The sequence below is a fragment of the Prosopis cineraria genome, unplaced genomic scaffold (assembly GCF_029017545.1).
Source record: "Prosopis cineraria cultivar Desert tree isolate PC_DT_omini unplaced genomic scaffold, ASM2901754v1 PC2, whole genome shotgun sequence".
In the NCBI taxonomy this organism is placed as follows: domain Eukaryota; kingdom Viridiplantae; phylum Streptophyta; class Magnoliopsida; order Fabales; family Fabaceae; genus Prosopis; species Prosopis cineraria.
Window position 1 is genome coordinate 794,172 of NW_026555333.1, and position 72,089 is coordinate 866,260.

General features: G+C 32.9%; 7 protein-coding genes across 17 annotated transcripts in view; 2 read left to right on the plus strand and 5 right to left on the minus strand.

The window, feature by feature from the left end:
• Nucleotides 1-4,931: 4,931 nt before the first annotated feature.
• On the minus strand, nt 4,932-12,867 carry LOC129302925 (protein PSK SIMULATOR 2). Of its 7 annotated transcripts, none has more exons than XM_054941843.1 (13): nt 12,780-12,867; nt 12,103-12,379; nt 11,222-11,535; nt 11,008-11,100; nt 10,832-10,922; nt 10,458-10,551; nt 10,053-10,150; nt 9,764-9,833; nt 6,283-6,386; nt 6,078-6,191; nt 5,894-5,970; nt 5,709-5,753; nt 4,932-5,625 (listed from the first exon to the last, which is right to left on the minus strand). In XM_054941843.1, the coding sequence occupies exons 2-13, from the start codon at nt 12,343-12,345 to the stop codon at nt 5,136-5,138; spliced, it is 1,833 nt and encodes a 610-aa protein (XP_054797818.1). In that variant the 5' UTR covers nt 12,346-12,379; nt 12,780-12,867; the 3' UTR covers nt 4,932-5,135. The 7 variants fall into 7 exon arrangements, with proteins under 7 accessions (XP_054797818.1, XP_054797815.1, XP_054797814.1 ...); XM_054941840.1 differs by having other exon boundaries at nt 5,894-5,955; nt 6,078-6,167; nt 12,103-12,453; nt 12,653-12,863; XM_054941839.1 differs by having other exon boundaries at nt 6,078-6,167; nt 12,103-12,453; nt 12,653-12,861.
• A 13,466-nt stretch (nt 12,868-26,333) lies between these two features.
• On the minus strand, nt 26,334-27,137 carry LOC129303378 (peptidyl-prolyl cis-trans isomerase-like). The gene has a single exon (XM_054942666.1). The coding sequence runs from the start codon at nt 27,033-27,035 to the stop codon at nt 26,580-26,582; it is 456 nt and encodes a 151-aa protein (XP_054798641.1). The 5' UTR covers nt 27,036-27,137; the 3' UTR covers nt 26,334-26,579.
• Nucleotides 27,138-36,644: 9,507 nt separating this feature from the next.
• LOC129303729 (uncharacterized) lies at nt 36,645-38,615 on the minus strand. 2 transcript variants are annotated; one of them, XM_054943227.1, is made up of 4 exons: nt 37,957-38,615; nt 37,725-37,820; nt 37,541-37,615; nt 36,645-37,323 (listed from the first exon to the last, which is right to left on the minus strand). In XM_054943227.1, exons 1-4 carry the CDS (start codon nt 38,308-38,310, stop codon nt 36,907-36,909), a joined length of 942 nt encoding a protein of 313 aa, XP_054799202.1. In that variant the 5' UTR covers nt 38,311-38,615; the 3' UTR covers nt 36,645-36,906. The 2 variants fall into 2 exon arrangements, with proteins under 2 accessions (XP_054799202.1, XP_054799203.1); XM_054943228.1 differs by having other exon boundaries at nt 37,758-37,820; nt 37,957-38,610.
• A 3,957-nt stretch (nt 38,616-42,572) lies between these two features.
• On the minus strand, nt 42,573-46,699 carry LOC129302059 (uncharacterized). The gene is made up of 4 exons (XM_054940727.1): nt 46,311-46,699; nt 46,005-46,127; nt 45,835-45,905; nt 42,573-43,071 (listed from the first exon to the last, which is right to left on the minus strand). The coding sequence occupies exons 1-4, from the start codon at nt 46,608-46,610 to the stop codon at nt 42,780-42,782; spliced, it is 786 nt and encodes a 261-aa protein (XP_054796702.1). The 5' UTR covers nt 46,611-46,699; the 3' UTR covers nt 42,573-42,779.
• A 16,303-nt stretch (nt 46,700-63,002) lies between these two features.
• On the plus strand, nt 63,003-63,666 carry LOC129303934 (snakin-2-like). The gene is made up of 2 exons (XM_054943527.1): nt 63,003-63,178; nt 63,273-63,666. Exons 1-2 carry the CDS (start codon nt 63,079-63,081, stop codon nt 63,452-63,454), a joined length of 282 nt encoding a protein of 93 aa, XP_054799502.1. The 5' UTR covers nt 63,003-63,078; the 3' UTR covers nt 63,455-63,666.
• Nucleotides 63,667-64,913: 1,247 nt separating this feature from the next.
• Nucleotides 64,914-68,240, minus strand: LOC129301815 (hexokinase-2, chloroplastic). Its single transcript, XM_054940417.1, is given in 9 exon segments — nt 64,914-65,366; nt 65,443-65,524; nt 65,655-65,785; nt 65,879-65,974; nt 66,055-66,210; nt 66,297-66,371; nt 67,315-67,497; nt 67,591-67,741; nt 67,844-68,240. Coding segments are annotated over 9 exon segments (1,491 nt in total). The 5' UTR covers nt 68,122-68,240; the 3' UTR covers nt 64,914-65,027.
• Nucleotides 68,241-70,706: 2,466 nt separating this feature from the next.
• Nucleotides 70,707-72,089, plus strand: part of LOC129303962 (WEB family protein At1g75720-like) — a 2,177-nt gene continuing 794 nt past the window's right edge. The window contains exons 1-2 of one of the 4 annotated variants that reach the window (XR_008591558.1): nt 70,707-71,132; nt 72,047-72,089. The exon at nt 72,047-72,089 is cut by the window's right edge and continues 794 nt beyond it. Coding sequence is in view for 2 of the 4 variants with exons in the window: in XM_054943559.1 (XP_054799534.1) it covers nt 71,013-71,132; nt 72,001-72,089 (209 nt within the window). In the remaining 2 variants the exon portion in view is untranslated. Of the gene's footprint in view, nt 71,133-72,000 lie in introns of all 4 variants that reach the window. The other 3 variants (XM_054943559.1, XR_008591557.1, XM_054943560.1) reach the window with 3 other exon arrangements.

The window sequence follows — 72,089 nt, forward strand, 5'->3', positions numbered from 1 at the left end:
CGAAGTTAGTCAATAGGTAAGAACCCATTTGAAATAGTTACCAAACAATAGCCTCTAACCTTTAATACACTTGCCGCTCCAAACAAGGGAGACAATCCAATGGCATATAAGTTTGCCAAAGAATGGCAAGAAGAAGAAAACATCATTGGAGCAAGCTTGGATTAAGCCTCTTGAAGGATGAAGAAGTGGGTAGAGAAAAAGCAGCATCCCATTGAATTTCACATTGGTGACTTAGTGATGGTAAAATTATTACTGAATCAATTCAAGTCACTATACAAAGTGCACAAAGGCTTGATAAGGAGATATAGAATGCCTTTTTCCCTTATCAAACGTGTGGGAAAGGTTGCTTATTAAGTATAACTTCCTCCTAAGCTTAAGATTCATCCAGTCATTCATGTTAGTCTCTTAAAGAAATACTATGAGGATGAAGAAGCTTTATTATGAAGTATTTCCAAGAGAGCACCCATAGTAGTTATCACTGAGTACAACAAGAAAATAAAAGAAATCCTTGCTAAGATGGTGATTTGAAAGAAAGAAGTTCCCAACTACGCTAAGTACTGATTCAAAGGGAAAGGAAAAGCCAACTTTAAAGCGAGTTAAGAATGTGAAGACCTCCTGTGGCAATTTACCGCTAATATTGAGTACTACAAGGAGGAAGGCACAATAAGGGCATCACAAAATTAAGTGGGAGAGAAATGTCACATTTTATGATTTTTAAGAAGTTATGATGGTCTGGAACGTTTCAGAATCCTCCAAAAGTCAGATGAACAACCTTGAAAAGGCTAGAGTATACAAAACAACTCTAGAGAAACCTAGACAACTTTAGCATAAATATTTTAAAATACATTCTATAGAACTCATTGTAAACATTTAGATATTTGTTATAAAGTATCTTATAGAGAATTCTAGAAAATCAACAATAATCATAAGAACAAATTAATCTCCACCGTCCATTAAAGAGGTGAGGACATTCTGAATATAAGGAAAGGTACTCTCTTCATTTATAATCATCCTTAAGTTCTTAATGCAATACAATTGTCACATTTTTCAAGTTTTCTCATACCTCTCAATTTTGCCAAATCATTTTCTCACTCACAAGTCAAGCTTATTTAACATTTTTTTTAATAAAGAGTGTCTAAATATTGTACGGGTCAAAAACTAACCCATTAACAAGAAAGTCCAAATAATAATAATTATTTTTTTCCACGTTGGCAAGGGAAAATTCAGAATTATGAGGAAGGGATACCGGATGTGCCCGGAAGGTTGTCAACACGGAACCCACGTGGTCGAACCTGGTAATTAATTAAGAAGCAACCGGGTCTAAATTGGGTAGCTTTTCACTTCCTACACGTTTTATTTATTTATTTATTTATTTTACGTTCACCTCCCCTGACTAATTCCATTATAGTTCCTAGTCCCTGGTTGGCTGGCTGGCTGGCTGGTTCGTGCGGTCACGTCCGCCACAGCTCACAATCGAAGTAAGCCCGCGCTGCCTCCAATCTGGCGGCGAAATCGCTTCGTCAACCGTTTTAGCTGGAGCGTATTTAATTCTAAAACATTGTCCAAACTCAATGGCACTGAAAAGTAGGCCAGTCCAAAAAGATGATTACCAATTAATCAAAATATCTTCCATTCGGGGTTGGGGATTGATAGCAACGTAACATGTATTATTTCCGTGCTTCTGATGTTGCAGCTACTCGTAGCACCCAATTGATTCCCTTGTGCTGTTCAACTTGCAGCAGCCTTTCTCGACTCTTCAAACTCCTATACCTCTGCTATTCCCACCTTTTCAAGCCACGTATGTCGATGACAGAGTCTTTCATATTTACATGCGTGCAAGCAATCGTCTGTATCATTTTCACACTTCATGTTTGAGGAATTCGTTTGATAAGAGCAAAAGGTCCCTATTTCTCTGGTGCTGCAGAGCATAAAAACATGCAAATTTAACACCAGCTAGTATATACGCATGGTTCAATCCTCTTTGAAGTCATGGTTTCCAATAATTAACTGCAGCGTCAGTTTCAAGAGGTTTTCGATTAAGCAACAGGAAATATCTTCATGAGTATCGCACGAGGGAAGTAGTGAAATCAAAATCATAAACACAAAAGGGACCTTGATATCCAAGACTAAAGCGTAATCGAATTACGCCATGATGAACAGCTGTCCTTTTGATTAACGAGAAAGTGACTTCAAAGTATCTTATCTACCGTCCTCATTAATCACTCCTGATAATGGTGTCGAGAATTATTTGAGTTTCTGTTGGCCAGATTATTTTTTGTTTTTAAAAACTGTTTTTTATGTTTTAAAATAAACAAAATTTAAAATTCATTTAGATAAGTGTTTTGCATTTCATTGTTTCTAAAATTATTCTTGTTCTTATTTTTAAACACCAAAAATAAAATTTTCGTTTTATTTTTTTAGCTTGATTTAGTTACTACAATAAGCCACCATCATTAGCTGCCAACAACCGTCATTATTAGCTGATTTTTAAGTTCTAAAACTTTTTAAAATGAACATAACCAAACAAATTTTCATTTCATTCTGTTTTGAAAAAATAATTTTTAAAAATTATGTTTATAAAATATGTTTTAAAATTTTTGTTAGATGTGTTTCAAATTGTTCCTCATAAATTTAACATTTATTTTTGCTAGAAAAATTTATTTAATTAATTACAGTAATAATTTAGATATAATTGTTATATTTAACTAACTTTGTTAAACTATTTGAGTTGATTGTTTTCTTTTATATTTAAAACTGACAATACTCTTAAGTCAAAAGATATTATGTTTCATATCATTATTTTTTATAAAAAATTAAAGAAAAAATTATATTAAAATTAACTTCATCAAAATATATTATTTATCTATTTAAAATATTAAAAGGAGATAATCAATTAAAATTAAATAGGGCAGGCTTCGGACTTTGCACTTAGTTGAAGAAAAATACAAGTGGAACAACAAATTTTCTCCCAAAATATCTCCATATATGAGAAAATTTGGGTAAAAAATGTGGGAGCATACATCTCTCTTTTTTTTCATAGTTTTTCTTCTCACATTTTTTCTTTTTCGTCCAAATAGGAACAAATTTATTTTTTCCCTTATTTTCCCCTCACATTTTCTCTCCTCTTACTTTTTTTTTAATCCAAACAAAGCATTAGTTTATGAAAGGTCCGACCCGTTTATAAAGTCCAAGAAGTTTCGAAGTTTCGTACTCTGAGCAACACAAATCCCCATTCGCTTTCTGCCAAGCAAAAAGCAGCAAATTATGCCTCAAACAGAATAACATTCAATAAAAAGATACTTGAGAGTGATAAAAAATACCTTTGGCTACTTCCAACCCTCATTGACCAGACATAACCTCCCCCCATGCGAACCTCTTACGAATTACTCCGTCTGTTTCTATGAAGAGAAACTATCACTTGTTTTGTTCTAATTTATAAATAAAATCATATATTTCAATACACATTTATTATAATTTTATTCAGTTATCTTTCATCAACTTATAATTTTCATTTATGAGAAACAATTAATGCAATCTTATTTTGATTAAATTTAAGGATATTTTAGTACAAAAATTATTTTTAAAGATAATTATTATTGTTAATTGATTTTTTTAAACTGTATGATACATTTTTTTTTTTTACATATATAAACAAAGGGAATATGACTGTGAAGACACACAGGATGAACTAGCTCTGCACAAGAATCGGCCCAAGTTTATCACTGGATTTCCATAATATCAGAGTTCATAGGATGAACCAGCTCTGCAAAAGAATTGGCCTAAGTTTATCACGGGATTTCAATCATATTAGAGTGCCCTTTGCCTCTTTATAGTATTAAAATATATCCTTTCATACCCCAAACTTGTTTTATAGGATACCCCAACTTCGGGAAGAAAAGCACTATGCTGGACAACCCAGACCAACGCAGTGTCACAACATGCAGTTCAGAACTGCCCCGTTTTACTAATATTTTGGCAGTATTCCATCAATCATCATTTTCCTGAATTTATTCATCTAACTAAACTCAACACTTTGTCGCGATATTTGGCACATAAACACCCACGAATTCTAGGATGATCGAATGCAATTTTTGAAATTTAAGTCACCCATTGGATCTATCAAACAACTATGCATCACGAGGTGCCTCCAATTTACCCAGCGCAGAACAAAAATCACTTTCAAGGAATTTGACCACCACGGTTTGCCCTGCACAAAACAATTCAGATCTGATTCTCTGCATTTACCTTAAACAAAACATCGTAATAATAATTACTCACAAAGCGAAAACAAAGAAGATACCAACAATTTACTGGCAGGAATCTATTACAAGTCTGAAATGCAAGCAAACAGAATCCTCTCAAGGAAGGCAAGAGAGTCGACAGCAACGGGGAAAAGAAAGAACAGAACCGTACAAGAGAGAATCCGCTCATTCTCCCGTGCCCTATGAAATTAAAACCTGTCCTGCGAATATTGTCTGGCCATCCATCCCGCTGTGCTAGCTGATTTGGGTCATGCATCTGGATTTAACTGATAAGCAATCAATCGGTATCAGACGCATAAGCAAGCTCAGCCCTGAACACAACTTCCGGGATCCCCGATAACCATAAAAAAGATAAGGAAATGGAAATGACGTGATTGGGCATTTGGAAGCTTGGCGAAAGTGGGGAGCAGCTCCTGTCCTCGCAGCGGCTCGGTAGAAAATGTGTCAAGACAATATTATGTTGTAATTAAACCAGGAATTTGTAAAGGCAAGCAAATTAAATTCCAAGGACAGCAGCCAGTCTTTGAAAACGGAAAGCCCCGCGAGGGCGGCCTTGGACCATCTTTTCAAATGTTCCAACCTCCCACTGGAATTTTAATTTCAACCAATCCAGTTCCTTTTTCATATTATATTGAGAAAACTAGCATATTTAAAGGAATACATAAATCATAAAAAGAAAAATAGGTATGTATAATTTTAGTATCCCCAATTCAACTATTCTCTGGAGAGAAAAAAAATTTGTGGGCATTGATAGATATGCCTATGCCTATGCCTATATAGATATGTACAGGAATAATCAATATTAGCTATAGAAAGAATTTCGTTGAAGGCTAGAAGAAAGAGGACTAGAAAAGAGTTGGAAGAGGAAAGCTTTCAAAATGTCAAGCCATCCAAAATATCCAAACAGGTAGAGCTCTGGAGGTCCCAGCGCAGTCTGGTATCCGAGTCATTATTGGGCGAACTTCCAACGCTCCTGCTGGACCGCCAACCTCTGCCTAAACCTTCTTTTTTGCTGGCCAACGCTAAATCCTCGCTTCTGCTGACTCCTGGAGTCCTCTTCCTCGCCATCACCTCCTCTAACAAACTCCTATCCTCTTGAGATAGTTTCATTCCCATCGTTTTCCTACTACCGTCTATAGATATCCAATGCTGTATTTTCGACTGGAAATCAAGCCCCTTCAGAGGAGATCGATTGGCCATTGGCTTCATGGCATCCTGTCTGTATCTTCCAATACTCATCAACTGGTGCAGCAGAGTTAATAATTCAAGAAGGTGGACATCCATCATCTGTTTATCCGCATAGTGAAGAGTCTGGAGGCGGATTACATTACTTTCTCTGACTGGATCATCTCCAAACTCATTACTGCACACAATAACACAATAATCTCAATTCCCAAACGTTGTTCAAACAATCTTACACGCCTGGGTCAAGGACTCATGACCAACCTTTTATTTGCCCATTCACCAACCCATCCAAAACCTTGATGTGCTCTGAACCAATAGCAATACAAGAAAATATCATATGCCAAGACATTCAATTTTTTCTCACCAAATAAATTAAAGCAAGTGTAGTACACCAAAGTATAAAATAAAAAAGTGGACTTTTCAAACAAAAATCCTCCATGTCTTACTTGATTGTATTTGTAGCTAGTGGAACAAGCCATTGAAGAGTTTTGTCAATTTCAGCTTTGACCTGAGCAATGGGGATCTACAGATAATAGGCATTTAGCATATTCCAACCAGGAAAGGGGGGAAATATAATATTAAGCACGTAAGACAAAAGAAACAAATTAATCAAACGTAGAAAGGACATACCTCCTTGGAATCAATAATTTGCAACCGGGATGGAAGAGAAGCCTTGATATTATTGGGTAACGCGTGATATAATGTGTCCCTCGTATTAGGCTGAACAAAAGTTGGGCGAGATGCCTAATAGAAATCAACTTTTTTATCAAGGTTTGTACCATATTAGCATCATACTACACAGTAAAATTACATATTTTCCCCACCCAAAACTTACAATCACATTTATCTGACTGGTAATATTAGCATAGTGCAGTGCAAGACCAGCATCACCAAGTCTTTGAGGACCCTTACCGTTATTGACAGCAGCAACAGATGTACCTGCCATAAATTCACATTTTCATAGAAAATTTAAGAGTGATAATAAGATGGAAAAATTTTCAGAAGAATAATCTCTAGATGTTCTCTTGATCTTCTAACGAGATGTACATTGTAGTTACTGGATTGATCGAAACAGAATTTTCAAACAAGTTTGAACAGACAGGAACAGAGACTGGCTTATTTATGTAGGATTTCAGTTAGTTGTATGATTGATCCCTCAAATATTATTGATCAGAGTGATAAAACAAATGCCACAATTGCTTTAGAGGGCAAATAGTCCCAAGTCACAACATTACAGCAGATGATCCCTAAAATAGAACCACAGAAGACATTTAGCAATGAGCATTACACAGTTTAACATTGATTTTGTCAAAAAATGAGGGGTCATAAAGACTTTTCATTGGGAGCCTCTAGAAAGAAATTTTGCAGAAATAGGAAGTAGCAAGTTTTTTGATAGAATACAGAGTAGTGTGGGATAGTGGATGATTTGGGGAGTTAAAGATATATTAGAAATAAATATTATTTTACGTTATTTTAGATATTTTCTATTTTCTATTTATTATTTAGGTTATTTTATTTTTTGTTGGGTGGTCCTTAAACTTTGGTAGTGGGTAGTTCTATATTTAGTTAGTCATTTTATCTATTTTTCAAGTAGTTATTCCCTATTATCTGAGTTATGGATTAGTAGAGTATTTTCTAGGAATTATTAGTTCTTTTTTTTTTTGTATAAATATTGAGGCACAACATGTAGAAATCATCTAGAAATAAAATCATTTTGTTATGGAGATTCCACTTTGGCTTTATTAATTGTATGAGTTTAAGATTCTTGCTCATCTTCTATTAAAGATTTCCCTTTATCTTTATTAATTTATGAAGTTAGATTCTGATTTCATATTTTGATAAATATTTAGGGGTTATTTGAAAATGTTTTTATTTTATTATTCTCAAAACTGGTATTTCATAAAACATGTTTTGAGAACAGAAAAATAATAAAAATAGGTGCTTTTCTCACTCTTCCTTATTCTCCAGAACAATAATCCCAAAACACCTGAAATTTGTTTCCATTTTTCTATTATTCAGAGCAATATTTTGTTTTTTTGTTCTCTAAAACACTTTTTAAAAATACGTTACCAAACAGATTTTTTTGTTCTTTTGTTCTAAAGAACAAATTGGCAGAGGTACGTATGGCTAAGAAGAAACTAAGAGAGCTGTGGGTGAAGCTCGTTCTAAAGCTTTTGAAGAATTTTATAAGAACCTTGAGACGAAGGAAGGAGAGCAAAATATTTATAAGATTGCCAAGAGTAGGGAAAGAAAATCAAGAGATCTAGAACAGGTAAGGTGTATTAAGGATGAAGAGGGAAGAATTTTAGTTACAGATGATGAAATTAAAAATAGATGGGAGACTTACTTTTCTAAACTTTTCAATGATGGAGAGGATTCATCTAGTAACTTGGAGGATTTAGTAACTGGTGAAGGAGAACAAAATTTGTCATTTTATCGAATAATACGTGATAAGGAGGTAAAGGAAGCTCTTAAGAAAATGGCAAATGGTAGAGCCAATGGACCTGATTGTATATCTATCGAAGCGTGGAAATGTTTAGGTAAAGAAGGGGTGAGATGGTTAACTAAGTTATTTAATGTGATTTTACGGTCCAAGAAAATGCCTGATGAGTGGAGGAGAAGTAAATTAATTCCTATTTATAAAAATAAAGGAGATATTCAGAATTGTACTAACTATAGAGGGATTAAACTCATGAGCCACACAATGAAATTATGGGAGAAAGTAATTGAGCACAGGTTGAGATTGGAGACAAGTATTTCTGAGAATCAATTTAGTTTTATGCCAGGTAGATCAACTACAGAGGCGATTTATCTACTAAGGGGATTAATGGAAAAGTATCGTTGTAAAGATAAAGATCTACACATGGTTTTTATTGATTTGGAAAAAGCTTATGACCGTATACCAAGAAATGTTTTGAAAAGCGTTGGAAAAAAAAGGAGTACGGATTGCTTATATTAAAGCCATACAAGATATGTATGAGGGGGTAAAAACTAGTATAAGAACGCCTAGTGGTCAAACAAAGGATTTTTCTATAAAGATTGACTACATCAGGGATCATCTCTGAGTCCTTATTTGTTCAACTTGATTTTAAATGTTTTGACGGAACATATTCAAGAGGAAATCCCGAAATGTATGCTCTTCGCGGATGATATAGTTCTTATAGCAGAGACAAGAGAAGAGGTTAATTGCAAACTTGAGTTATGAAGGAGGACATTGGAGTCGAAAGGTTTTCGTCTGAGTAAAAGTAAGACGGAATATTTATATTGTAAATTTGGTAAAGGAATATTCGACAATAATTTGGAAGTGAAATTGGGAGATCAAATTATACCTCAAGTGGAAAAGTTTAGATATTTGGAAACCACTATTCAAAATGATGGCGAAATCAGTGGAGATATTTCATATAGAATTCAAGTTGGGTGGTTTAATTGGAGAAAAGCTAAAAGAGTTATTTGCGACCGTAAGGTGCCTAATAAACTTAAAGGAAAGTTTTATCGCACTGCTATCAGACCGGTAATGTTATATAGTAGTGAATGTTGGGCTCTAACGGGACAGCAAGAGCATAAAGTTGGAGTAGCAGAGATGAGAATGTTACGATGGATGTGCGGACATACATGTAAAGATAAAATTCGAAATGAACACGTACGCGAAAAAGTGAGGGTGGCACCTATTGAGGAAAAAATCGTAGAAAATCGGTTGAGATAGTTTGGGCATGTACAAAGAAGACCAAGGGAGGCACCAATGAGAAGAGTGGAACATATAACTTTGAGTCTGATTAAGAGAGGTAGAGGAAGGCCTAAGAGAACACTCTTGGAAGTTGTTGAACGCGATCTCTTAATTAATAATATTCCTAAAAGCTTGATAAATGATAGAGCACAATGGCGTCTTGCAATCCATGTAGCCGACCCCACCTAGTGAGATAAAGGCTTATTGTTGTTGTTGTTTTGTTCTAAAGAACAGAAAACTGTTCATAGAACATGTTGCCAAATAGGCCCTTCTTCCTTATTTCCTTCTACCTATCTTGGATCCTATCATTTATTTACCCAGGAGTTTCCTCCAGTAAATGCACACATGGTGTCTCTCATTTCATGCAAGCTCACACAGGAAAATGTTGTTTTATTCTAAATAACATGAAAAGCATTTATACGATCAAATATATGTGAATTCTCTTTATGGAGAATCTTGCCATAGCAAGAGGAGGCGATCAATTAATAAAGCAGGTTCAAACTGCAGAGTCTAATCTAACTAGACCCTTCCATACAGGAAAATGGGAAATGTTGCCAATGAATTGTCATACATATGAGATGTGCTCTCATACCATAATTTCCAAGTAACTCAGAAATTGCTTGATGCATATAGATCACAATATCAACGAGCTTTTCAACTATCTGAAAAAAGAAAATCCAATAGAATAAGACAATAGGCTTGCTAAAGTGAAAAAACCAATAAAAATTTCACTTCTAAAACAGATATGAAATATCAACAAAAATATCATTTAGGCAGGGAAATACCAGGAATTACTTTAGCCAGGAAAAATGGAAAAAAAAAAAACTATGAAATAGTATTTCCTACAGATTTCCTAAATTTATATGTGGATTAAAATATACCTCCTCCAAATTTCGAGACCAAAAAGACTTGTTTTTCAAGCTCCTTACAATCTTTTTTTGATGCTTGAGCTCACTCTGAAAAATTGTGATACTCTCCCCTGCAATTACATAGAAGTTGATCCTCAATCAGCAGTGATTATCTGAATTACTCTACCCTGCAAAACATTACAATTTTTGGGTGCCCCGGAGATCGCATATTTTTTAAGATTAAAAATCAGCAGTAATCATTTGAAACCATTTCTTGATTTCAAGATAGTGTGGTTACGGTATAAAATTTATGTCACCTTATTGTTTAACATAAAGGAGAGTCATAATCCTAAAGCATGATCAAGTCTAAAATCATCAACGGCAAAGATATAGAAACTCAAGGGAATGAATTGAGAAAACAATATTGTTGTTTCTGACCTTTCAGGGGAAGATTTAAGGACTCCATTTCCTTAATCTTCTGTCGATAATCTTGTTCAAACCGGTCAAAAGCATTTAATTCATGGTATAATTCCTATTGAGAATGGAGGGAGTTAGTTCTTTCACATAGGAACTACTAGTTGATTAGCAAAAACATACAAGCATCAAATCAGATGGTCAAGCACTTCAAGAAACATAATTACAGCTGTATCTTTTTAATAGCAGATGTATCATCTCAAAAGATCAGAGAAAACAACATTGCACAGCATACATGTAGGAAAACCAAAATTACAAAACTGGCTATGCTCAATCATCAGCTCTCCAAGCAGATAAAAGGTAATGCGAGGCTTTATTTAAAACTAAAATGAGCTTACAGCGGTATGCTGTGCTAGAGTGGTCAACTCCTGCATTGTCTTTTCTGCATCTGCCCTAGGTTGTTTGCCACTGAAGGCTTCCAAATCCAATCTGATATATTTGAAGTCATTTAAGAGTTAAATCAAAGTGAGTCAGCAAATAATTGTCATAAGTCGTCACATAAAAGTAATCTCACCTTGAGAAATATCGATCGAGGTTGTGCCATTGGGGATCCTTACATGCATCCCCAAATCTAGCTACTTCCCGTGAGAAGACATTAAATTCTTCCCTGTGAATTGCCCCAAAAAATCAGAGAAATACAACATGAAAGGGAAACAAAATTTCATACAAGGCATATAAGCAATTTAAGCTCCTAGGGGTAAAAATGTATTCTCCGGACAAGCAATAACCTTTTGTCAGCTTCAGCAAGACTTAATAACTCCTTCATATCAGTGGAAACTAGGTGTTGCAACCCTTCAGATTGTAAAATCTCTTTTTTAAGGATCTGAATGTTCTCTTCTGAAAGTGATTGAAATAAAAGTGCTCCTTTGGTTATTGTATTAGCTACTTCAAACGCCAATATAGATATTTTATTCCCTCTAGAAGGAATGCTAGAGGAAAACCCAGTACTGGTATTCAATTTTGGCATGCTACTTCCAAGTGAGTCAAGAACTTCTACTGCCCTCTCGCCAGCTTTTCCCAAGAAGGAGCCTCTCTGGGTGACCTATAAAATGAAGAAGTTCCATTCATCAAGAAAAGAAAACACTGATATATGAAGGATGGAGTTCGTTTAAATGATCTGAAAGGCCACCACAGGAACCTATTTCTTAAAAAAAAAAAAAAAAAAAAAAGCAAACAAACAACCTATCTCTCTCCGTAGTTTAACAAATTCAGTTAGCCACCACTTCTCAAATCTGAGGTATAGGCAGACTATTGCTTGAATAGGGTAAGAGTAACATGGACATACATGACCCACCAAAACATAGATATAAATGAATTATTACCGGGGTATTCAATCAGCTCCCAAATTCAATCATATATTTGCTGGATGGAAGCATGTTTTGTATTGCATAAAATTACATCCCACTAAGTGAAATAAATTAATAAACTAGACTTTAAAAAAAATTAATTGCATAAATTTTCTAACCGCAATAATCCAAATTAAGCCAGTTACATAGTGAAGAATTATTAGCTTTTTCTAAGTTCCAGAAAACATTGGCTAGCCATGATGATAAGCATTTCGTAACTTTACATCATAGACCGCTCATGATGACCACTAAGTGAAACGCACCTTCCATGCCGCTGTTCGAGTTGGAGTCGATGACTTCAGTTCCCTGGAAAACGACAAATATAGCTCATCAGAATCTCTCTTCTTTTGCTTTTTTCGATGATCTTTTTTGCAGGAAGCCGGAGAGGAATCCCCTTCTCGGTTAGTAAAACTCTTTTCCTTCTTTAGCTTTCCGGAAAACCCCAAATTTTTCATTCCAAATTCTTCGTTTCTCTCAACCGTCCCGGCCGAGCAAACGGCTCCCATTATTCTCCGGCCGAGCCAATGAAAAATCCAATGCCTGCACAAATTCAGCATATATACTAATTGACACAAGGATGGAAATTTCATAGCGGCAGCTATGGCTCCAGGAAACTAGCCAAGCAAAAATGAAATAATATTAGAAATTAATTAACTGAATCTAAATGCAATTGAGCTGGGTTCAAATAACGGCATCTAACACTCCTCCCTTTTCTTCCCCAGAGAATCATGATAAGCCGCCAAAGAAAACACTATCTAAGAGGATTGAAGAATTCAGTGATCGCAACAGTGTCCAAGAAGGTTGAGAACATACCTAATTACGGAGAGTATCCAGGTCCAATACCAAAGGCAGAGTAGAAGAAAAGAAAAGAAAGATGATGAGTAAGAGAGAACAGGGACATAAGATTTGACCAACTAAAATAAAAAAGGGCGAATAGTACGATTTTCAGATTTGACTGAAGGATGGGTGAATGAATTGATGACGTTCATGAGAATGCATTTGTGGGCAATTAATAAAAACAAAAAGAAATGAAAGGGGGGGGGGGGTTTTAAAAAGAACGCGCAAATGGAAAGGAGAGGAAATTTCGTGGGTTGACTCGAATGAAAGAGAGTGCCAGCCGACGACTCTTGGCTTCCTTCTCCATCATGGGCTGCGTCTGAAAGAGAAAAACGTGAAAGCGCATCAGAAAACCGAGTCCCGCCTACTTTTGCTTTCGATTTTCTCTCCCCAATTTTTACTCATTTACCACGTTTCCCCCACTCTCGGTTCCTTTTTATTTTTTTTTCCCCTTTGTCTTAAACGTTAATTATACCATAAAAATTAGTTGAGATTCAAAATATAACAGAGTGATCGCATTCTAGAGTTGTGTTTTTCGAGGGAAATTAAGGGACGATATTGAGGATCCATCTTAACATTTATGATAATATGATACATACATATTCGTGTGTGAACTGATGTAGCAGACGGCATATTTTGAGACTCTGCAATAAATACATAAATTCAAATTCAGTTTAACAGTGATAATGGAATCGCACGGGGTCGCCGCAGGGTCAATTGAACAATACGTTTCGCGAAAATGGATACGCAAACATGCACACACTTGTTTAAACTTTAGTTTGCCAAATTAGAATATGGCAGAATGACAAATAAATTCTTCTGAAATAGGAAAATAACAATTTGGTCTTGCAAAATGTAATATAATAATGATTTTTAGTTCTGGGCAATATAACTTGCGTGAGCTTGTACAAAGCCATTGTCTTCTCCCGTAATGGCTTTATCTCTATCTTCTCCGCTTCTCAAGCTAATTTACATGACCTTATATAGAGCCATTGTCTTCTCCCATGATTACCACTACAAGAAAAATGACTTTCAGCAATGACACTAAAAAGTCACCGCTAATTCTCAACTTTCAACGGCGACAGTAAAAGTCATTGCTGAAAGTGTGACTTTCTGTTGCGACATGCACTTGTCGTCGTTGAAAGTGTGACTTTCTGCAACAATAAGATAAAGTCACCGCTGATTGTCAGACTTTTAACGATGACAAGTGCATGTCGCCACTGATTGTAGACTTTTAGCGATGACAAGTGCATGTCGCCACTGATTGTAGACTTTTAGCGATGACAAGTGCATATCGCCGCAGAAAGTCACACTTTCAACAACGACATCTACTATCGTCGCTGAAAGTTGAGAATCAGCGGCGACTTTTTAGTGTCGCCATTGATTGTCAACATATTTTAAAATATGTTATAATTTTTTAAGAAAATTGTGTTGTAAGTTTCAACGACAACATACAAGTCGTCGCTGAAAGTTGAGAATTAGCAGTGACTTTTTAGTATCGCCGCTGATTAGTGTCATCACTGATTGTCAGCATTTTTAAAATTTTTTTAAAAAATTATGTTGTAAGTTTCAGCTTTGACATACAAGTCGCTGCTGAAAGTAGAGAATCAACGGCGACTTTTTAGTGTCTTCGCTAATTGTCAGCATTTTTATAATTTTTTAAAAAAATTATGTTGTAAGTTTCAACTTTAACATACAAGTCGCTACTGAAAGTCGAGAATCAACGGTGTAACATCCCAATTTAAATTTTAATAGTTAATTTAGATTAATAAAAATTTTAAAAAATATTTAGAGGTGAGCAAATTAGTAGGAGATGATTATTAAATCTAAACATAATTCTAAATTAAAATTAAAAAAATTAATTAATTAATTAAAAAAATTAAATTATTATTATTATTATTATTATTATTATTAAAAAAGAAAGAAGAAGAAGAGATGCTTTCGGCTGCCATGATTACATATATATAAAAAAAATAAAAAAAATGGGGAAGAGGGACGCTTTCAGTGTAATGTGTGTACATATATAATAAAAAAAAGAAGAGAGAGAGAGAGGAAACAATAAAAAAACATGTGGGACCCGCATTATTTTTTTTATAAAACCACCCTCTTTCCTTCGTTTCTTCATTTCTTCCCTGTATGCAAGCTGAGGCAGAGAGCGAGCGAGAGAGTGAGCAACACTGACGGAGAGGCTGACTGATTTAGAAGGTGAAGCTCCATAATAGGATACTTCATATGAGATTTTAAGTATTCTAAGACTAGGTAAGTGTTCTAAACATTTTTCTTAGTCATCTTTTCTCTTTGGTTTCTGATTTTGTAGCGGTAGAAAATTTAAGATTTGGAAGAGGGATGAATTTATATTGAATAAATATGGATTTGAGGTTGTTAGTAGTGTAATAAATATTCTAGAGTATTATTTTATTGATAAATTGGAATTTGAGGCATTTGAGTTTATCCCTAGATTCCTATGGGTAGATTTTTGGTTAAATCTGAAAATATAAATTGATTTGTTGATATTTAGATGATTATTTGAGATGAGAAATAAATTATTATGGCTATAGAATAATGATTCTAGACTTGAAATCAAGTTTCAATTTTTGAGTATTTTTATGTCGAATTTTTGGAATAAAAAGAGAAATTTTGATATTAGAAAATTATTTGAATGAAATTATTGTGAAGGAGACTATTAAACCAAGTAGATAGGTTCAAATACATGAAATTAAATTTTAGAATTCAAGAGACTAAGACTAAATTCTTAAAATATATATATATATATATATATAAAATAAATATAAAATAAAATAAAATAAATACTTAGGTGTTAGAGTATGAGTGAAAAGTGTGTTAATAATATTATTGACACATTGGGATATGATCAATTGTAGATTAATTTTCTTTTGACACCATTCAAGCTTTAGAAAGCTTTGGAAGTGTTGTAACTTGAGGGGTAACCTTTGACTTCTCAAAGGTTGAGGTAACCGGGAGAAATCTATTTTATGCATTTGTATGTTACTTAATTAATTATTTAGTGAAATAAAAGAATGTATATATATGTGTGTGTGTGTCTAAATTTTGAAATGATTGTTTGTAATACATGTGGCTTTATTGAGATTATATGACTTGTGACCAAGTTAATTATGACTTGTGTGAGTAATGAGATTGATGGTTGATGATTATATGTACACTCTTGGATATAAGTCGTGGATTATGCACAATGATGAATGGTATGAGCATGTTGAGTTTTACATGATGCTAATGTGGTTTTGTATGATAATAAAAAAAATTGATGCAAGAGGCATGATTGAAATATGATGATTCTTGATGTTTGTTGAGCAAGAAAGTTGATGAGCATGTGGGATAATTTTGAATTATATATATGAGTTTTTGAAATACATTTTCTCATGAGCATGATCATATGGCGGCAGTTCGCCTTATGAAGGAGTTAGCGGTTATGCAAAATCTATATGGTACTTGGCTATTAACCAATAATCCTAGGGGTTATAGTCGCTACTTACCTTGTAATGTACTGTAGCATTGTTCCTATTAAGGGACTTGACCCTACTGGCCTACCTGGAGTTTTAGGTAGAGCTAGTTTTGGATATGACACCCCATAGTGTGTGATTTGAGGGAAACTGTGTTCATAAGTGAGTAAGGTAACCCTGACCCGGTAGCCCCTCATGATATAATTAAGGCTTTGGGTAGTCTCACCACATGGACGATCCCTTCCGGTTGTTGGCCCACGGATTTCATGTCAGAGGAAATAAGGGGGGATATAAGGAAGAGATTGATCATGCATATTATTACTATCATGCCATTTGAGTGATTGATGGCTATGTTGAGAATATGATTATAATTGTAGAAATGAGAAGATGCAGTAATTATGTGAATAATGTATATGTGGCTATTTGTGCAAATTTTATACTTGACTTTATTCTTGAAATTATTCACATGAGTTAAATGTTAATGTGATTAACATGTTATTAATGTGATTGTTTGAATGGTCACCTTGATAAATTTATTGGTCACTTGCATTCATGATTAATTATCATGCATTTATATAACTTAGATATACTCACTCCTCTCTTTTAACATATTACAGGAGCTAGCTCATCTGAGAAGAATAGAAGAAAGAAGCATTAGGCCAAGTGATAATAATCACTTCTGTAGGCCTCTCTCCTTTTATTTGATATGTGTATTTAGTTTATGATATTGTCAACTAGGATAATATATTCTTGATCACTTGCATTATGGGTTTTGTGTTGGGGAAAATGTATTTTAGGCCTGGGGAATGTGGTTTGATGCTTGTGCTATAATTACGGGCCAAAATATTTGTGCAAGTAAAAATAGTTATTATCATGCTTCCACATATGTTTAATTAAATGATATGAGTTCTTAAAATATTTTAAAGACTTTGGATCCCTTTGTATTAAATAATTTGTGAAAAATACATGTTAAGAATTCATTTAGGTTAATCTCGTAATGGATAATCCATTTGGGTTAGTTCTTGATTAACCATGGTTAGTGTGATGGTTAGTATGATGATTAAGTCCTAATTTAGGACACCCTTTACAAGCGGCGACTTTTTAGTGTCTTCGCTAATTGTCAGCATTTTTATAATTTTTTATAGTGATATTTCTTATGCTTTTAAAATTAAATTTCATGACAAGTTTAATTTTTGTGTTTTCAAAATTAGATTAAAGTATTTTCAATAGGAAAAAATATATTTTTGTTTTACCAATTTTATGATGTTCTTTTTATTTAAATTTCAATTTATTTTCATTTCCATTTATTTAACCAAGTTGTATTTATGTATGTATAGATACACATACATATCTTGTAATATTACAAGTGAAGAGAGGTTTATATTAAGAGATAGATAAGGGGTCATTTAACTCAATGCCTGCAAAATCAAAAGTCTTCTAATTTTATAGAAGTTTAGAAAAATCATGGTTAAATTAGCTCTTTTGATTTGCCTCACGTAATTACCTTTTATTTTTTTGTGCTTAAATTATTTTTTGACAAGATTCAACTCTTGTTTTTCTGTTGCTTTTTATTTTTCTTCTTTTGTCATATTTATTTTTCACCCGTGATTTCTTGTGTCTTTTTTTATTTCAAAAAGAATTTAAATATTCTGCACAAATATCTCTTTCAAATTTTTCTCTTATTTAATTTATTCTATTTTTTATTTTTGAGATTTTTATTTATTATTTAATTCTTTTATAATGTATTTTTTTATTTCTACCTCTTCTATTTCTCCTTCAAGTTCAATATTCCTATTTGGCTATAGACTGAAACTCTTAAGACTTATCATATTCTTCTTTTTTGACTTAGATCTTAATATCTTGTCGAACAATCTTATATTTTTATTTCTACAAGTTTTATTTTCTATTGATATTATTCTCCTAGACTTAATAGGAATACCACTGCCTAACTTTTCTATTCTTTCACAAGATTTTTGAATATTATATTTCTTGAATATTCTCTATTTGTTACTAAATTTACTTGGCAATATCATTTTTTTATAAGTTATATGTGATATTATGTTCATGTATCTTTGTTGATTTATTTCAAAAAGGGTGTTATCTATTTCATTTTCTATTTCTTTTTCTATATTTTTTTTGCTTTTATTTTACTAGTTATAATGAAGAACAATGAATTCTACTATTTTAACATATAGACAAATAATTAATATTATAAATATTACAGGATTAAAGTTATGCAATGAAATAAAAATGTAAAAAGAAATACATAGTGATACAAAACAAGAAAAAACTAGAGTTAGGAAAATACAAGCCCTTTCTAGGAAAAATAAAAAAAAATTATATATAATATTCTTATAAAAGATATATGAGACATAAAAAATATTTTCTAAAAAAAACATAGAAAAACCTTTAGAAAAGATAATTTTAAAAAGGATAAAATAGAAATAATTTGTTATAAATGTGAAAGATTTGGCCATTTTTATATTTTTTTTTAAAAATTATGTTGTAAGTTTCAGCGGTGACATACAAGTCGCCGCTGAAAGTCGAGAATCAGCGATGATTTTGTAGTGTTTCCGCTGAAAATGAGACTTTTAACAGCAACTTCAAATGTCGTCGTTGAAAGTTTGATTTTGTATTGTCATCATAATTTTTTATTTTTAGTTATCTAATAGTTAACATTTTAAGACATTAAATTTATTGTATTATTGTAATTTTATAATGAATATATAAAATAACATAATGAGTTTTTGTTTAATATATTCTATGGTTAAATTATAACTTTAAGATAAGGTTAAAGTATTATTTAATGCTAATAAGCTAAAGTAAAGAATTAAGGCAATCATATTATTTTACGTGTGTGTTTGTATTAAAAAATTTACAACTAAAGTTAAGATTCAACCAAGGTTAGCAAACTAAAATTAGAAAAAAAGTCAGTAAATATAATATGATTTATGTTTGGATATATTTTTTTTAGAAGTCTGTTAGATAAACTAAAATTTGTTTGAATAATTTTATTCAAAAGCTAGTTAAGATGTTTAATAGTCAAAATAAGTATGAAATTTTTAATATATATTTTTTGACTAATTAATAACTAAAAAAATTAAATTTAAAATTAAAACTAATAAGTAAAAAATCTTAAATATTCAAGATAAAAGAGAAGAGAGAGAAAGCATAAGTCATCAGATTAATGTAGAAGTTAATAACACTACTTGTTTATAATAATTAAACATGTGATACTTAAATTTATTCATTCATAGAATGATATTTCATTTAATCTAATTTTTTAATTTAAATTTTACATTTAATACCAGTAACTTTAAAGCTTAATGCTAGTTTAGAAACATAAATAATTATAAACTAATGTGTAATCATCAGTATTTTTACTATTCATTCTTAGATATTTTTTATATTATAATTATAAATATGAATGTTAAAATAAATAATATAACAACCTTAAGAAGTAAAAAAAATAAAATAAATAATACAAATGATATTGTATCAATTATATTTATAGTTTACTTTAAACAAAATAAATAATATAATTTATAATTTTATAAATTAAAAAAAAATTAAATTGAAGTATTTAAGGATAGTAATGATATTTTATAATATTTAATATTTAATATATATGTGTGTTTGTATAGTTTAATAATGTGTGTGTGTGTATTTAATTATGCAATAATAAACTACAGGTTCATTCTAACTCAGTGGTAAAATAGTTGGACACAAAAGGAGGAGGTCATTGGTTCAAACTTTGGAGGAGACAACTTGCAAAATGAAAATATAAATTGGTGATATGATGACACGTGGCGTGTGGTGAGAGCGACACATAGAGAGTGACATGGTGCCACGTGGCGTAAGGTGAGGGCGACACGTGGTGCGAGGTGGGGCCATATGTGGAGGGTGACATGGCACCACGTGGCGTGAGGTGGGGCGTCACATGGCGTATAGTGAGAGCGACACATGGAGAGTGACATGGCACAACGTGGCATGAGGTGGGGTGCCACGTGGACGGTGATGTGGTGCTATGTGTGTAAGTGAACCAACATTACTTTTCAACGGCAACTTTTGGTAGCTTCCGTGGCGACAAATGTCGCCACTAATACTTAACATTCAGCAGTGATAGAAATAGTCGCCGTTGATTTTGGTTTTTATGGTGACAAAATGTCACCATCGATTTTCAATTTTCATTGGCGACTATCATTTAGCTATAACAAATTTTCTTTTCTATCGTCACCAATTCTCAACTTTCAGCGGTGACTTTTATTATCACCACAAATTGAATCAGCAACAGGAGCTCTCGCGACGACATTGAACATTGTGGTGATTTTTTATCGCCGTTGAAAACTTTCAGTGGTGACTTTTTGGCTTTCAGTGGTGACAAATGTCTCCGCAGATTCTTAACTTTCAGCGGTGACTTTTATTGTTGCCGCAAATTGAATAGCGACAAGAGCTCTCGCGGTGACATTGTGGCGACTTTTTATCACCGCTGAAAACTTTCAGCAACGATAAATGTTGCCGCTGAAAGTCAATTTTTTTATAGTGTACGTAGGTTCTCAATGATTCACCGATTGGGGTCAAGAGGCTTGTGGCGAATTTAGCATCAAGAATGATCAAGCAGGACCCGATGGCTTAAGAGTTTATGAGCGCTAATGGGATTCCTGCCACTACATTAATTGGGTCGTTGGCTACAAACTTGTAGAGAAACTCCCACATTCTAGTCGCACAAATTGGTCATTGAAATATAAATAGGGCACTAGAAATTTGTGGAATTTTTATCACGAATCCATACATTGGTTCAGAATTTATGGAAATTTTCTAAAGGGAATCTTTCAACTTGCTAGAAAATCACAAGGATCAAAGGTTTACTTTGTTTAAATAAAACTATTGAAATGGAGAGAGATGAATAAACATCAATTTGTAAAAAAAAAACTAGTCATTGTTTATTCCATTTTAATCATTACTTGAACCAAAATAGTCGTAGAAAAAATTCAAGTGAATAAAAAATTTGCACAAAGACATTGTAATTTCTCATTTCATTTTAATCATTACAAATATAAAATTAGTTATTAATTGAACCAAAGTAGTCACTGATGTCTACAACACTTGGACTTTACTAAAACAAATCTACATAGGGAAGTTGTAAATGCTTGTTTTGTTTTAGTCGTCACTAACACAAGTTTTATTTTTTAAACCAAAATAGTTATTGATATTTACAATACTTAAACTTGAGTGAATAAAAAATTTGCACATGGAAGTTGTAATTTGTAACATCCCTAAATTTTAAATTTGGAATTTAAGGACTAAATAAAGATAAATTGGTTAAATAACAAATAAATTGAGTTTAGTAAGTTTCCAGGGCACTATTAGGTTTGTAGGATCTTTGAGTAGTGTTAAGGTTGAGTTAGGATGGAGTTAAGCTAGGGCTAATCAAGCCCAATATCAAGGCCAAATTCGGGATAGCCATGTTGTGCCATCTGCTGTGGTGGATGCATCACACGCCACGATGGATAGGACATATTTTTGTTAAACTTGTCATGAGATCAATTCTTCCTTGACTATAGCCAAAACCTTTTAGCTGCAGTCAATTCTTTCTCAGTTGTAGCCAAAATGCTTCAGATGTGTTCTAGTTTAGCTTTCAGCTGAGGCTGAAAGTACTTGGACTAAGGCTTAATCCTTCACTGTGTCTTGACTTTTTCTTGATGTAATAACTTCATAACTTCTTCTTTACTCCTCAAATAATACTCCAGCAACCTAAGAAGGCAAGAAATTTTGTGAATTCAAGATTAATTGTACCATGATAAAGAATTATACACAAATACCAAGATTTGTCATTTAAACCCAAGTGTGAAATATGCACATTTTCCTATTATATGTACCAAAATTATACACAATTTCATCAAAAAGCATATGAAACTACAGGAAAATACGCTGAGATGACATAAATTTTTATAGGTTATCAAGGACTAAAATACTAGTGCACATTTGAATTATGATGATCAATTGATGAAATGTGAGATTAGAGCTTCCCCTTCTATTTTTTATATCAAGGGGTTGAGTAATAAAAATTTATTTAACGAGTATTGGTAGTGATGTGGTGTATTGCATAGGTCCATTTTAATTCATTGAGTATGGGCTGGGTAGTATTGGCAAGAGTTTTAGGTACTCAAGTCTTGTGCAATTGTGAAAAAAAAGTGAGTTTTGAAATGAGTGTATAAATTTTGTTTGAGAAATAATTTAAGTGTCAAACTAAAGCCATTAACTAGAGTTAGGAGAAAGCTCTTTATAGACACCTAGATTACATCAATCGGATATCGGACGAAGAAATATGAGACGTTAGGAGTTGCCATGGTTGCTATCAAATGACAGCAAAATTTTGCTATCAAAAAGCATGCAAATGTGCCACGGCGTATGACACAAAGGCTTAGGAGTCGTAGTGCATGGGCAACGAGCCACTGCGCAAGCCTCCTTTTCTACACTATTTCACTATTTTCCAATTTTAAGTAAATGCATCGATTCTTTTTAAGATCCTATGCTTTTGCATATAAAACAAACTCTAATATCCAGTTTATAAAGATTTTTTAGGATGTTTTTCAATAAAATATTGAAAACTTGGGGTCCCATTTGTACAACTTGATAAGTTTGATAATTACATAGATGTTGGAGATTAGGGAGAATTAGTAAGGGTAGCCTAACTTGTCTCTCCTCGAATATTTCAACTTGCTATTAGAGTTTTACAAGAATAGGGAATGGATAGATTATAGTCAGGTACTCTAATTGATGTCGGCATCATTCTTTGAGAATTTATTCACAAAAGAGCAGCTTATTAGAATTAATTTTTAGTGTAATGTAACTTATCCTGCTATCAATGCTATAGACATAATGTCCCTCGAAAGATTGATTGAAGATGAAGAAATAAAGGAAGTTGTTTTTCGAATTGGTGCCCTGAAGTCCCTAGGGTTGGATGGGCTTAGTCCTATATTTTATCAGAGTCAATGGAGAATTGTGGGACAATCAGGGATGAGATTTGTTAAAGAATTTTTTGAAAATCTAGAGAAAATCCATGAGATTAATCAAATTTATTTGGTACTTATCCTGAAGAAAGAGCAACTTGAGTCTTTCCATAATCTTTGTTCAGTTAGTCTTTGCAATATTATTTTTGAAGTGATTACGAAGGTTATCACAAATAGAATGAAACCTATGCTTCTAAAGATTATTTCACCATACCAATGTAGTTTCATTTGTGGACATGATAATATTATTATAGGCCAGGAGGTTATTCATTCTATGAGGAAAATTAAAAAGAGAAAAGGATTTATGGTGATTAAAATTGATCTTGAAAAGGTTTATGATAGACTAAATTGACAATTCATAATTAATTGTTTGAGAGAGCTAGAATTGCCAACTAAAATTATTGAAGTAATTCAAAATACTTTTTTGTCTACTTTAAAAATTCTATGGAATGGTAGTTGGACTGCGACTTTTACTCCTAACAGACGTTTTAGACAAGGAGACCTGTTATCAACTTATCTTTTTGTGATAATCATAGAGTTCTATCTAATTCAAATGCGATGTAGTGATGAGTGGTGGTACCCCATCAGACTTGGTAAGAATGGTCCTTATCCATATCTCATCTATGCTTTGTTGATGACATTTACTGTTTGCCGAAGCTTCTGTTAACCAAGCTAAGAATTCGAAAGAATGTTTAGACATTTTTTGTGTGGCCTCAAGCATGAAGGTGAATGCATCTAAAACCAGAATTTTCTTCTTTGAAAATGTTTATAATAACTACCAAGAGGAGATCAGTAACTTATTATGATTTACTTAGACAACTGACCTTGGGAAATATCTTAGGGTACCATTACATCACAAGAGAATAGGGAAAGAGTCCTTTATAGAGATGGTGGACAAGGTTAAACGTAGATTATCACAATGGCAAGTGAATAATCTATCATTAGTTGGACGTCATACCCTTATTGCTTCAGTTATGTTGGCCATACCATCTTACATCATGCAAACTTCTCACTTACTGGTGAGCACATGACATGCTATACCAACTAAATCGTAACTTTCTTTAGGGAAATATGGCTAACAATAAGAAATTTAGTTTGGTGGTAAAGGAGAATATGTGCAAACCAAAGAAAAATGGGGTCTAGGACTACGACATGCCAAAACGAACAACCATGCTTTTCTCATGAAGTTAGGATAGTCTCTAGTATAAAGAAGTAATGATATTTAGGTACGAGTCATAAGAGGTAAATATAATTGTGGTCAATGCCTAATAACTTGTATTAATAAAAAGAAGCCTAGATCAAATGTTTGGTTAGGTATTAAGGCTAAATGGGAGGATGTACATGCAGGAATTGAAATCACCAACAGAGGAGAGGGTGCTCGATGGAAACATGACCGAAATAGAGTTTTTTCTATTAAATCTGCATACGAGAGTATATATTCTGCATAACTCAATGAATAAGGTCGAATGTGGGAGAGAATTTAGAATTTACAGGTACCCCAATGATGTAAGTCTTTTCTTTGGCCTGTGAATCATGGTCATTTACTTACAATACTATTAGACAGAAGAGGGGTATGACGACATATGGTAAATGCATATGGTGCCATTCAAAAGGTGAGGAAACAATTCAGGTACTGTGAAATTACATTGATTCAACTTCCCTCTGGCATAGCATTGTGGATCCTAATAAATGAACTAAATTCTTTAAGCTCCCGCAGTCTGCATGGCTTACTCAAAATCTCAAATGGAACTGTAACTTGAACAATGGTGACTGGCCGGCAATTTTCACCATTTTACATTGGCTTCTCTAGAGGAGGAGGAATGAACAAATTTTTGAAGGAAGATCTCAATTTAATAAAGCTATAATAGCAGAAGCTAACTCTATCTACTACTCTCTGGCTTTGATAAGGAGGAAAATCTTAGGAATCAATTGGAATGGGATGATACTCTACAACAATCAGCAGAAGTGGCATCATCCAGGACACGGATTGGTTTCGATAATTGTTGATGGTGTTTTTTCCCATAAGACGAGAAAGCCAGGTTGTGGAGGAGTAGTTCAAGATAGCTTTAGGAAATTTCCGGTTGGATTTGTTCACAGGTTGACTTAGGGAGATAGTCTGATAGCGGAGTTGTGAGGGATACTTCTTGGCCTTCGCTTGGGGTGGGACAGAGGTTTTCGTAAGGTAGTTATTCAATCGAACTCCACTGAGGCCATTAGGCTAAGTACCTGTGAAGAAATTTTAAAGGAGATTCAGGCTCTTCAACAATGTGGATGGTGTAATTTTCTCATCTTTCTCGTTCAGCAAATTTAGCTGCTTATCACTTAGCCCAGCAGGCACTTGATTTAGATCTTGATTATTATACCATTAGTTTTCCTTCTGACAGTCTTTTATTTATGCTAAACAAGGATATTCAGTGTGCCAGTGACCTTTAATTAAGATCTTTCTTATTAAAAAAAAAAGAATCATTTCAAACTTGTTAGTGTTGTGTTAATAAATCATATTATTGAATAAAAAATTAACATGCGTACTCCGACACATCTATGAAGGCTACTTATATTATGTTAAAATCCCCATAATAAGTCTCTGTAATTTGATTAGAGTTTGTGTTGGCTATGAAAAAAATTAGAGTACGAGAAAGAAGCTCCCTTTCGTTCTTAGTTTTCTTAATTAAACATTTAATATACATCTCATACATGCAAACATGGACAGAAATAGGGATACGGAGGGAGAAATTCTTGTATAGACATGGTGCACTACATTATCTATACTTTGGTCAATAAAAATATACTATGTTATAACAGTTCAATCAAATAAAATCTCATGCATCATTACTTTTAGAATAAAGTACCTTTATTTTTTTTGTATTCTTTTTTGTAGTCTTTATCACTATCAATAATAAAATTAATTTATATTTAGAATTATCTAATATGTCATATTTTTATTTGATAGAGTATGAATGAACTAATACATTAGCTTCATACAAAAATTCCTTGATGGGAAAGGTTAGTATTTATCGAAACATGCATGATAAAAATGCGAAAGCATCTATGGTTTGTTTTGTTATTCGTAATATGTAGCCTGCCTTGGCATCTCCATGTACTCGTACGTCGCATGCCGTAAGGTATCCGTGGGAATAAAAAATCACTCCAAAGTTCAAGCCATACTAGAGAAACAACACTAATTAAACAAATCTATAACATGAACTCAAACCGTCTCTGATGCCTATAACATTAATTATCCAATGATCAATAATAATAATGAAATATTCTGGTCTTATGATCCGCTGCATTAACTACCAACTACAAAGCAGGAAGCGCCGGCATTTTATATTTGGCTCACGATCCTTAACTCTAATCTAGGCGGGGTCACGCTGAGAGATTTATTAATCCTGAACAGAAAAGATGGTGGGCTCAAGAAATCTGGCCGTAGTCGGCAACGATGACGGCCTTGGAGGTTTTTCTGGAGGAAGATCCAGCGGCCTCTATAGCCTTGACCACCTCCATACCCTCCACGACCTGTCCAAACACCACATGTTTACCATCGAGCCACTCCATCTTGGCAGTACAAATAAAGAACTGTGATCCATTGGTGCCGGGACCAGCGTTGGCCATGGATAAAACCCTTAGACCGGTGTGCTTCTTAATGAAATTCTCATCTTTAAACTTGGCTCCATAGATGGACTCGCCACCGGTGCCATTGTCGGAGGTGAAATTGCTACCCTGGCACATGAAGCTTAGGATGACGTGGTGGAAGGTGGAACCCTTGTAATGGAGGGGCTTGCCGCTACGACCAGGGCCCTTTTTACCAGTGCAAAGGGTACGGAAGTTGTTGGCAGTGTGAGGGGTAGTGTCAGCGTAAAGTTCCATGATGATGCGACCAGCCTGGGATCCACCAATGGAGATGTTAAAGAAAACCCAAGGGTTAGCAATGAGAGAACAGGGTGAGAGAAAAGGAAGAGGAGGAGGGGAGGTAGAGCGAGAGAGTAAATAAGGGAATTAATAGAGGGAAATAGGGTTTAGTTATTAGTTAGTTGAGAAGAAGGGGCAGAGATGAGCAAAAGCAGATCAACTAACACCAGCACCAATTACGCGCCTTCACACATGTAGGTTTCCACCAGGTGAGCCTATTCGAAGGAGATCAATGATACGGGCCTGGTGGAGGGCTGGAAGCATGTAGGCCTCTGCCCCAAACGATAGGATAAGGATGGGAGGAGCAATTGGTAGGAAGAGGGAGCCCAATACGTACCGAAAAAATGCCCTCCCTAGTAGGACTAAGTACTAACAATTCATAATTCATGCAAAATATAAAACTTAATTCATGATTAATTATATCATGATAACTTATGAGTAATACATAAAATAACATGTTTATAAAATGGTTTTGGATGAAAATAATATCTTAACCAATGCATCAATACCAATATACAAAGTAAAATTTATATCATGATATAGTATTCGTAGCTTTCAAAAATTACACCTCATTTTCACATATTTCATGAGATGTATGAAAACCAGTATGGTCATTGAAAGTAGATTAAATTTTATGTTTGTACACGTGACTAATATATTCCAACAGCATCGAGTAACTTTTTTCAAAAATTATGATTTAACTATATATATATATATATATATAACAAAGATTGAAATGATTCTCTTCAAGATTGGAATGGCACACTTGTTATATTGTTGTAAAAAATTATAAGCTTTCCATGTTTTAATTGTAATCTGACGAGAAGATACAAGTAATTTTTGAATAAATAATATCTTGAGGTTGATTTTCCTTCAAATTCATGCGCCAGCAAGAGAGGTTGATTTTATATATTCCTGGCCACCTAGCAGAATAGTACATACAAGCCTGTAACGGCAATGTCTCCTTTTTCCAAGGATGATAATTTAGATCTGTTTGTCATAACCTAGCCATTTAACTAACTTTTGTTATTGATAGCCTTTTCTAAACCAAAAAAAAAAAATCTACTTGTATTTTTTTTTATGGATTCATTGGCAATTTTAATCATAGATTATAAGTTCAGGAGCGATTTAAATCCTAAATTCTTTTTTTGTATTCATTTTTACTTCTAAATAATTATGTTTATGGCAATCTCCCCCTACAGTTAAAGTAAATATCTATTACTTTTAAGTATGGGGTCTAGATGTCTCTTACTCTCTCTCGCTTAAAGTCTCTTAAAATATGCTGAATTTTAATCCCTAAACTTAAGATATTATTTACGAGTAATTAAGATTAAAATGAGAGTTTATTACTATAGGAATAGTTATAGCCTTAGGATCGAGTTCAAAAGCTTATCGGGCCATTTAAGCTCGAAGTGAAGGAATTGGGGGAGTCTATACTTCATCTGCCCACCAATGAAATTGCAAGTGGTCTATCCATGAGTAGATGAACCCCCAAAAACAAAGTTTCAATTTAAACTCTATTCGCGTGCAAATGGAATTACAATGCTTATGATAATGCAGAGGCAAAACTTCTAAAACATGTTATAAGGCTTGAAATCTGCATAAAACAAAGAGGAAGAGAGAGAGGGTTGGAGAAGTCACCAGAGGATCTACTAAGACAAGGTTTTGCCATGTTTTTAGGCTCACATCATTCCTCTTCCATTTGAGTTAATTTTTAAGTTAGGGTTTTAATGTTCTTCCCTCAATACGAACGCTATGATGATTTCTAGACCTTGGGTTGTTATTAGGCAAGGTATTGGAGTTAAATGAGATAATTAGATGTTAGTTTTTGCTCTTAGAACATTGACTTTGAATGGGTTAAGCTTAAGGTGTGAATTTCTCCATTTTAGGCAAATCCTAGGCTCTTTGAAGAAAAGTTTGAGCAATGGCTTGTTACTGTTGTTATTTTAAATTGTTAAGAGTTATATGAAGCAAATGAGAGCTAATAACTCATTGGAATTGAAGTTACACTTGTGGTTGGAATTATTGGTACTTAAAATGGATACTTGGAAGTTGGAAGTGTTATGATAGTTAGTTATTTAATAATTATTATTGTTATGGATTATAGATAAATATTGTGGTGCATTGTTTGATATCAAATTTTGCTTAGGAAGCCTTTAGCATGGGGGTAACATTTAATTTCTCAAAGGTTTGAGGTGATCAGGAGAATTTTTGACCTATGTTATTGCTTGTTGATTAATTTAGGATGTTTTGTTAATGATTTAATACGAACCTAATTAATTATACACTTGATTATAGTTTTGAAAAAAAAAACACACACATACACACATGCAGGTAGGTTTTTCCTTATTTTCCAATTAAAGTTTAATATACCAGAATTGTTATGTTGTTGACTAGTTTTTATTATGAACATGTGCTTATATTATGATGATGAAATGGTGAATTGTTAATGCATGCTTGCAACCATTGATTATAACACTTCATACATGCTTGAGTTTATTATGCTGTGAGATTTGCATGATGATAAACTGTACATATTGGCATGATTGTGGTTCAGGCGAAAGGATACCTTAGGTCTAGTAGTTTCTTTCAAAGTGGAACCATATAAACTCACCTTAGAATAGGAATAGTAATCACGATCAAGTTTTCCTATATCTCACCTTAGACTGGGTGTAAGTGTAGGTGCTTTAACCTGTTTCCCTTTTATACCATTTTGAACGAGGTATAGTGTCAAGCATTATGACAACCCTCTCCTCTTATCGTCCTCTTCTTCTCCTTTTCTTAATTTTTAACTATTGTGTCAAGATTTAGATGGTTTAGATTTGATCTTTTATAAAATATTTTTATTTCAATTTTACTATATTTTTAATTGATCATATTAAATTTTAGTAGATTAATTTTTATTATTTATATTTTTTTATAATTTATCATTTTAATAATAATTTTATGAGAGATCAAATTTAAATTGTTTAAATTTTGATCTAATAGTTGAGAAGAAAAAAGAAAAGAGGAGGATAGGAAAGGAAAAATAAAGGATCTTTAGCTATTAAATTTATATTGTCCCCATTGATGATAAGTGGATGTATAAAAGAAAATTGTATTCTTTATAATTTTACATTTTGATAAATATTAAATAAAGTATAAATTAAAAATGTTTAATATCAATGGCACAAAAAATTGAATTTGAATTCTGTAACTGTACTTAGTACATGTATTGAGTGCCTATATCATCTGAGGTATTAAAATTTAAATCGACAGTTCAGATAAACTTACTTATTCATTACTCTCAAGTGGAGTATAAATTCATAACCATTGATTTGAATTTTAATGGCTTAGATAATATAAATACTTAATGCCTGTACTAAATAGAGTCACAACCCACTAAATCTGGATAGTTCCAATCTCACCAAGGATGATCAGCATACGTTGTGACTTGTGAGCATTATTCCTCCACTATCTTGCTCTCTCTCCCCTCTTTGTCTCTCGCTCTCTCTCTCGTTGAGTTGCTCATATTGCTGGAGCTCTCACTTGATTGTCTCTCACTCTTGTTGATAAGCTAATAGCACATCCATCACAAAACCACACACAAAAACAGTAAAGTAAAGAGAAGTGGAGGAGACCCTTTAGAACAATCACTATGAAATGTGCAATGAGATCGAATGTGGCCAATTCGACACCATCTTCTGCTGTATCCACCTTCTCTCTAACTAACTCCGTGCCTCCAAATTCATCAACAAGTGCCTCCTCTCCTATCCTACTGATCGTGTTTTAGGAATTTATCAGGATCATTGAAGGCAAGCACCTCATCCTCCGACATCACATAGCAACACTAGATGCCTTCAATGTTGGTCTCTACCCTGAAGCCATTCAACATTTTTCCAAAATCATTGAAGGTACTGTAGTGTGTCGCAAGGGTTTCTCACTGACTGTTATATGCTCAAAGGCTCCTCATATTTCTCTATTAGTCAAATTGTAGAGTCTATAATTGACTGTAATCGGACTTTGGCTCTTGGCTGATCTTGCATCCAAGCTCTTAATACCAAAGCCTCCCTCCTGGAATATATAATGTCTCCTTTATTTAACCATATTTAACTCCTCAATCAAGGTAATTAAGAGATTAACCCTCAAAGGATTACAGAAGTTGCAAGATTATAAAAAGAGAGAAGAATTCTCAAATCATTTACAATGGGATCCCAAAGTTTAATTTCAATCACTATCGCACACTTATAATGTTTAAAATCAGAGTTTGAAAATAATGTAGAAGCTTGGAAATTAAATAAGACAAAAAACAAAGAGTTTTAAAATTTAAAACTGTGTTTTGTACAGAAAACAAACCATGCATCGTGGCTTATGACATATGTGCCACAGCTTACTTGCCTCTGTGTCATGCACTGCGATGTGAAGCACCTTGCGTCGCGACGTCTTGCACGAATTTGATAGCAACAGTTGCTATCATTTGACAGTAGTAGGAGCAAATTTTCAACACATCTCAAATCTCTGTCCAACATTCGATTGTGGTGGTTTCAGTGTCTACATGGAGCTTTCTCCTAGATCTAGCTAATGACATAGGTTTCATACTTAAATTTATTTTCTATAAAAAGTTAGACACCAAAACTCATTTTTATCACTTTTCACATAAAACACACAACTTTTATGTCCCAACTCAACCATAAGTGCTAAAAGCCTACACCAACTCTCTGACTATATTCAATGGACTCTAGCGGACTTGTGCAATGTTACAAACACAACCAAAAAAAATATTTTTTTAAATTACTACTCAACTCCAAATTTCACAAAACACAAAGGGGAGGAAATTCATGTACAAAACCATTATTTTCATTCCAATTCTTTCAAAATATATATGTTCTTACTTGCACAAGTATTTTAGCCCTATTTACAGGTTTACAATCAAAACTCATTAACCCGGAGCACAAAATGCACAAGTTGTACACTAAGCTAATGCAAATAGTATAAAAATAATGACATAATCCTAGTTGGCAATTATACAACATTAATATACAAAAATAGAATAAAGAGGTATAAAAGTAGGATTTCACCAAAATCCTATGCCGCATAATGCTTTCCCTAAACTGGATCCAATGAGCAAAGTCCTGAAAATATTAAGAATTGAGGGGTGAGTATAACTACTCAATAACTAAGTTTCATCTAATTCATACAATTGCATATCAATTGTAAACATATGAAAATAGGTAAACACAATACAACATAAGTGAGGAACTTGGTCATGGTTCACAATACTAATAACTATATGATCAGGCCTAAAAATACTTATATCCATTTTAAATCACAATACACAATACGGGATCGCAATACATGAAAATCACATCAATATGCATAATCAAATTATTGAACTCCACTTTATTTATCTCATCAAACTTCTCGTTTACATATTCATTAAACTTCTTAACTACACATTTCATTGAACTTTACAAATTCTATTTTATTGAACCATTCACACATCAATTCATTGAACTTCACTTAGCACATGTTTAATGAAATCCTTATTAACTCATATCATTGGACTCTAAAGAAATCATATCATAGCACATCGTTAATAATGTTTTATAGAATTTTACATACACCATGTCATTGAACTTTACAAAATCATTATACTAGATTTTTTAAATAATTTATGCCACACTTGCATTTTATTCAATTTCACACATTTAAATTATCAGATGTAAATCAATAAATTAATTAACATACAAAAGCATAAAAAAGAATTTTCTCGATTACTTAAACCTTTAGAAGTCAATGATTTCACCCCTCAAAATGCTTACTCCCAAAGCTTCCACGAAACTTAAATGGTACCAAATATGCTCACTCTACAATTAATCATAATATAATTCATTAATACCCCTTTTGGATAATTTTTACTATTAACTTAATCACTTCTTCACTCCTAAGATTCAATCTCTTCCCATTCAAGGTTACTCATGAGGTTTCTTAGCTTTCCCTAACTTAAATTTATTTCATTAAACTTTTAAATAACTATTAATGGAGCCACATTACTCCAACCATTTCATTAATGGTGGATTTTCATATATTTATGACCTCCAACAACTAAAAATGCATAGAGCCATAAATGTTAAGTTTAAATAGTTCAAACAATTTTCATTAACTTTATTTAATTTAATAGGTTTAGACCCTAGCCTCTATAAATCGAGAATCATCTTTCTCAACCAAACTCTAACTCCCAAAATCAAGAAAATGGAAGAGAAAGATAGATTCAGATTTGGAAAACTTACTTCTAGTGTTTAGAAGCCTTAAATACTCTCAATGCTTTTCAACCCCAAGCTCTAGCAGAGCTTCTTATGTTTTCTTCATTCACTCTTTTGCTTCTCTCCACTTTTGCATCAATTTCACATTCTTATTTCTACGAAAAAATGGCGCATGGCACAGAAAAATCTTGCCCAAACACATTAACTTACATGTACCACGGCGTGTGGCATAGAACCTTACCCTTTATATTTTCTTTCTCTTTCATATCCGAGTGACCCGACTTCACTTCGGACCTACATTTAAGGCTAAAATTATTACCAAATACACTCGTTAGACCTCTCTGGCCACACATCTTACTAATAAACTTAATTACTCTAATTAGGCTTAATTAATTAGATTTAAATTTTGATGATGTTATACTAGTTATGAAAACGTTGCTTCTAGAGAGTGCAGTGACAAACCTATAAAAATTCATTAGAAGGGGCAATATTGATACTAAATATAAATATTAAGAATATAAAATTTTGAATATTAACTAAAATTAATATATAAATAAATTATATGAGAAGTTGAAAAATATATATTAATTTCATTTGTATCGTAAATTTATTTTTATAATAAATATAAGAGTAAATGATATTTTTAAATTATAGGCTTAATAATTTTAAAGAAAATGTGGGACAATTGATTTTTTTATAGGGGCAATTGTAATTTTAAAAGGGGAAAATATAATTTTAATCAAAAATTAAGTGCAATTTTTATTTTTCTTGTAGGGGCAATTGCCCCCTCTTTGCTTCAAGTGGGTATGTCCCTCAAAGAGTGGGGTAAGGGGAGAAGAAAGATGGGTTTGTGAGGGTAGGAGGGAATGAGAAAGAGGGCGGTAAGAAGGGAAGTACTTTGTGAATCACTCGGGGATGAATGGGAAGAACAAGGTGTGGAAGAGAAAATATTATGGAGGGACAAGAAAGAAAAGAAGCACAAAAGAAGGAGAAAATGGTGCTGCTAACCCAAGAACTGAAACTAAGAATGGCCTCTGACCAAAGACAAATGGAGGGGGGAAGAGAGGGAGAGCGAGACAGCAGAGAAGGACAGACGATCAAGTGAGAGAGAGTGAAACATACCAAGGCCATGCTGAAATGTAACAAACATTTACCCCATATTAATGGCGAGGGGAGATTGTAACTTGTAATGAGTCTAATTGTTTAGAAGTCAAAATATAACGAAAACAAGAAAATGCCATTCAATCCTTTTTTGATTAAAAAGTACATTAAACATGTAAACTTAAGTCCATAAATTATCCCTTTTGTACTTGTTTATTTGTTAGGTAATAGTTTGTTTAATAGGCCATCTGCTAGGGGAAAAATGGGCCATCTGATTTTTTTTTTTTTTGGAATGATATTGAAAACCTTCATTCATGAAAGAATGTGCACAAAAAAGAGCCTAGATACGAAAGAAACCTAAAGGGAAAAAAAATAATAAACCAAAAGTAAAGACCTTCCCCAATTAAGTAACAGGAGGTTGATAATATAAATTTAAATCATTACTAAGATTAAGAGTTGATTTAGCTAAATAATTACTCATCCTATTATTCTCTCTCATTACTAAGATTAAAAGTGATTTAGCTAAATAATTACTCATCCTATTATTCTCTCTATATAAAAAATGAAGATGTACATCTCAATCTTTAATCAAAAGTTTGTTGGTAGAGTTGATAATTTGTTGAAAATGATGATAATTGTAGTTATTCCTTGTGACCGTGGAGATGGTGCTTGCACAATCAACCCTTCTTCTAGCAAAGCTCTAGGCCTTTGAAAATGTCTAAAACTTTAAAAATAGGTGGTATTTGCCCCACTTTACCTTTTAAACACAGGATCTAGTCCTTATTAAAGTCTCTCAACACACCACCACAAGCTCTAGGCCATCTGATTTTAAATGTAGGAATTGATTGGGAACTTTATTTTGGTAAAAAATTGTAAAACCCCGCTATATTGTGTTTTTCATATTTATTATATTTTCCTCAAACAACTCATATACTTACTGTCATATGTGACTTATAAGCTATAATTTGCATAAGTTTTGATTTGATAATATCTTTTCTTTTGCAAAATATAATCCTCTGTTGCCGTTTGCTCTACAATGAAAGCAACAGTAACATTTTGATAAAAAAAAAAAATCAGTAACGCTGACGTGTCTCTGTGCATTGCACGGGGGCATACTCTAGCTATACTGTAAATGATAAAAAGAAAAGATATTTTAAGAAAATCAAAACACTTTTTACCAATAATTACCTATTTTTCTTAATCTTATGAATTAGTTAACCAGCATAAGAATCTAATATTCTGAAGATCTGTCCCCTCATGCATATCCGATAAAATTCAAATGACAATGAGAAGATTAGCATGATATTGATTTCTTTCCACTGCGCCTCCATTGCAAATGTAAACTATTTACATTAAATTTTTAACAATACAGATTAACTTATACTTTTAAAATTATTAAATTTAAATCATCAACTCCAATGCACTTTTGTGGAGGGAAGCTAATCCGATAGACACAAATGGAGAAACGATACGACGAAGATCCGTCGCAAATCCTTGTTCCCCAATGGTTGCAACTTTTTTGGCTCAGGCTTGACAAGCATACTATCACTGTCGAATTTCGCCGATGTCCATTATCCTGATTTGCTCTGTTAAACACCTCTTAATCTCGTTGATGGGGTTTGGTCGAAACAAAGTTGGACCATCAAGGAATTTCAGTCGTTGCTGAATTATCGCTTTAAGTCTTTCCGGGAAGAGCCAGCTGCAATGCCGAATCCCTTCCTCTGCTGGAAGAACACGAGAACGATGACTTTGATGCCCAAAGCAGCATACAAGGAAGCGGACGAGGAAACACGACACTTCACCGTGTCGGAGGAACAGTGGCTGTTTGAGTACTGTGGAATGAATTCTTAACGAGTGCTTTGGAGCTGAAATTGAACAAAGTCGGCAATGTTTGCCAGCGTGGGTGATTAGTGGGGTGGATGACTGGATGTTGACCCCAGATTCTAATGACGGTTGTCGGTTTTCCCCTTTTGGCGAAAACATTCTAATGACGCTTTTGTTGACAATGATAAACAGGGCAAAGTCCTTTCTGCTTTCGAGTTTTGAGCAACAGCCCTAAACCCGCAGAGGACCTCGTTTTATTTCTAACTCAATAACTGTCCCCACTAGTTAAGATCCGCGGCAGATATCTAAATATTTTTTGCACTCTTAACACTTGAAAAGATTTTTTTTTTTTAACACAACAAATAAGTACTTAGCCCATCATCATCGATAAAAGCTCGGATAGGGTTAAAAATAATATATATTATTTTCAAATCGATCATTAATCAGTGTCACCAGCACATCGCAAATCGAACAAAATATTCCGCAGAGAACATCTCTATTCTACAAATTTTACAGTCGCGATCCTATCAAATATCAGTATATCATGAGAATGAGAACAATTTCTTCCGCACCAAGTCATCGACTAATTAAGGGCAAACTGTAAAACCAACAAATGGGATAAGAGAAAAAATAATTAATAATAATAGAAAGAGAAAATTCATCTACTGCAGCCCAGAGGAACGTGGTTTACTGGTTACTATGAAATTCTTAACCCTTTTAATCATAATCCTGTTCTGCCTTGCCTTAGCTGCCATGACCCTACTGAGATGTTTGTTAGCCAAACTTAGATCAAAGGGTTGAGAACAATCGACTGGCATGGAGTCGTCGGGAGAGACGTTCAGATCGGGAATTCCAAACGGACCCATACTGGTGTTAGCGACCATGCCTGATCCACTAATTGATGGCAACGACGTCGTTGGTTGACAAGACTCGCCCATTTGGCAGGCGATTCGCTTCGCCTGCTGATGACGCTGATCAGGATCTTGATTTTCAGCCATGGAAGACGTCTTGACCGGAGCATCGACTCTTTGCAAGCCCATTTTCACAGAGGGATTTTCCCTTTGACGACCAACACTTAACTGTTTTATTTAAAAAAGGGGGGAAAAAACAATCCAACAAGGTTTAGACCTACAGCAGATAAAGCGAGCGATAAAGTAACATAAAACTCAGGGTAAAAAAAAAAAAAACAAAGAAACTAAAACAGAAGGGAGAAGAAAAAAAGAAGGACAAACATCATGGAAGCGGAGGAAAAGGAACAATTGGGGGGAGACAAAGGAAAGCAAAAGAATTGACTACCTCTTCTTTCCGTGCCTTCAACTTCAAATTGTGGGCAATCAGATCGTCGAGGTAACGTTTCACATTATCTACCTCCTGTTTGAATTTCACAGATCAAACAGTAAGCAAGAAAACCAGATACGGCACATATCTTTTCGGACTAAAAGGGCAAGTCAATCGCTAAATGCAACGTCGGTTACTCCACCATAGTAAATAACCGGGGGGGGGGGGAAGTTACCCCTTGAAGCAACTGTTTGCTGCTCGTCAATTCTTCTATCGTCCTCAAAAAGTCATCTCTCTTCTACAGGTTTTAAAAACATAAAAAATTCAAAAATTAGATAACGACGAGATAAAATCCTGTTAAATGAGCCCCGAGAAAGCAGATTGAAATAATTAAGGAGATGAAGAAAAGACGAAAGCAAGGCAGTAAAACACACCCTTTTCCGAGATTGTTTCTTTTTCAAAACGACGGGCTTCTCGTCAGATTCACTGGGCGAAAACGAAAGAGGGGTAGCAGGACTAGGAGCATTAGCCTTGACCGCCGGCAAACTATCGGTGTCGGACGCATGGGCAACGCCGTCTTTAGCAGCGGGATGCGACGGCGACGGCGTCCTGGAAAGTCGAAGACGGAGACGGAGAGAATGAGACTGATTAGAGGGAAGGTCAATTGCAGATCTCCTCCGCTTACAGCCCCAGGCGGACGGTAAGAAAGAGCGGACCTCAGATTCCAAGATAAGTTGCGGCAGCCGAGCAAGGATTTCAAGAACTCGAGTCTCCTCGGCAGACAACATGGCAGAGGCGGAGTTGGAAACCGAGAGGGATTGCCAATGCGTTGTTTTCTTCCGTCGCCCGCAAACCAAGCTGGGTCTGAATATCCGCAGAAACAGAGGAGCTTTACTGTACTCTCGGATAGATAATAGAGGGAGGGAGGGAGGGAGGGAGGGAATTAGATTAGAGGGTTGAGAAGGGAGAGAGAGAGAGAGAGAGTGATGTGGTGCTGGTAGGGTGAGGGAGGGAAGGAGAAGAGGAGGACGCAAAAATAAAAATAAAAATAAAAAAAGGGAATGGGAAAAACTGTGAGAGGGGGTATCATCCGACACGTGTCGAGGAGGGAAAGATTGGGGCTCACTAGGGTTTTATATGGAGCTTTATTTGGTAAAGCCGCTCCTGCGTCTGTTTGGTTCACTAGGCTCCCAATTCCTTCTCCGCTTTCTCCATGCCATTTCTAACCAAGTAGCGCCTGCACGCCCTCTTTCAGCTTCTCTTTCGTTTAAAATTTCGCTCACTTGTTTCCCCTTTTAACTTCTGGGTGAATTGCTTTGAGGTAAATATCACAGGGTTGATTGTCAACCTCCTTTGCTAACTTGTTGGTCCATTTTGTTAAGTTGTAAATGAATCTTGTAATATTTAAATATACTTTATAATTTATAATACTTGTGTATACTGTTGTCTCAACTTTTCTTTAATCTTCATACACCCACATTTTTAGTGTTTTAATATCAATAACAAAGACATTCACTTTGCCGGTCCGCCCTCTCCCCAGCTCTTCTTCCCCTTCTTTTCTAATCATCCTTCCTTTTCTATTCTAGTTATTAAAAAAAAAACAACAATTATCTTTTCTTACTTCGTCTCTTTAACTTTCACCATAAAATCAAGGGGGTTGTTAGAATCTTTAATTTGATTGTTTACCGGACTTTTTTTAAAATAGATTTATTAGGCTTGTGAATCTTCATAAACCACAGATTGTAGAGAGATGGGGTGAAGCATGATTCGGGAAATGACCATCGGCATTAAACAGAACTTTTATGACAATCGGCTCGGGACAAATAATTGCCCAGAACTGTTCCGTTTTCAGTTGGTCAAGAAAACGAAAAAAAGGAAAGTAGTTTATGAGAATGGGGAATAACGAGCATCCCATTATGGTTAACAGCCCTGAAATTGATCGAAAATATGGGAAATTAATTGCGCGCGGAATTTGAGAGGGTGTTTCTTTTTTGTTAGAAGGGAAAGAGTGTCTCTTAAAATTTGGTCAGAAAGGCCAAATAAAATAAAAGTAAAATATAGTGACTTTTCATCTATTTTATTTTAATTATAAAGACCTTCTTTTTATTTTAAAAACTTACGTTTTAGTCTCATTCCATAAAATCGTTAAAAATATTCTGTTAAAAATTTTAAAATATTTAATTTTCTATTGGTATTTATATTAAAAATTTTTAAATTATTAATTTATCCTTATAATCTAACTGTCTATTCTCTCTTCCAATTTCAGAAAATATAAATAATTACGTATGTGGATATTCAAATCAATAATTTAAAATTTTATGTCAAAATTTATGAAATTTAAAAAAATTAAACATAAATTATATTAAATAATTTATTATATTAAATATTTATTTTATTTTTGGCCCAAAAATTCTTATTTCATTAATTTGTTTAATTGCACATTTGAAATAATATTTTTAATTATTTTATGTATTTTAATATTTTTAAAATACTAAATAAATAAATTTTAAAAATAAAAATAAAATATAAATTAAAAAAGTAAAATGCATATGCATTAAATTTTTTGAGTAATTTGAATAATTTTTAGACAATATGTATATTTGAAAAGGAATTATTTTGGTTTAACATATAAGTTAATAATGAACTAACAATAATTGAATGGATAAAAATAAAATTTTAAAAATAGAAAAGGTGCTTGTGTCTTGGATCTCTTCATACTAGAAGAAGTTTATATAAGTTTTAAAATAAAAAGTAGATATCTGTAGTTAGGACAAAATAGATGTGATGTTGAAGTATTTTACTCATAAAATAATGATTAATTAAAGTAATAGTGTAGTCCAATTGTACCAAAACATATGACATTTTTTAAAAATCTCGCTTGTTTCAAACTATAGAGTATTGAGAAGGTTTTATATATTTTTCTAATCATATCTTTATTTTATTATATTTCACTCAAATAATTAATGAGAGTATTTTAAATAAATTAAATATTAGATTTATTCTACTCAAGGTATGATTCAAAAATATATTTTTTAAAAAAATTAACATTTTAGCTAAATTTTAAAAAACATAAATTAATTAGTAATAACTTAATTCTATACAATAATAACAGTGGGTTACAGCGTAAAAATTTGGAAAGTGGCTTCGTGTTTCTGATTTTTTGCGCCCAGAATTATTACTTAGTTTGATATTTTTGAGATTTCATTACGCGCCACCTATTAGATTACTGCTTTAAGATCTAGATCAATTTGAATAGTTAGACCAGTCGAACAATCACTTGGAAAGAGAAAAAATGATCTAATTTAATCATTTAGTTCGTTCTAGCATTTGACTCTAGTTAGTTCATTTTGACAATTGATTCAAATTGGCTCACTTTGACAGAGCAATTTTTAAAGACTCAAAGCAAAAATTCATTAAATCAAAACATCTGAATTGATTTGACTTATTTTTTAATATATATATATATATATATATGTTTGTATATATATATATATTATTTTTTATTTAATTATTGATCTAATTGATTAAATTATGAGATCTATAATTCATTAATTTTTCCGGTTCATTCTCTTATATGAGTAAAACCTTTGGAACAATCCTTCTGCAGAGTTCTCTGCAGTTTTGCACATTTTGAATGCAGAGGGACGCAAAATTTCATATATTGACGTTTGATTATAAAATAAAGTAATAAATTTTTTATTTTATAAAATAAATTTCATTTGGATTGACGTCTGACGAGACGCGGGCATGCAAAGCCCTTGCAATCTCTACACGGCATCTCTTGAAGCTGTAAAGGTCGGCTCCTGGAGCAGCTGGACGTTGAAATCAGACGCAAGACTCATTTCAAGCATATCGGTTCTTGAAGCTCTAATCCCTCCGATCTCACTTATAAATTATTTTAAAAAAATTATTTTATTTTATTTATAAATTATAGTACAGTTTTTTAAATAATATTTAAAAAATATTTTTAAAATTATCCTTCATAAAATAGAGAAGATAACATGACATTGCTTTTAAAATTTATTATACAAGAGTATATTTAAAATTCTACACACTTTATACTTTTTTTGTATTGATATTGATGAAATTGATAAAAATGACTTATAAAAAGGATTGAGGAATATCACTTATTAGTGCTATGAAAACTAGACCAAACTAACTAGTTTGACTTGTCGAACTGGGCACCATTTAATCTGACCCGATCACTACAAGAAACTAATAGTTTTGAGAACGGGCTAAACCGACCTTAAACCGGTCAAAAGTAGCGAATTTGGTTGAACAGACATTTTTTAACTCTTTTTAAAATTTAATTCACATTTTTAAACTATAATTTACACATCTTTATGCCTAATAAGCATTGTAAAATGAAAAGATGAGCAAATATACTGAAATATATATAAGTTATGTCTTTATTTTAAAATTATAAATTACACCCATGAAATAAGCGTGTGTGTATTGAATGAAAATGATGAAATATAGATGGATATTATCCTTTTTATTATATGTTATTTTAATTTAAAATTTAATTATTCATTGTTGTTATATTATATAATTATTTCTATCTATTTTAAATATATAACATATATGTTCTTTCCGTTAAAAAATATAAGACATTTTTTAAAGAGTTATATATTCAAAAATATAAAGCATTTTTAATTTTTTGAAGTATAATCATCTTTTTTTAAAAGTACCCTGTTGACAATAACTTAATATTTATTATAAAATATTTAATAAAGGTAAATATAAAAATATAAAGCCACTTAAAAAAGTGAATAACTACTTTACTAAAATTCAATTAAAAATATCTGACATGTTTAAACTAAATCAGTATACAGTATATATTAATATATTCACGATGAGTTGGACCACAATTTAGATCATGATCTGCTGTGAATCAATACTTCAGCCACTTTTAATAGCCTTGGCCAGTCCCATTTTTTCACATTGCTGATTATATGACTTAGCATTAGTAAGTCCACCCTATATGATTAAAACCCGTCGAAAATTACCATTCATGAATGCTTGTCATTTTAGTTTAGGTAGTTAAAAATAAAATAAAAAATCCAATTTTTTAATTTAATCTTTTCCCCATAGAATATGACCGACACTCGGAATGCCCGCGTAGGGAGATTCAACTAGGAAGTGGTCAGCCTCATTGGCAGATATAAAACCATCCTGTCAATCACACTACAGTTGTCCATGAATTTGAATCAAATGAGAAATGGTAGTCATGTGAAAATCGCAATAACCAGAACAATCAGGCCTCTTTTCTTTTCTTGGCTTTGGGTAATATAAACTGATCCCCAGAGTCAGAGTCATCCTCCACTTTCCGCTTCCTGGATTGCTTCTGTGCGGAGGCCGTTTTCTTATGTGCACAAGGCATGGGTGTAGATCGTGTTTTCTTCTTCACTGTTACAGAATCACTGCAGCTCTTCACTGCAGTTGCTGTCTTCAATGGAGAACTCAACTTGCTCTGCAACCCCCTCTTCTGCTTCTTCTCATACACTTCCATTGCCAATTCTTCAGGAAGCAATCCAGATTCCATCATCCTGCAGTTACACTACAATGTTATGGTACCTTTCCCCCTCCCACAATAGTTAATGATTATATCATAGATAGATATCAAAAGTTTCTACAAGAACTGAGCCAAATCAATTGCATGCTGTACATATCCATTAGGGGCACTGTTCGTTTAAACTCTAAAGGGTTACCCCGGCAAAACAAAATAATTATCCAGCAGCTAGTAAAGGATAACCTTAAGGACTACTCTGCCAAAAACAGAAAAAGAAAAGAAAAGGATAAAAACAACAAAGTTACAGGAGATATCTTACTAGGTAGGATAGCAGTCAAACAGCTTCCCCTTTATTCAATTTCAAACACGCATTAAGGAGCCATTTGCATATAATTATATTAAATTACTTAATATCTAGAGTATCATGGTATATAAGATTCACACGTTTGGTATAATAATTGAAAGTTTAAACAAAAATTACAGAGCTAAAGCTAAAGATTCAAAGATGTAAAATTGCAATAACTTGGTCTTTGGATTAATACAAGTCACTTTGATCCTAATTGCCATCACGCATCTTAATAACTGTATGTCAAATCCAAGCACTGGAGATGCCGAGGCAAAGATCACATTGTACCAAATGACTCCATATTGCTCAATGTCTCTTTACTATCATATTCTTTCCAGAGATAAATAGTACGCCATCCGATTTTAAATTTAGGAACTAGATAACTAATTTATACATATTAACAGTATGGGTTATTTTAGACAAAAGCAGGGTTATTTTAGACAAAAGCAAACTCTTCAACTAGCTCCTGCATTTAGGATCAAAAGGAGTAGTGATAAGTGCATCTTTTACACATAAAAAGGTATAGATTTTTTATTATATTTGGATAAATTCATTAATATTTTATACCTATTTAAATAATTTTTATATATTTTCTTATTATCACTCAATTATAAGATAAAAAAGCATTTTCTAACAAATCTACTCAAATTATTCTTTTTTTTTTATTGTGCAGGGAAAATCTAGAAAAGAAGTTAGAAGAGAGAAGTAGTTTGATAAAAACTACTACAACAAAGGAGAACAGAAGATAAAGGGTTCTGAGGCCATCAACTAATTTTATTCTGCAGTTCAGAATGTGTCACTTCAATAATTCTTTTGTGGATAAAACTTGGCAGATGAAAAAAAAATAAATTAAATCAATACAACAAGAAACCGAAAAACTCTTAAACAACTAGAAACTTGAAAACCTAACATTCAGGGCTCATATTTTAAGGATTCGTATCTAACAAGACTATTTTCAACGATCAAGTTGAGCCAGCTGGAACGCTAGTGATCAGTCCAGATTGACATAAACTCAGCATATTACAACTCCAACGAACAGGCCGTGAACCCACCGAATTACTTAATCAGATAGGAACAACAACACAAGATCATTGTTCCCATGCTAGCAATGTAGAAAAGATAAGTATGATCTCTAAAATGTAAATGAATTCATTGCTAGGATAAAACTTGACAAACTAATAGCATTATATATCCATGCAAACCCAACATGATTGGCAAGAAATATGAAAGAGTTAGACCAATGCTTTTACCTCATGTGATCACCCTGCCCATTCAACCCTTGATTTAAAAGTAACTAAGATGATATTTCGCGTGGTCAAAGTCACTGACGTAGGTAGTGCTCTTATAGTGCAAAACCCTCATAGTGTTGTGCCAGCTATAGTAAAACATAGCACTAGAAAAATAATAACACAATTGACAATAAATAAAACGTATTGAAAGCCAAACTCACATTAAAAGCATTAATAAAAAAATTACAACACAATATCAGCCATGAATCATAACAAGTGCTTAGACCATCAACATTATCAATGTCTAACAAAAGTTTTTTAGTCAAGCTTAGTGAGATATCTCAACCAATTCCTCTTCATCAAGTGCAAACATCCTAACATCCTCAATGATTATCATTTTAGGCAATCTCAATTTCCTCTTCATTGTTCATCAGCTATATCAAGAGTTTCATATTTTAGTTTGTTGTTTACCCTGCCAATCGACCACTCATTGCTCAAGTCAATATCTTTCAGTAAGATGAGGCCAATGGTATCCGAAGAATTAAATTTTCTTGTCAAAGCCTATTAAGCCAAACTGAAACATTCAACACCAATCACTGAAGGATGGATTGAGTGAATCTCCGACGACAGCCTATGCAAAATAAGGACCATTGCTGCCCTCTAGCTTGAACTTACCCAAGGATGGATTGAGACACTGAGTGAATCTCCAACAACAGCCTATCCAGAATATAGGACTATCATTATCCTCTAGCCCTGTAGCACAAAATCTACAGCTAAAGAGGAGCTACAATAGAGCTGCAAGGCCACATGAGGCGTAGCGCCAAGAATCATGTTGCAGAGATACAAGTCATGGAGGGCTATTAATATCTGTGAACATAGTACCACAGAAGTGAAGCAGCAACACACCTTGTTACTATGAATTCTCTCACAAAGGCTGATTCATATGCTTTGAAAGTTGCAATGACACTATTCATCCAAATGCCAACTCACTCACAGAGCTCTTATCATGCTGACTCCATAGTGATATTCTCGGGGGACCCAAAGTCATTAATAAAGGCCAACCCTTTTATCTCATACAGTCAAGATATATCATTAATCTTTTCAACTGATGAAGAAAATAGGAAAAACAAAGCATTAAAAATAGCTTCCTTCACCCTCCAACACGCTCGGTAAATTTTCAATTTTCAACACGCTATAAAAATGGGGATGGGCAGGGATAGCTCACCACAGCTGTGCCATTTCGCTTTTGGGAACTTGCTTATACAGAGTTTCGTAAAATATCCTCAGAGGGTCTTTCTGAAATATTTGCAATGAAACAAAAGTAATCATCAGTATCACTCAAGCTTCTCCAGCAACAGAGTTAAATTGAGCTAAAACATGAAGGCAACGGCATACCTCTTCCGGCGGATCCCGTTTCTGCCCAGGTAAATCATAGACCTTCTTTTGTTTCTTCTGCTCAGCAGCAGGCACACCATTATTCTTTCCTTGCTCTTTTATCTTCTTCTTCTTCTTCGGTTCCTTTTGTCCCCAAACAGACACATCCATTAATGTTAATTTGGCCAGGTGTTACAAACCTTTGATGAACCAGAACATAGAAGTCCATCCATTATACAGAGCAAATTTTTTACACCTAGGCCGGGGGTACGGAAGACGCTCCATAAGCACCCGTTTTTCGTTTCAACAAAAGAAAAGTCGACAAACCTTTCTGAGGCTCATTATGGAGCTCCGTTTGGCGAGTGGCATGTCATCGTCGTCGGCGCTGTCTTCAGGCTCTTCCTTTTTCACTTTGGGTTGCCTGGGTCGAGAGGCAGAACTAGCAGCCTTGACTGGTATTGGAGAATCATCTGCTTCAGGTTCCTCCTTCTTCACTTTTGCAATTTTGGGTTGGGGCTTCGCATTTGCAATTGTGGCTTTGGTGAGCTGCTTGGAGCCCAAACTCTTCTTGTCCTCTTCCTCCTCTTGATTATCAGGCTTCACGGGCGTTGCATCCTCTGGAGGCATTTGTTAGGAAAATCAAACGAGCGCGCAGAGGAAGGAGGGAGAAGCAGAGGGTTTTGCGAGTGAATACGAAATCCGAATTCAACGCCCCGGGGTTTCAATTTTCAAGTTCTTAACGTTTGGTATGGTTTGGGCTCGTCTCATGTGTTGCGAGAATTGGGTTTTAATCAGTTGCGCATCACGAATGCGCCCAAAAAATGGCACCTATCAGACTTCAAGCCCATCGCTGTTTACCCGTCGTGCGCGCCCTCCAATAAGAGGATACAGCAATTTAAAACAAAAACAAAAAAGGCGGGAAAATTAGGGAAGGAATCTTATACTACTAAAATTTTATTATAAAGACCATAAAAGCTAAAATTAGGTTAGGATGAAGAATTAAGTTATATATAATTGACTATTGTTACTTTACTGCAAAATCTGTCAACCTTAAAATTAACATGGGGTACTGCTCAAGTTACAAAAGTATTCTTTTTAAAACAAAAGTTGTGTAATTTTCAATTTCACAGTTCACACCAAAAATAAAAAGTAGTATTAAATTTAATTAGAACAATATAATTTTAAAAAAATCAATCTATTTTTTAAAAAAATCTTTACTTTTAAAAATTAAATCAATATAAATTTAAAAAGTCTTTACCTTTAAAAAAACTATTAAATTTTGCCAAGAACCCGTGCGTTCTCAATGTTTGGGCTTTTGAATTTTTGAGAGATACGAGATTATTAACTTGCTGCAGTTCACATTAATTTAGCCTTGTTTCAATTTTCTGTTTTTCATCTCCTTGTTATATAAAGAAATAGCTTTTTCTAGAATATTGTGTTTTTATTGGTAACTATATAATAAAACGTGCGACATATGGTTGAAAAAAATGTAGAAGATATGATTAGGGGCAATATAACATTTTTAAAATTATATTGAGATAGTTGAGCCTTCTAAATAATAGCTATTTTTAAGATCATCTTTAATAAATATTTTTTTTCTACACCTTTCGTTGTAATTTTTCCAAAAAAAAAATCAAAGAACTTATTGTTAGCAAAATAACAACTTTTAAGTATGCCGATCTTTAACGTTCAAAATAAATATTAAATTTTTTTAAAAAAATAAAATTTAATTTAACATTGTTTATTATATATTGAAACTTATTAATTTAATCTACTCTTTTTGGCAAGCATAGAGACTAGGTTTTATCAACAGGAAAGATTATATTTAATTTATTGAGACGTTAAAGGCAAATACGTAAAAGGGTTGTGATTTGCACTCTATACATACTATTTGCTCAAGTGACAAGATAATTAGTTGGTATAAATATAATTTGCTCTAACTTTTAAGAGAAGTGATTAGTTTATATTTATAGAAAATTTTATGCTTGTAGTATTAAATGTGTAATAAATGTGAGAATATTGTCACTGTTATGAAACTAAAAAAAATATTAGAGAAATCTAAGATGGAAGAAATGAACAAATCAAAAGAGGATTGAAAAAAAAGGAGCAGTACTTCCTCTATTTCAAATTATTGAATACTTTTAAAGAAGTTTATTTATCTTAAAATATAAGACACTTTGAGTAAATTAAGATTTCATTAAATGCACTGATTTTAATATTACCTTTTCTCTCTCTATAATTAATTTTTATCCTTTCTCTTTTTAATATATTAAATTATGGGTATTTTTAAAAGTTTATGTTTATGTTTTGGAAAGATAAGGTTATTAAGTGTCTTTAATTAGGTTTATTGGTATGTAAAATTTTATCCAAAATTGTCTTATAATTTGAAACGGAGGGAGTAATATTCATTTTTTATAGGTTTCTCTAATGTGTAGTATATGGCCTTTATTTACAAGCTCCAACCTTAATCAAGACTTATAATTGATTAAATAGCAAGATTAATTTATATCAATATACAATATATAACCTTTTAAGTTTATGAGTATTAAACATGAAAAAAACTCTTAAAGCAATTCATTAGAGAGGTTATAGAATGTGGGATATAAAAGGCCTAGAGTTGGAAGAGTTTATGAACATCCATACAATAATATTTATAACATTTCCCCTTGGATATTCATGAACAAATATTGTGCTTCGTTAAAATCTTATTAGAAAAAACCCAGTGGGACAAAAACTTAGTAAAAGAAAAAAATACACAATACATATTGAAGAAGTCTCATTAAAAACTTTATCAGAAAAATCATGTGAGACAAAACCTTGGTTAAGGAAAAAAAATACAACATGAACTTTACTCCCCTAATAATGATATCAATTTAACTCCCCCTAATAATAACACCATTTATTGTTGTTGTATCTCAATAGAGAATACTAATTTATCAAATGTGATTGTTGCCAATACTTTTTTAAATAGGTCTTCTTTTTAGCTTATACATGATGCATTTTATCATACATATATTCTTCTAACATATTTTCTGGATATGTTGAATTATCAATATACATTCTATTTATATGATGTACTATGGAGATTATAAAAGAAAAATTATTTTAAAAATCATCATGGTATATATTGCATCTGCATGTTTAATTTGTCTGCTAAACAAAACGATCTCATGTAATAGTTTCGTAGAACCATACCAGCCAAATCTTTATATCAATATACAGTTGTGTACTTGCAGGAACTCAATTTTGCTTCCAAAATTATAACAAATGCAATATTAGTAAAATATATAAATATTATCATAGAATAAATATATGGTGTGTGTAGACCTTTAAATTCAATATATTTTATAGACATATTTTCATAAAATATAATGATTTTAAAATAATTGAGATATTTAATAATTTAATTTACAAGTTGAGTAAAATGTAAAATTATACATTCTTTTAATGTATATATGTTGAGTTAATTATATATACTCAGACTATGTTAGTCTACTTAATATAATAAATAATTATTTTGATCATGCTTTTGAAATTTTTTATCCTTCAAGGATGCTTATATAAATCTCACAGTTTAGTGAATCATATGCATGTGTTATAATATACAATAGACACATCATATTTTAATTTCATATATTGCCAAATTAATAATATAATATAACAAAAATCCACCACAAGATAATTTACTAGGTCATGATCATTATTATACCGTTGTAAAAATCCTTATTTTCATATAAATGTTTACATACCTCATGATAATTTTATGCTTCGGTATTTGAACTATAAGTGCATAACTTTTCATATATTTAAAATAAATATAATTTTACTGAGACTACGTTGTTTTTCTTTCCTTTTCCATTGGCCAATCATCTTTCTATCTACTTTTTAATACCATATTTGCATAAGATCTTTATTTGATTATGTGATATTATCATCAAAATTGTTGTCAACAAATTTATACTTTCAGTTTTATTTTTTCAATTGTGACATAACGTTTTAAAATTTCTTTATTGCTTTCAGGTACCTGAACCTCTTTTGGGGTTTTCATAATTAGTTATGTCTTGACCTTCTTTTAAAGTGTCTGCCTCCTTAATATAATCATTTTAATTATATGCTCTTTCTTTTTTAAGATATTTATATTTGGAACCAATTGATCTCTCATACTTCAGGCATGCCTCGCTTTTTTTTTTATACTAATTGGAGCTTCTTCAGTTGGAATATGAGATTTAACAATTCTCATTTCGGTCAGTATATAATTGCATCTGGCCTGTATCTTGCAATATTTTATGAATGTATTTAATGAACTTTTAGTTCATATTGCTATTTGAGAGGATTTGAATAAGATGATGATAATGCATTCTATATATTTTCTTTTTCAACTATTCTTTTTCTCCCCCTTATGTTGAAAAAACTCGGTGAACTAACAATCCACTCATCATATAGTATAAGTCTCCTAATTTCATTTGTTTTTTTTAGAAAACATTCCTTTGTTTCATTTAGGGACAAATGCTTTATTTAAACAATCTTACAAACTCGAGGTTGCAGATTAAAAATAATCATATTCATAACCATCTTATAAATACATCTACCAAATTTATCAAACACTTGTATAGTTCACATGCTATTTGAATGGGCCCATATATATAAATTTGATATATTTTCAGAAATGTGAAGATTCATTCAAAGTTATAAGTAATGATATTTTCATAATCATCTTTTTGAGAACAAACAACACATACTAATTATCTAATTTCATATATATATATATACACAGATGTTGGCAATTGATGAAGAATCTTCTGGTTCTTCAAAATTAAATATAAATATATATTCTCAATAATTATTTATATCATATATACGATCCAACATAATAAAACAAGTTATGTTAATAATATATTTGTTAAGATTAGTAAACTTCTAGTTTACTGTAACATTTTTTTAACCAGTAGTAAATTTTCAATTTTCATAACATGTGATTGATTTACTATTTTAACATAATATCAATTAGGGATATTTATTGTGCTTTAAGAGGGAATACATAAGGGGAACTTCATCCAACATTAACACATATGTATATTGCAACAATCTCTTTCTCAAGTTTGTGAGTTAAGCAAACATACCTCTCTTATTTCTATCTTTGTCAAATTTTAAAGACATTTATTAGCATATAATAATCAAATGATATGCCATTCACCTTTCAGGTCAAAGTGCTTTTCAATTCACAAACAACCATAAGTTCACTTTAATTGAGCTATCATCTCTAAACTCTTGATAAAATGAAGCTCAAACATAGATATATGGGTCATATTTTTCACTATTAATCATTTTTTTCACTAAAAAATTTCCATTATTAATTGCATACCATGACAAATAATAAAATTCTTCAGGAACTATCATGTATTAATAGCATACACAAGTATGCACATAAATGCATTTTTTCGCTATTCAATAATAACATATTCAATTTAATTTACTTCTTTTGATATATATTCTAAGTATGAATATGTTACAAAGTATGAATATGAAATATTTTAAATTTTTTTCATCACATATTGTCTCAAAATTCCTTTGATAGGAATTATAATTAATGTTCCTTTATATATTTTTGTAACATCTCAGAATTATTTCTTGAATTAATCAAGAAATTTATAGGAGCTTGAAAAAATTCCATAAAGACTAACGTGCGTGCGTGCGTGCGTGTGTGTGTGTGTGTGAGTGTAAGGATCAAAATTCAAATAATTTATGATGTGTAGGGGTTAAAGTGTGATGGAGAAAAGTTAATAAGAATGTAAAAAATAAATAAAAATCCAACATATTGTCATAAATATTATAACATGAAATGATTCAAATTAGCCATGCTATTTACAAATTCATAAATTTAACTTGCAATACACATATATACTTCAAAACCATCACAAAAATGATTCTGTTCGTCAATTATTAACTTCTCATAATAAACTTTTTCATAAAATCAAAAAAATTATCATTCTATCAATTCAAATGTGATACAAATATATAATTTTTTTCGTTGAGTATCATATATAACAAGTTTAATTCTAGTGTGTGCGTATTATCATGATAAATGTTTAAAATTCATATAAATAATATTTAATTTTCAAATTTTTAAATTTGGAACATGACACAATATATTAATACCATAATATGACCAATAATTGCCCCTTTTTTTCTATTTGATTTTATTCTACTCTAGATATTTTCTTCAATATCTCATAATTTTTTATGGTTCCATAACCACTTTGCCATCTACTTTCAATAAAATTGACACCCATTTACTTAAATGGCTTATAGCCATATTGTAACTATTGTTTATAATTTTAATAATATGGCAAAATATCATTAGTTTAATATACATGGCAAAACATTGTTGTCTTTAATACTTAATCATATTGGCCACATGTGATGTGATCATAACAAAACAAAATAAATATGCTAATTAGTCTTCAGGATCATTATTTTTCAGAGGCCTAATTTTTTATAAGCTATTAGTCTTGGGAACTATAGCAAAAATACTTTTCAATGCTATCAAAGCTTTTTGGTGCTATAAAATGTTTGAATCTTTAGTCTTCATAACTATAATATTTGTAGCAACAACTTTTTCATAATATTTATTAGAACCACAAAATGATCTTTTTATAAAATACCATTCTCAAAAGTGGCATAGCTTTTGGCCATCTAATCTCAAGATAAAAAATATCATGGCTATTAGCCATTTATTCATGCTCAATATTTTGCTTTCCAATACAACAATCAATTAATATTAAAATAATAATCATAGTAATATTATGGATGAAAGTAAAACTTCATAATAAACCATGAAATATAAGAATAGTAAAATCATGAAAATATAAGAATATTAAGAAAAAAATATCAAAGTAAAATTCTTATAACTCAATAGAATGAATGAAAATATTCACTTACTCATAAATTAATAATATAAATACCTTATTTGAAATTGTTTCATCATCATCCATTCCAAAGAATTCCAAAAATTTTATCATACCCAATGGATCGACCTATCTTCATGTGACTAAGAAGAATTAACAAGTAATCAATAACAAACTCCTTAGGATCCATGCTTTATACTAATTAGGTAAAGCATCATGCTGATAACGTGTTATGAAATTAGAAAAAATAAAAGAGAGATTTAAGATGAGAGAAATGAACAAAAAAAAAGAGAATTGGAAAGAAAGGAGTAGTAATATTTATTTTTCATAAGTATTCCAACATATAGTATATGGCCTTTATTTATAGACTCCAACCTCACTCAAGAGTTACAATTGATGCAAAATTAGTTCATCAATATACAATATGTAAACTTTTAAATTTATGAATGTTAAACATGAAAATTTTTTTTAAAACCATTCATTAGAGAGATTATAAAATATGGGATATAAAAGGTCAAGAGTTAGGAGAATTTATGAACATCCACACAATATAATATTTATAATAGTCACGGAAATTTAAGTGCGATTATAGCTTATGCATTGCTGCAATCAATGTAGTATAAAATATCAAATAATAATATAACTTAGATAATATTAGACGAACTTCTGAGTTTTTTAAAGTCATATAAATCGATGGAATATTATAAAAACGACTCGTAAAGTTTTAAAAAATAATAATAGCAAAATGGACGACGAGAGAGGAGATGAAATATGCAAATGAGTAGTATAAACACTCTTCTTTCCCCCCCCCCTCAAAATAGCTGCAGATGTCAATGAAAAATAAAAAAAACTTAAAGATATGAAAACAAGAGGATACATTTTTTAAAAAATTGCCATAAAATCCCTCCTATTTTGAAAAGCAAAAGTCAATTTAAGGATTAAATGTTCGTTAGATCTATGGTCTTACAATCAAACCTATTACATTACACTCTAAGCCTATCACATTGCACTTTATATTTAGGATTGAACAAAACCAAACTGAAATTAAAAATTGAATCAAATCAAATCAAATCAAATGTCAAACACTTCAACTATGGATAGCAAACAAACTAATCCAAAATTAATATCAAACACTTCAACTATGTCTAAATCAATCACATTCACGAATTCAACAACAAAGCAACAATATTCAAGCAATATCAGTCCCAATTCATGAATTAAAGAGGTAAAGGAGAAGAGAAATCTTATCGTAATGAAGCTCATACATCACGCCATGTCTAAGAGAAAAAGAATGCCTAGCCATGCATGGAGCATCATTGAATCTTTATCCAAGCTCCAACAACGCACGGCCATGGCAGAGGAATTTCGTATAGCTCAAATTCCAGCAAAGCTCGATGAATCTAGTGAGGTTTTGATGCCGATAATGAGAGGAATACGGAGGTGGAGGTGGATTTGAGATTGGACAATTAGATGTGGAGATGTGAAGGAGAGAAGATGCTGAAAGGTGGAGAGAGAAGGAGGCGCAAGTGCAGAAAATTTTGAACCCGAAGAAGACACTCCGAATCTGAAAAGTGAAGTCCAAAATTGTTGCATCCTCCCTTTTCCAAATTTGTACAGTAAGTGAAAATTGCTTAAGGACATATTTGGTAAAGCCAAGAAGTGATCAGAACGTGTTATTGTGTGCAAGTATCGTAGAGTGGTATGAGGGTATGTATGTCCAAAGATGGATGCGAACGTGATAACATGTTTATAAAAATTTATTTAGATGTTGAAAAAAGAAACTAACAAAGGAGAGAATTAATAAATTTAAATAATTAAGAATAAACTATATGTATGCATAATGTATGATAATGCAAGTCAGAAATAAAAATAAGAAAAAATATGAATAATTAAGAATTGAAGAGCTTGTTCCTGAGGTTCCATTTGGTATGATGGAAGAGTTTTTAATAGAATTGGAATAGAATTGAGTTTTAAAAGTATATTTAATATCCATATAGAATTCTAATATAATATTAATTAGTATATGTACTTAAAATAAGAAAAGACCAAATTGTCATTTTTTTCAAAATTAAAAAGACCTACCTTGTCATAAATGGATAAAAAAAATGAGGGTAGTGAGATCCATAAAATAAATTCAAGGGAATTAAAGCAATTCTATGGTCAATATGATAAAATTGATTATAGTATTTTTTGTGAATTAAAATTCTTAAGAATTATAACTCCTACATATCAATCATGTTTAAATTAAAATTTTATCTCTAATTCTATTTTTACCTTGACAATTCAATGATACCAAACATGACCTGAGTTCCTCTTCATTTTCTATTTGTATCTTGCAGTCAAAAATCTCATCCAAATGTCTAATTTTGTACAACCCAAATTAATTTTACATGTCAAAATAATATTTCAAAAATTATTGTCACACTTGAATCTTGACTTTCCCAGAGAAGGAAGATCAATAAATATAAAAAAATGAGAGTCACCATCAAAATTTTAAAAAACTTTAAAAAAAATTATATAATGAAAAATAATGGTTTGTTAAAAGGGTTTAGAGGTTGATTGTGTGTAAGGAAAGTGTTAGGCACCTCACAACATAACATTTATAAGAACAGTTACCTAAGTTAATTGCATTAAATTAATTGACCTTTTTAATAATATCTTAAATACTCTTTAATCACATGCAAAAATAAAGATAAAAATTAATGAAAATTAATAAAAATAAATTATTTATTTACATGCAAGGATTTGACTTAAGATCAAAGCCTTGGCTTGCATACCCTGTAATGAGGATAGAAGTTTACATAGTTTGAATGTATTATTAATTAAATATTTTTTTTATGTTTTTTTAATTTTTTAATGAAAAATATTATTTTTTAGTTAACCTTTATTATTATTGTTAAAAAATTTAACTAGCATTATAACCTATAATGATTTAGTTTCACTCAGTTTATTTCTTGACATTCTAAGTGCACGTAATGATTTAGTATTACTCATGACAAACCTTAAAAGAATTCTCAAAGTAAATTTTCAATAAATAATTTAATTATAAAATTTTAATACAATACTTGATATATGCGATAAGTTAGTATCATTCACAGTATCTCATTTGATAATTTAAAAGACTCACAGTGATTTAATATCACTCATGGTATAGCCTAAAATATGCCAACAATTTTGTTATTTTTATTATTTTTAATAATATACAAAGGGAAAAATTTTAACTACTACTAAAACTTACAATGATTTAGTATTACTCACAATCCATTGATTGAAGCTCTAAGTGTACGTGGTGATTTAATATCATTTATGGCAAACCCTAAAGGAATTTTCAAACTAAATTTTTTATGAAATAATTTAATTATGAAATTTTAATATAAAATTTTGATATCTGCACTAATTTAGTGTTATTCACGATATCTCATTTTGATATTTTTAGGGATATATGATAATTTAATATCACTTGTCGCATATCCTAAAATATGCCAATAAACTTTATTACTTTTAAGAAAATTTTCTTTATTTAATAATTGTGATAATTTAGTATCACTAATAATGTGTCAAAATATTCAAGATGATTTAGTATTATTTATAAAAGATTAATATGATTGTAATTTACAAGGACTCATGAAAAACCAATCACCTTTGACTAATGAATAAAAGGATTTATGAAACCTGTTTATCTTTGAACACATATTTTTTAGAAAGAAGGAAAAATGATAATAAAATTCATTTGAAATGTATGAATAATAATTTGGTCTCTTAAAATGCAATAGTTTTATTGAAATTCTTAGAAACTTTTCCATCATTAATGAATTTATATAAAGTACTAAATTATTCTTATTAAAAATAAATGATTCACAAGTTTTATTTAAATATTCATAATTTTTTTTCTTATATTCACAATAATACAATAGAAAATAAGAAATCACAATTCATATGTTAATTCTTTATTTGCTATTGCATTATTGTGAATATAAGAAGGAAAGTTGTGAATATTTAAACAAAACTTGTGAATCATTTATTTTTAACAAGGACAGTTTAATAATTTATATAAATTTATTAATGACAAAAAAAATCTCTAAAAACTTTGAGAGAATTATAACATTTTAAAAAATTAAAGTATCGTTTATATATTTTAAAAAAATTTTATTATTATTTTTTCTAAAAAAAACAAGACGGACAATCATGGGAGCGTACTAGCTGTAAATATTCATGTTTAAACATCCTGACTAATAGGACGGTGTAGTGAGTGGCGATGGATTCAAGTTATCATACTTGTCACAACCATAAACACCAATATTAAATATTTAAATTCTATTTTTCAGATGAATCCATGGATCGAACTTGACACCTAACGTAAATAATTATAATCTGCCTTAGCTCAAACCCCGCTCAAACATTCTAGCAACGAGATTCGTCATTAGCAACATTGGAATGCATCAGGCACGATTTGGATGTTATGAATGTCGTGTATAATGAGCGGGTAAAGTGAACATAGGCGTTCACAACATCCAAAAACTTGCAGTATAAGCACCACAACTATTCATAGGATTTGACCCCAAAAAAAAAAAAAAACAAGAAGATGTGGAATACGTCTCATAGTAGAATGAACATCCAAAAACATGCAGGACCAAAATTCAAAAAACCCATAACATGTCAAACATGAAAAGGGGAATGTAAGATATGCCCAAAAAACTGACCTTAATTAGCACTATCTTCTTCCCTTCCTTCTTTGGTAAAATTTTTCTATCCCTTTTTTTTTTGTCCGTCCTATTTTTCTTCTTCTTACTATCCCTTTTATAGAGACCCAGCTAGAGTTTCTTCTCATCAATGACCCAATTATATCAAATAATTTTCATTTGACTTTTATTAAATATTTTATATTCAAATCAAAGCATTAATTTAATTTGATAGAATCATAATTGTGGGAATTTGGGGTTAAATAAAAAAAGGAAGATTCCTCTTTTAAAATCATTACGCATTCTTTTTTAAAAAATATACTTTTTATTTATCATATTTACTTAATTTTATTAGGATTTTTATTTATTTTTAATTTACATCTGAAAGTTTTGACAAAATACAGTGTTCACAATTATTATTATTATTATTTACACTTTTGTTCCCAAAATTACAAATCAAGTCCAATAATTCTAAATGATGCTCAGAATATCAAAAACAAGTGTCCAAACCAAAAATAAAAGGAATAAAAAATGATGTAAAAATATGATTTATTAGGGTGCAGGGTTATCAAGCTTGGTATACAAGGTGTAAGGTAATAAACTTGGGGGGTAAAGTGATAAGCTTGGAGCATAAGGTGATAGACTTGATATACAAGGTGTAAAATGATAGGGTTAGTGTATAAGGTGATAGGCTTGGTGTACAAAGTGCAAGGTCATAAGCTTAGTGTGCAAGATGATAGTTTTATGTACAAGGTGCAAGGTGATAGACTTAAGGTGCAAGGTTATAAGTTTGGTGTACAAGGTGATAGGCTTAGTATGTAAGGTGATAGGCCTTACATGCATTTGATCCTTAAATTAATTTTGACGCCTCCAAACAATTTTCCTTCCAAGGAGGGATTTTATGGTGTTTTTCTTTAAATTTTTTCAATATAAAAGGAAAACATCTATATATAATAAAAAATATAAAATAAACACAAACGTGCTATTTCTTAAGTGTTTTCTCAGCTACTTGATATCTATTGATCATTCAAGAACATATCTCTTATTATAATTTGAACATCTACAAGGCATTGTGTTAATTTGACGAAAATTATATTGGCATTTGTTTAGGCCTAAGACAAAGCATCAGCCCAAAATCACAGAGAAGAAGGAAAGCTAAAACGATAGGTTCAAATAAAGATAAGGCTTGGTTTGTTCCTACAAGAAGTCGTGCGATGTAGGAACTCGACGTGGCCCTTAAGACTCTGAACGACTAGGCATGGAAGGTGTTAGGTGGATATGAGATCATTATCTAATGTGCCATGAATCTCGCAGGGTTATGTTGAGTGATTATGGATATTTTGCATGCGAGCTCTAAATTCTTTGGTAACAATGGTTTCAGACAAATGATTATAAAAAAGGCTTAAACTGATGACAAAAGGGCATCACCATCATTATTTACATCAAAAGTAATATGAGCTTACACTAGAAAACTATATCCCAAATTCATTTTTCTTGAATTGTTTTACCTAGTATCCTATATTTAGATTTAGATTTATTTTCAATTTACATGTTGTAATTGTTACAACTTTGTAATATATTTTCCATTAGTAAAAAAATACCAATCTCTTTACATCTTAGCATCCGAGTGGATTGAGGTAAAGAAGCCTAGGGATGCTATGGTTATCTTTGAAACTTTGTTTCTCTGACATGCTTGGTTTTGTTGTTCAAACACAACATCTAACTTATGGAGAATAGCATTACAACCATGAATAATGATTGAGTGATCCACTATCACAAGTGCAGAGGTGCTACTCATTATGCTCACCTGATTTTCAACATTTAATTTCCTACTTATCTAGACGTAAACTCTTAATTATGCCCAATTTAATAGTAGCGAATTGGAGGGAGGGAAGTAAAATGGAAGTAAAACCCAAGGAAATGTTAATTTTATTTTATCCTTGGCCGTGTTGGTTTGCATGAACAAGGCTCTCTAGAAAGTTGAGTTCTATCAAATATGATTGAGTCGGGTTCTTTAGGCAAGCTCATAAAATTGACTTCCTCTCTCATTTTGCCATGTTCACCCTTAATCCATTTCTTGCCTTGTTCGATCCAACTTAAAAGGCAATATTCATCGACGGTAACAAGGAGAAGGATGTGATTGTGTTGACCAATAATAGCAACTCACAACCATAACCTTCTAAGTGCCAAATGATAAAGTTTCTTTGATCTGCTTCTCTAATGATAGGGGTGGTGGGGAAGTGATGACAATATCTTTGATCAACTTCTTCAATGGCAATAATGGTGATGAAATGATAATGGCATCTTTCTTATGCTTCTCTGATAATAGTGGTGGTGAGACAATGACAATAATGGAACTTCTTCAATATGCTTCATGCCTTCATTGTTCATCTTGGCTTGAGTTCTTAATTGGATTTAATTTTATCTAGACAATGCCCAACAACAATGGTGGTTACTTGAAGATGGTGGTTGGTGGATGACAGTTCTGAGATCTGGTGGATGGTGGCAATGATGCTTATTTGGTGGTACTTTGATATAAATTTTTTATCTCACTTCCATACACGCGCGTGCACACACTAAACATACTTTTACACCCCATATCCATGTCTATTTCTATTTTTAATTCCACTTCCACCAATAGCTCATTTCCATATAAAATGGGGCATTATAGAATAATGTTGTAGATTTTAGGGATTTTTTTTTAAAAGTTTTTTGGGATGACTTAGGTCTTGAGGCTTAATAAGGCTAGGCATACTTCCACATTCAATGAGCACTTATAGAAGTACTTAACTCTAGTAGATCATCCACTAACAAAATTTTTCTATTGGCAACAGGATTTGATCCCATAATCTTATAAAATATGACCAAATTCTTACTAATTGAACCAATATTTATTGGTAAAATCACTTCTCATCTTATGCAAGTAACACTACACATCATATTATCAACACCTTTTTCAAATCTAAAGTTTTATATTGATATATTTTTTTGGGAACTAATATTGCATGGATTTATTTGATCATAGACAATAATTTTTTTAAAAATAGTTAAATTAATAGTTTACCTTTAGGTTGCGTTTGGATAGGTGAATTTATATTTAAAATCTCATATTTGAAATCTCACATTTAAAATTTATAGATTTTAAATTATTTGTTTGGAGGATATAAAAAATTTAAAATTATAATATTAAAATTCTTTGTTTAAATATTAAGTAAAATTTCAAATTTTAAACTATATATTTGAATTTAAAAGCAACTTAGACAACATCAACGATCCAGTGTTAATCAAAGTTGACAGTCTGGACCGCTGACTTCCATCAAGATTAGACCACTAGCGCATACTAAGATTGAACGGCAGAATTTCACTAGGATCATACTGTAGGCAATGATTGGGACTAGATGACCGACTTTCATGAGACTAAACTACTAGAATCGATCGAAACCATAGTACATGTGAAGACCAGGATTGGACAGTCGACTTCCACAAAAATTGGACCATTAGTGCCAATTGAGATTGGACAAGTTTAAGACAAAAGATCGGTCAGTGCTGGTGGTCTTATACCAGTTGGCAACAACGGTTCAATCCTTGTGAAAGTCAGTCGTGCTGTCCTAGTGCACTTTGACTCGATTGAAGTAAGCAATTCAATCTTGGTGCAAGTCAGCCATTCGATCTTGATCATTATCGAAAGTCTAATCTTGGTGGAGGTTAGCCGTCCGGTCCCAGTTGACTCTAGCAATTCAATCATGTTGAAAGTCAATCACCCAATCTTGGTTGGCAGTGGCGGTCATTGGTCTTGGTCATCACTGCCAATCTGGGCCTGTTTAACGCCATTAATGAGCTAGTCAAATTACAAAGAGATTGATGTAGGATTTGAAATAATATGAGTTTAGAAATGATATCAAATTATAAAGAGATTAACATAAAACTTAGATTTCAAATTCATGTATTTTTAATTACTCAAATAATGAATTTGGTTCAAATTTAAATTCCTATGCATCCAAATATAGTATAATATTATTAACGTACGGAAGATTTCATTTTAGTTCTTGAATTCAGGGGAACGCGAGGAATTAAACTCTGAAAGTAATAATGTTTTAAAAAATTAAAATAATTTGAACCTTTTAATCACGAGGCACATGGAAACATGGACAATGAATTTTATTATATATATTTATAAAATGAATCAGTACAGTACTGTAGCTTAGAGTACTAAAAATGGAGGAACAGACTCGTGCTTATCGAAGTGGGGGTGCTTGCCATGCATCAGGGCACCAATAGCAAAGTGGGAGCCTTCGGCCCATCAACCTCGGCCGAACATAAATGATTCTGTGACTGCATGAGAACGCACTTGGTCTCACATTATTGGTTGTTTTAAACCGTGGGCGAGCGCCGATTATGGACAGACATGGACTTCCGCTCTTCCCAATTATATTAGCCTTTCCCTTCAATCCCCTGGCTTTTCGGCAAGTGCACAATTATTTACACTGTTACATGACATGATGAGGAACTGGATTGACACGCTGTCGTTTTCAAGTAGCATTATGGGGATCTAACACTGTAGTAAAGCCTAGGTTGTATTCTTATTCTCAATACAGTTAGATGATGAGTCGTCTTTCAAGTCCAGCTCAGGCTGCTCTGTCGTCGAATATTTGATATATATGAGTGAATGACAGCTGTGAGCTGTCGTAGCAGTAACAGCCACAGCCTCGCCTTCCAACTCCACAAACCCCTCCGTTCCATCCATGCATTCCATTTCAGCGGCTCTTGCAAAGCCTAACTCGCCGCAAGATGTCTGTCTTCCTGTTTCTGTCTCTCACTCCTCGTTAGAATCTACCCCTTCGAGATTGAAGTTCAGTGCTGCTAATGCATTTTAATTACTCCTCATCGCAGTTTGGCATGCTCACCCTCACAAGCCCCAGTTTGAGCCAAATGCTTGTGGCCTTTCTCGTGTATTTTAGGAACGACCACATAATTTGTTAATAATATAATTAATTACTAGCAAGATGTTGCCATGGCTTGCCCCTATAAAAGCACCGAGGTAGGCAGCCACTCGCTTAACTTCTCGAGTTGTAGGCAATTAATTGGTCAGTTAAAAATCAATGATTGATGAATGAAAGGTGTCGTTTAATTTACAAGACAGGGACGCAGTGAGAGATGCGAGGGATTATTTGCCAGTGTCACTGTGAGAAGGAGCAAATGGGAAGGCATTTTGGATACTTGATGACATCCGCCAAGCAAAGAAAAGTATATCACTGATTATCAGCTCTGCCTCCGGATGCTTCCAAAGCCGCTTTTGGCTACCAAATGTTCCCTCACCTGTCACTATGCCACCTCTTTTCTATATATTTCATTTTACTTCCCGCACAGTACTCAAAGAGAATAATGGACCCTGATCACTACCTCCTTCACGGCCCTATAAATAGCCACCCCCATTCCTTCATTCTCTGCATACTCGACCATATATAAACAAGCATTTCCCTAAGCAGTATCTATCCAGCTAGAACGCGACCCATGGCTCTCTCAAAGTTCCTGCTGGCCTCTCTTCTCCTATCTCTCCTCCTTCTCCAGGACCTCGTTGATGCCGGTCAGGGCTCCGTGCTTCAGCAGATAGGTAAGTGATGATGGTAGACATATGTTTTTGTGGGAATTCATATTGAAGAGTATTAACAGTGAACGAGTTCATGCGGCTTGGGAATGAGTTTCAGATTGCAAAGGAGCGTGCAGTGCGAGGTGTCGTTTAGCGTCGCGGCAGAGGATGTGCAAGAGAGCGTGCGGGACTTGCTGCAGGCGATGCAACTGCGTACCGCCGGGCACTGCCGGCAACCAGGAGGTGTGTCCCTGCTATTACAACATGACTACCCATGGCGGCAGACGCAAGTGCCCTTGATCGCTTTCTTTCTTCCATCACCAGCTCTATCGAGATTACTCTCTCTCCAGTGTTTGTGTGCCTCTACGACGTCCTTCTCCCCTGCAAAATCAATAACCTTGCACGATGCATATGTGTGTGTTATCCCATTTACGTTCACTTTTCTTGTATTCCATCACGTGTTTGTATTATAAGTGAAATTAATTAATACTTCGGCGGATTAAGTTGTGGAACAGCTTACTCAAAGATTTCGTTCCCGACTAGGGCAGCTCGTTTACTCCTGCGTCTCTCGTGCTGGTCGAGTCCCTACAAAATCAAGACGGCAAACCAACATAGGCTGACGTGTCATCACCCCGACACGTGTGCGCACCATCTGCTAATTGCCGATCATCATTCATCGTCCGAAAACGTAACAGGTCAACAGACCGGCGCTGCCTCTAAATTAAGGATTTAAATTCTGAAATTAGGATTGATGAATTTAAATAAATTTTTTAAATATTTTCACTTATTTTATTATTTTTATAATGTATAAAAGGACAATTATATAGAAGTCTCACACAAAGAAATTAATTATTGTAAGGTTTATTAACAATTAAACTAAACTACATTAACAATACAATCAATTATTGTCAATGTAGTTTAATTCAATTGTCAATAAATTTTATAATAATTAATTTTTAACACAATCAATTATTATCAATATACTGTTAATTTAATTGTCAATAAATTTCTCTCCTTTTTAGAACCTAAAGTAACTATTATTTTTAATTATTATTACTATTAAAACATAAATATAAGGTGAGACTTAATTTTTGCTTATACTTCCAGTTTCAAAATATCAATATATAATGTAAAATTCATAACAACTTATACTATTATGGGATGGGACATGATCATTCAAATTTTATTAACACATTAAAAACATACTATTTAGTTAGTGTATAAAGTATAAACATCACTGCAGTCTGCATATAAATTAAGAAATTTTAAACTAACTAAAATGTTAAATCTCCAATAAAAAAATTAACGGTAAGACTTTATTTGACCAATATTCTTTTTGTATTGGCGTAAAAATAAAACAACAAAATGTCAGACTTCCTTTAATAAATCATATCTTATTTTAATTCAAATTTAAGGATTTTATCCTGTTAGAATATATATACTATATAGTAATTTTATAGTCGCACATTAATTTTTTTGGAGAAGAGCCGCACATTAATTTATTTATTGGGTTCAAATTTAAAAAGTAAACGTCCTTCTTAGCATTTAAACAATTAGCCTATTAGACTCTATAAGATTGATTTAAGTATTCAATTTCATCGATTATTGTTTTTGTGGCACTGGTATTAGTATGGCTATCTTTTGCGTAGTCTCTTTGCGTCGTTTATACCCACACTTCTCCTTCGGCCCTTCATGACAGCCGGGACGTACGGACACCTAATTTCTGTGTGTGTAAAGAATTTCAAACACATGCATGGGGTGGGAGAAACAAAAGCAAAGTTCTATCCGAGATGTTAAATTAAACTAGGTTTCTAAGATAATGCAGTGATTGATTACTCCATGTTGACAATAAATCGTGGGCGAACTACACTTCCTAAGAATCTTGTTTGTAAATGGAATTTGAAGCAGCCAAAAGAGCAGCCCCTGTGCTAGATCCATCTTTGGAATGTTCTATTACCACGTTGTTGGAGTATTCATTTCCTAGAAGCTCCGTGACAGAGTCTCTTAAGCATGCTCCGTATTGAGGATAATTTCCGTATAAGCTCCCATCCACAGCCACAACCGTTCTCTTCCCAAAGACGATGCCTTTGGAATCCTGTTCCATTTTCTGCAGAATCCCCACAATTCCCGCACCAGCTAAGCGCCCACCACGCTTTATAATAGTGTCACAAACCTCGACAACGGTCTTCCTTGCATTTAAATTGGCCTCAATCTAAAAAAAGGGATGAAGATTATGAAAATTGAGAATATAAAATAAGTATCATTATGGTCACTTGCCAGCGAGTTACCCCTGCAACGTCATAGAGGATCGATCCAACATCTTGTAGATCATGGGAGCGGTCTTGCTGCATCGAACATAGATTTGGGGTCCTATTGGATACATCCAAAAACATATTGAGCATAATCCAGACTGAACCTAGGACGCAACTAAACAAGGTAAGAAACAATCTATGGCCTAATCTAAATCTTAACTGCAGGAAAGTCAAGGTTTACGGGTTACCCAATTATAAAAGGCTTGAATAGCTTTTGTGGCACAGAATTTCCAAACAAACCACCCACTTGAGCAATTTTCAATAGCACTCTTCTTGCAATTTCACCTAGATACATTCCTGAGATTGTCTTTTCAAAGATCTGTTCATTAAGTATGAAGAGATAATGACCAGTTCTCACGGCTGCTCTGCCAACACTGCTTAAGTTAAATTTGAAGATCGTTCGATGATTTACCTGCTCGCCAGGATTGATGCTAGCAGCATCCATATCTCTATCATACTCAGTTAAAGGGAGACCATTTGAGAAAGCCCCCCACTCGGTACTGATGATCTGAATTTAAGGCATGTTTTTGTTCGATTAAAATGCAATGGAAAAGCTTATAAAGAATGTAATGAAATTAAGGCACTAACCATTCGGCCAGAGGGAGAGTGATAACCCTCTAACTTAGGAATGGCATTGATCCGTTCAATATAGCAAGCATTGGTTCCAGTACCCAAAATGACAGCAACTGTGACGTCATTATCCCAGTACTCTGCTCCAGCTAATGTTCCCACAGCATCATTCACCTATTTGACATCAACTAGAATATCATTGTCAATTGTCATTGCCACTTTCTACACTTACAAATTAGAGTAGCATAAGAATAACATACCAAAGCAGAAACTCGCATGTCTAGTCCTTGCCTTTCCATAGCCTCGTTTAGACAGGCAACCACGTCTCTTCCTGCCTGTAAGGAGTTAAAGCTTTTCTCCATCATGCCAGTATTGGATAAATATATTTCTGCAACTATTATTTAACTACGTCAAAATAAAATATCCAAGCACATGAGGCAAGTGCATCAATGACTAGAACTCACCGCATTAACAAGAAAGTGTTTGTGTAAAAATGACAGCATGTGTTGAATGGAAAGAAATAACACCACAGCAATAAGTGACAGAATTAGTCAACTGGAATTAAATAGAATTTTCCACTAAAACATCTTGTTGAGCATTGAAGAACAATTTACAAATCTGTCTACAATGATTAAAACCAAGTACATTATTAGTTGCTCCTGTTAGGTCACGTTCTTCGTAGTCAGAAATCAGATTTAAATTTACCCACTAGTTTTCACGTAGTCCACGAGGGAACCCTTTTACTCCCTCTGTATCTCCAGCAATCAGCATTGCAATCCATCACGGAGTCAGCACACAAACACACGTCCGCTGGTGTTTCCAAGACCATAACATTATTACTTTTCTTAAAACACTTGTGCTCAAGCATTGATGAGTACTGATAAGCATTTAAAAGAAAAATCCTAAAGGATATTGACAAAGGTCAGGAACTGACCTAATAAACAATGCACCCCCAAATTACAGACAGTAATTAATTTGATGGTTTATAAAAGAAATACTACTTTAATTTTATTTATAAATAACTTTTAATATGTTTCATTGAAACCAAAAAAAAATTAAAATTTGTTAACTCTGTTTAAAAATTTAAAAAATTCTCATCTTTGTCTCTACTAGATATATATAAATATATATTTTTTTATAATATATATTTTCTCAACAATCAACAGAAGATAAAAGAGATAATTTATTATAAAAATTTAATGATATGACTCATACACTAGATAAAAAAAAAATTCTGTCTTTGCCTGAAAATAAAATAGAACATGAGAGAGTACATACGGCTCCAGATACTGCAAAACCCTTGGTCCACTTGATTAAAATGCCAGAATTAATGGATGTCTGCTTCACAGGAAATGAAAAGGTGAATCCAATTTCCCTCTTTCTTCACGGTGTGATGTGAAACTTATCACCCTCTTTCTGCGCAAATTTCGCCAACACCAACGCAATAAAGTCGAAAAGTTCCTGCAGCAGCATGTGCTCTCAGATATTTTGCATTACAGAAAGGTACAAAGCAAATACGCAAATATTTCTGCAGAAAGAATGTGGAAAATCAACCTCAGAGGTCCCATACATGAGTTTCTGAGGTATGGGTACTTGATCAAATTCTGTGGAAATCACTCGGTCTTCTTTCCCACCCAATTGCACTCTCAGCACGCGGAAGTTTGTTCCACCAATATCCAAAGCATAAAACAATCCTTTCTCGTTCCTTTCAGAGTAAGAAACAATTCAATTAACAGTTGGTAGAGATTAAGAAATAAAGACTAAAGGGGGCATTAAAATATAGGGAGAGGATTAGAAAGAAAGATACCCAGTGGGAAGATTGTCAACGTAGGTGGGTATCATGGGAAGGCCAGAGCCGCCATCGGCAGCAAGGCCGGTCCGCATTGCAAGAGACATCGCGTCGGCCACGCGCTGAAGAACAGGCAAAGGAGTGGCACAATCTTGTTGGAGTTTGGTCAGGAGGGGAGCAGCAGAAGCTGCATCAGATCGAAGGGCCATAGTGAATCGAGGCCCAGTCGGTCGTGGAGATCGTGGAAGAAAGGATCCGACAGCTGGGGAAGGGGAAGTGACGGTGGCAACAGACATTGCAGTGGATGGTTCGTACGATGAGTGAAAGTTTTAACTAAGAAGCAGGTGAAGAAGAAGAAAATAGTAATACCAGTGATTGTAGGGAGAGTAAAGTTGAGCGGGACCAAACTTTTCCACGGAGGTCGCTAGCAGACCGTTGGATTGTTGTAATTTTCATTTTTTTTCCCCAGCGCTGTGCAGGTAATGAAGCCGAAGCTTCGGTGATTAAAGTCGGAAATAAGGGTTGGAATTCACGTACCGTCTATTTAAATTCATTTTAATAAAAATTCAGACTTAAAAATTTAACATTTTTTAAAATAATTGGGCTTCAAAGCTCAGCCCTTTTAAGCCCTAAAAAAATGGGTTCGGGCCCGGGCGGCCTGTGAAGTTCGTTTACTATTCATAAAGTATTGTTTTCACCTCTTTCCAGATAATGTGCAAACATTGATTTATATTTTGTACCAGCAATTGGTTGAATTGTTTTGTACCATTTTATAGTAATTTTTATATTTTATTTTGTAATATATGTATAGATATATATTTGATAATAAAACAATTTAATTAATAATTATTGTAGGTGATGATGAAGAAGTTGCAAAGATAATTAATATTGAGTTTTCGCCTCCATCTTTCACAAGTAGACCTACATCTGAGGGTTTTAATATTTTATTTATGGATAATAATGAGGGAGATCTTGATTAGGATTGATGATGATATTTGCCTTCATCTTATTTAGACTTTTAAATTTTTTATTTATTTTTTAGATTATGTGAGACTTTGGTTTGATATGTGTTAAGTTTTAAAATATTATAAATAAATTTTAATGTTGAATTTTATTTTATTTTATTTTATTTTTACCCGGGCTTACGGACCCGGCCCTAAGCCCTATAAATAAGGGCCGGACTTCAATTTTAGAATAAAATTAGAGTAATTGGACTTTAAGGCTTAGGTCTATAAGGACCGAATCCATATAAATTAGGCCCGTCCGTTTACCAACTCTACCCGTCATGTTGGAGTTTCGGAGAATGCGAGGCTTTGGGGTTTGGGTCGGACAACGCGATGTCCCCGCCACATCTCTGCTTTGTCTTCCTTTGGTCAAAAGTCAAATGCTTGGTCTTCCTGGCCATGACATTCTTGGGATAACTTAGAAATTAAAATTTTCAATAATCCACTGCATAATTGTAAAAATCTGATAGTTTTTAACCTGACTTGGTTTTTGTTATTCTTGCACCGTTATACCGTGGCCACCAGGTGTAAAATGGGATTAATTAAGAAAAAATAAAAATAAAAAAATTATGTGATTTAAGATTGTTTTTAAGTTCTTGATTTTGCGAATTACCAAACTATCCCTCAAACCCATGTTCCTTTTTCACCGTTTGATAACTAGTTATAAGCAATTATACAAAGGATTCAGTGGGTATCTGGTTAGCTTACATAATTTTTTATTAGCTTACAAAACGCTAGTGTGGCTCATTGATCCATTGCAAAGAGAAATATACAAAGGATTCAGTGGGTGTCTTATTAGCTTACACTGCTAATCATTGACATCACCCACGCAAGCTGTCTCTTCAAACACTTTTCAATTAGTTGGGCACAGAGCTAATAATTTAGACCAGCTAACAAAAATTTAATGCCAGACTTGCAAAATTTACATATTTTTTATGTTCAAATTGGTCCGAATAAGATAAAAAAATTCAAGTCAAATCCAATCAAATTTGAGTTAAGCACAAATATTGGAATAACAGTTCACTTTTTTAAAAATATATATTAAATGTTAATTAATTTTTTTCATTTTTAGATTATTTTATATTGAGAAACCATATATTTGAGTACATGAGATAGATATTTTCTTAAAACAAATTAAAAAATTAATATTGTTATATGTTTATTATTTTTAATATATAAAATAACTTAAAATAATATTTAAAATATATTCTAATATTTATTTTTAAATTTTAAGACCCAAATTTTTTTAAAAAAATTTCAGTCTTCTACAATTTTTTAAGTATTCTAAAAAGTACTTTTTATATGTTCTATAATAATAAAAATAATTACTTGTAAAAAAAAATGAATTTGCATAAAAACAAAGTAGTGGGAAAAGTGACAATTCGAGTATCTAGGCCGGTCCAAATAAGTTCGGGCTTCAAAAACATTTGGCTGGAATTAGCTATGTGCGCTTTTTCTTAAATTTGGACTATTAATCTGAATAAGTCCGATGTGCTTCAATTATGCTGGCTTTAGTTGGGCATTCTCAAAATCAGCCTCTTTTTTCCTCTGCCAAGACCCACACTGCACAGTACACACTTATTCCTTTCCCCGCCTCTTGCACCACTTCCCGAATCACATCGCACACCTGAATATTATCATCATTCTAAAATGCGTTCACAAGCATCGTCTCTATTAGTTTACGTACCTTCCTGTTACACGAAACATAATATGCTTTCTTATGGCTGATCCATACAAGACAATAGTTCATTAATATTTGTTCCTGTCAAATTATGAAATCAGTAACATCCAACAGCGCAGGTATCTTCTCTCGTAGAAGCGACGTAAGCTAAACAGTTCCATCAACATGCACATTTTTTCATTTTTTAAAACTCGAGTCCTGGTGAGGATATGCATTCCTTCTCTCTTTGGTTTAACTAAAAGGCCATTCAATTGGAGTCCAACAAAGACTAGCAGAGCATCAGCACCCGCCGACCGCCTTTTTATGCAACAGAATTCTTAGTGAAGTGGACGCCAAGAAACGAAGCTCCTCTCTCATATTAATTTATCAAACCTTCATTTCTTTACAGTCCTAGGAACTCACGCCCGTCACCAACCCCTCTCTGTCCCATACCAAATCCCAGAGAAGGACGTCCATACTTGTTCTGTTTTTGTGACAGAAACTGTGGCACCGAGACGGGGCGATGTTCACGAAGGCGGCGGAGATAGATACGAGAGCCCCATTCCGCTCCGTCAAAGACGCTGTTTCGTTGTTCGGTGAGAAAGTCTTGGCGCAAGAGCTCCATGCAACCCAGCTCGAAGAGGTTCTCTCTTTGCATCCATCCCCTATTATATCACACACACACTAACTACGTTTTAATTTGTTGCCACCTTTGATTGCTTTTATAGCACGGTTTCGTCTTTCTTTCTTCTGGGTGATCCATTAGTCCTCCTAATGGAATCAACTATACCCTGCGCACTAGACTGCCCGAATTCTTTTTATCAACCAATTGACCATAAACCTTTGGTTCTCATTCTAACTCGTTCTCTACGATTTCATATGAATTACATCTAACACCAAATATCTCTACTTTCTCTAGAGCTATATTAGCAACTTTCGAGACAGTCCCTCCTTTGTTAATCTATTGGTGCAGCAAACCAATTATTTTGCCAATCCGCGTTATCAGTCAAAAACAAAGAAATGTGCTTTGGGTGCTCATAGACAAGTCTGACCTTCCAACTGTCATGTTTTTTTTTTTTTGGTTATTATTTCCATTTATTACTCCCCAGAATCGCTATCCACGGGAAATAATTTGGAGCATTTGAAGAAAAAGCTCCAATGTCATGCTTGCTTGCAGGGACGTGGGCAATCTTCAAGTTGTTAAAGCTGTGAACAGTCCCAGGATATGCTTGCTTGTATTAAAATGTTGCTTCTTTTTGTCATGTCGTGTGATTGAATAAAGACAGAGAGAGTGAACAAATAATAAATCATAACCTATGAATGCAATGCTCAATTCCATTTTATCTCAATTGTCTGGCTTTGATGAATAGATCAATCGGACGCTCTGATTCTGCTTATTAATTAAGGACTAAGAAGTAGCTCGATCACTTCCTTCAGGAATATTAATTTGATAATTTAAAAAGTTAGTCCGTGCACGGGTGGCTGCTAGTTAATGGTCCTTTTTATCGCAGCAAGCCCTGTGGGGCTGCCAAAATATTTGGTTTCTTGTTGTGTTAGTTATTCAAGACAAATCAAAGGGAAAGGCTGCTTATGATGCGCA

Coding starts and splice junctions, on each gene's coding strand:
- LOC129303378 (XM_054942666.1), bottom strand. CDS start 27,035: ATGGAACTTTACGCTGACACTACCCCTCACACTGCCAACAACTTCCGT.
- LOC129302925 (XM_054941837.1), bottom strand. CDS start 12,429: ATGAAATTTCCATCCTTGTGTCAATTAGTATATATGCTGAATTTGTGC. Junction 10,923..11,007: donor CTCGATCGATATTTCTCAAG/GTGAGATTACTT, acceptor CAAATATATCAG/ATTGGATTTGGAAGCCTTCA. Junction 6,387..9,763: donor TGAGTTACTTGGAAATTATG/GTATGAGAGCAC, acceptor AATTTATGGCAG/GTACATCTGTTGCTGCTGTC.
- LOC129303729 (XM_054943227.1), bottom strand. CDS start 38,310: ATGTTGTCTGCCGAGGAGACTCGAGTTCTTGAAATCCTTGCTCGGCTG. Junction 37,616..37,724: donor CCCCCCGGTTATTTACTATG/GTGGAGTAACCG, acceptor AAATTCAAACAG/GAGGTAGATAATGTGAAACG. Junction 37,324..37,540: donor TGAAGGCACGGAAAGAAGAG/GTAGTCAATTCT, acceptor TAAATAAAACAG/TTAAGTGTTGGTCGTCAAAG.
- LOC129303934 (XM_054943527.1), top strand. CDS start 63,079: ATGGCTCTCTCAAAGTTCCTGCTGGCCTCTCTTCTCCTATCTCTCCTC. Junction 63,179..63,272: donor CTCCGTGCTTCAGCAGATAG/GTAAGTGATGAT, acceptor AATGAGTTTCAG/ATTGCAAAGGAGCGTGCAGT.
- LOC129302059 (XM_054940727.1), bottom strand. CDS start 46,610: ATGCCTCCAGAGGATGCAACGCCCGTGAAGCCTGATAATCAAGAGGAG. Junction 46,128..46,310: donor CCATAATGAGCCTCAGAAAG/GTTTGTCGACTT, acceptor TGGGGACAAAAG/GAACCGAAGAAGAAGAAGAA. Junction 43,072..45,834: donor AGCGAAATGGCACAGCTGTG/GTGAGCTATCCC, acceptor GTGTAACTGCAG/GATGATGGAATCTGGATTGC.